A 72,089-nucleotide genomic window follows, 5' to 3' on the forward strand; every position below is an offset into this window, starting at 1 on the left:
CTCATACGGATCACGTGCATTCAGGAAACCGGATTTCCTCCTCTTCTAATCTGCGCACATCGGAAATGAGTCACACTCGTGGAAGAAAGCGTCCTATTTTAAATTTAAATGTCAAGCCACCAGCTGCCTGATAATAAGCGCTTGTAACCGGCCTTGTTGGATTGTTTGCACACATGGACTGTACATTATTAGATAGTGAGGCGTTACATCCCGGATCAGGCCTCCAAATGTCAAAAGCAGATAACAACGAGGAATATATATATAACTATATATATATATAATATATATATAACTATATATATAAATATATATACACACACATATACTGTGGCGTGCCCGAGTAGGAGAATTAGATGTGACAATTGCTTTCAACACAAACTTCATATTCTGTTTTGAATTTGATACTACATCTCAATCCTGCAAATTCAAGCCTTCCGATCCCACATCAGTACTTTACGGGACAATGAGCCGGTAAATAGTTGGGAATAAAACCGCTGTGTGAGGAGCTATCGACCCAACATAAAAGGTCATGTTATTCAGTTTAAAGGCAAAATAATTACATCTTAGTCCCAACAATAGCAAAGTGACGCATCTGGAGTAAATCACGGCTATCTATGACGCACATAGATTTGGAGGCTGATATCATTTTATAAGGTTCGGTTCGTTTCAGTTCTTACGCGTACACACCGAGGTGCATCAGAGTGCGGAGAAATATGGTAATAACATCTTGAGGAAGCCGCTAGCTTCTGAAGTGTGGCCCTGACTGCGACCCAACAGTTCCGCTAAAAGATTTTGCCATTGTGCCATTTTTAAGGGCACATGGAAACATGTCACAGCATAGCTGTGCCTGGCACATTTCCTCCATTTGCACTCTTAGCATTTCCATTTTGGAAGAGAAAGATGTCTACCTGATTTCAATGAGTGGCAGCCAAATGATAGATGAATGGTAACTCCACATGAATACAGATTTTTTACCTTACATTACAGTATTATGGACTGTACATACGGCTCTAGAAAGAAATAAGACACCAGACAACACTGGACCTTTTTGGGTATTTTTAACTATTTCTTTTTTTTTTTTTTTTTTGCATTTTAAGCAAATAAATTCTCAAAATGACAATATTCATACTGTATTTGGAATTTGGGCATTTATAGAATAAAAGAAGAATGTCAATTTTACTCAAACATAGACAGTCTACACACCCATGCTCAAATGTTAGCTCATTTAGGGCGGCACGGTGGCCGACTGGTTAGAGCGTCAGCCTCACAGTTCTGAGGACCCGGGTTCAATCCTCGGCCCCGTCTGTGTGGAGTTTGCGTGTTCTCCCCGTGCCTGCGTGGGGTTTCTCCGGGTATTCCGGTTTCCTCCCAATTAATGCATGCAAAAACATGCATTAATTGGAGACTCTAAATTGCCCGTAGGTGTGAATGTGAGTACGGATGGTTGTTTGTTTCTATGTGCCCTGCGATTGGCTGGCAACCAGTTCAGGGTGTACCCCGCCTCCTGCCCGATGACAGCTGGGACAGGCTCCAGCGCTCCCGCGACCCTTGTGGCGATAAGCGGCTCAGATAATGGATGATGGATGGATAGATCATTTAGATCATTTCATTCTACGAGGTAGCAAAAAAAAAAAAAAAGTCAAGAAAGCCTACTAGAACATCATTTGGTATTAGTGCGAGACACATCTGCTGACACTTACACGTACATGCAAACGCTCATTCAATTTGTCAAACAGTACCAGCAAATGTGATGGACGGTATCATAAATAGCCCTTATAAGTCAAGTATCCCTGATGATAACATTGGACAAATGGACTAAGGCACACTGTAAGCGTGGAATTCATCCATCCATCCATTTTCTGAGCCGCTTATCCTCACAAGGGTCGCGGGAGGGCTGGAGCCTATCCCAGCAATTGCAACTAAATTACGAATCCCCAGTGGAGCAATTAAAAACTCATCGTACGGTTGCAGATCATGCCACGCACATACAGTATTTAGAATTCGTCAATATGTGCAAAATCTATATTAAGACGCTGTTAATTAACAAGAGGTAAGGTCAGGCTGGACCAAAATAGCAATGCATAAAACACTTTCCAAACTGGGTTTAATTTGCAGTGTATAATCACCTACGTTCATGATGTATTATTGATTTGAAAAAAATTTCATCAAGAAATGTAATGCAGTCTTTTGCACAATTAAGCAGAAGCGGCACACTTCTATTCGCCAATGCTGAGGTTTTGCTGGAAACAGCATCAGTGGCACAATAAATTGCTGGAATACGTTCATTATTCTGACGGTATCCTGCGCTGTCTCCAAAGAACATAAGAAGTTAATGGATCGAAGCAATGAGAGAGAAAAAAAAAAAAAAAAAAAAACGATTAAACAAATGATTAGTGTCCTTGATGCAGACACATTGTGCTGTGCAATCGAAATGCAATTTTCAGCTCATTCGTAAACATGAAACACTGCTTACATTTTGCCTAGAACAGCACACTGGACATTTGGTACGCCCGCAAGCCAATGAGTTGCACGAAATAGTCGGCCTTCGCAAACATAATAATTCTCGGCGACTATTGCTTGGGTGATGCTTCTCGAGTGTCCCCAAAGTCATCCGGGATAGGTTCCATGGATGGATGGATAAATTGGCTCTCATTGGGGTAGTCCATGTCAAAAACTGAATCTATCCTTTTGAAACACATTCTCATGCTCGTGAATGGAGAAGTGTCTCCAAAGTTGACTTGTAGGGTATTTTGTAAGAACGCCTTTAACCACTGACTGAGACAAATGCAGTGTAAATTAGCACAAATATTTCACATTTTTTTTATGTAGGAAGGTTCAAGAGCCAACAAAATTAAGTACGGTATCCTAAAATCCAACGGATGTCCAATTTTGACAATCGGCCCCCTGCTTTTAAGTAACCTACTTGCACGCGTGTGATCACACACTCACACACACACACACACACACACACTCACACAAACACACACACGCGCACGTTATATGTGAGTTTGCTTCCCCACTGCGGCATCTTGATTACATAAACACAGCATGGACTTGTTTGGTCTCAATCCAGTCCCGGAACATGAAAAGACATGACTTCTTGTCCTTCATCTTCTTTCATAACTGATAGCTATCGCCCTGAAGAGTCTCTGCTCGGCCTCGGTAACAGCTGTTACAAAAATGAAACTCATTTCTCGGCAAGGCACGTGTCAAATGTTAATGTTGGGAAGCCCCTTTCATATAAGGTGGATCAGGAGTTGCGAGGGCTCCTCATTGATTCGCTTCTTCGCCTAATGAGATTGCACTGGCAATTTCACAGACAACGTGCTTGTGTTTATCTTGCAAATCCCACTGAATGCTGCTTGCAATAAATCGCCCCCTCTTCTTGGGTTGCTTTCCCCACATTTGTACCAAGTGCAGTGTCAGCTCAAATCTTCCCTTTCGTGCGAGTGTAACTCGGTTCAGAATGTTTCCAACTGTGCCACGCGACATTTTCATATTGCGTTATAGCGAAAGCCTTCCAATTACGAGACGACAGTCACTCAGGAGCCGCACGTGCGATGTGCATCGGCGTTTCCGAGGTAGCGACGGAAGGAAGGAAGCTCGGGAACTGACTGTCTTCGTCACTGCTGTGGAAGAGACACAACGTGCTAGGTTGTTTGCACAAAGCCGGTATCTGTACTTTTTTTTGTGTTCGAGGGATTGCTGGTATTTGTAGAACACTGATTAAAATGATACTTTGGACCAACTTCATGCTCTAATTTGTTTCAGCTACATGTATTAGTTTGTCTCAAATGATCGTCATGATTTAGTGCAAAGCTTGATTTTTGATTTGATACCCATCAAAAAGTACTACTTTTGCCTTGGTCGAAAATGTACATCAACACAAAGTATTCCTTCTTTTTCACATCGACACTGAACAAAAAACATAAACGCAACACTTGCTTTTTTCTCCCATTTTTCACCAGCCGAACCGAAAGATCGAAGACTTCTATGTGCGCGAAAGGCCTATTTCTCTCATTCCCTGTTCACAAAATCAGTCTAAATCTGCGTGAGTGAGCGCTTCTCCTTTGCCGAAACAATCCATCCACCCCACAGGTGTGGCATATCAAGATGCTGATTCGATAGCGTGATTATTGCACAGGTGGGTTTAGGCTGCCCACAATAAAAGGCCATTCTAAAGCTGGCATAGATTTCACACAGAGTAAGTACATTTGGGAGTAAATTGAGACGAGCTCATCATTATTTCAGTATCCAGTATAAATATACACATTTTTGGTTTGGTGTCATGACATGAGATCTTCTTTTTTTTTTTTTTTTTTTCTCGGCTCAATAAAGGTTGAGAAACACTGGTTTGCGGCATTGTATTTCAACTATGTCATCTTATCAGCGTTTACTTTCTGATATCATTTCGAACTAAATTCCCACGACAAATCACAGGAAGCACGTATCGTGTTATAAATGTGCAAACAGTGTTCATGCTTCAAATTCCACAGAGGTTTGCGCATGCATGCTCCAAAGAGCAGAACATACACCGTTACGCTGCCAACAGCGGTTTCTATCGCATGGTATTCATTTTTGATGCATGTTTGCCAGACTTTCATTTATTTGTCCGACTGTCTCCGGTTTGTAAGGATCAGGGAGAAGGGGAAAAAAAATAAAAAATCATTCCATGCAGGTTTGAAGAGTGAAGAATATTCTGGGGGGACGGTCAGAACAAGGTGAATGAACCACAGAAGCTCAGAAGGCACGTTAATGAAACAGTGGGAAGCATTTGCCAAATGGTGTCGTTATACTGAAGGGGTTCACATTCACGTTGCTATTTTAGCAATACGACCCACACGTCGGAATTACGGCCTGTCGGGAAATTATTACGTTTTAGACTCGGCGCTGAGAAGTTTAATGCTTCCTGGCGGAAATTGATCAAAGTGGTATTCATTAAAGCGAAGCGGTGTGGTCATGTGCTTTCGCGTTATGAGCCCGCTAAAATGTTTTTGTGTCATGGAATATTTTTTGTTTTAGCACCGGCCGTAATTCTAAAAATGATGCTCATATTCACATATTATAATATTGCAAGTCAGCAGTGGAGTACATGTACATGCACATACCACGGAAAAATCCTGAAATGTGCAGCACGTACACACAATAACAACTACAGTGGTGCCTTGATTTAGGAGTTGAATCTGTTGAATCTGTTCCGTGACCACGCTCCTAACTCAAAACAGTCATATCTCAAATCAGCTTTCCCCACTCTAAAGAACGGAAATGTCATTTATACGTTCCGGCCCTTGTGAGCCTTCTGGTGTGTGTTGTGTGTCCCTTGGTATAACACCGACGCAGAGACACACACGAAGAAGAATTTCACAACTACCTCAGTAAGATGCAAAAATAACAACGTTAAGTCATTTTGCACAAAGGATAAAGATTATATGCCTGTGAGTATGGTTATGTCTGTCTACGTGTCACTGCACCGTTTGTATTGAAATAGGTTTACAGCATTGCGACTGTCGACGCCATTCGTTAAACCCTCTGTTTTGAATTGGCTGTTAGCATTAACACAACACCGTTCTGAAATATCATCCTGACATTAAAAATATGTTATTTTTGCAGTACTGTTCAAGCTACTAATATTAATCGATGCGTTTATGAGTTTGAATTCAACTCGGGGGCTTGAATTATCTGCACACTGAAGACGCATCGTACATAATAGAGAGAGTCTGCTGGCTTCTAGTCATTAAAAGTCACCGCGTTAAGCTGTGAAAAACACCTCGTCCTTGGGAGTGGTATTTCCAGATTGTTCCCAATGGGAACCATCGGCGACACGTCTCTATTCAACAACAGCCAATTTCCCCGTCACTTCTGAAAGCACCGCACTTTTGGAAAAGGCTCCTTCTGTCCTCTCTGCCTCTGAAATATGATTGTACAATCATGGGAAGTGTTTAAAAAAAAAAAAAAAAAAAGTAGGCTTTCAGGTTTCACTTTTTCACGAGCAAATGAAAAGGCCCTTAAGAGGATTTTGGGGAAATTGTGATTTGCTGACTCACTAAGAGGTTATTTGGCATGCTTTAAATCCTTCTGATGTAACACTACTTTTCATTTTATCACCCAAACTGACTTCATTTCCACATTGCACCTAAAATTGACTTCTTATGTACAAAACAACACAGAACCATCTAAAAGTCAACCTTTTATTTAGAAAATGTGCAACACGCACTCATGACAATACACTTGACTATGTTTATGTGGATTCTAATGAAACATCAAAACTAAAATATGTAATATTGTGTGGACAGTACACGTGGAGAAGCAACACAAGCTTCTTGGCACCTTGGGACGACACCACACGTCTAAAAATATCAGACAAAGGGAGAATGTGGGTCACACTTTTCCTCATTGGGAGACAACAATATGGCCTGAATGACCGCTGCCTTTCTTTTCTCAGGCGCTAAGGGTCAGTCCTTCCGAAAGTTACTTTGCTTGGGAACCTCTCGCTCCATGAATCGGGCTATAGATAAGAAACGCTTTTTATTCGAAAGAAAGAGCGACTGGAAATATGCATCGGTCATTCGCCTGCCACTGTTCAACTTCATCGCGAATGCTAAAAAGCTAATGTGGCATATCATATGCGTATCAGTTCCCTTGACAGCATCTCACCATTTGTTTCGGTGACATTTGGAGCTGTAGAGTGGATATAAAAAGTTGACACACCCGAGTTTGAATTGTTTTTTGTGGAATTAAAACAAATAAGATGAATCATTTAAAAAAAAAAAAAAATAAAAAACCTGTGCCAAACCTGCAGAATTTTCTGCAAACGCAACACTGGTCCTCACCAAAAGGTCACAATATAGTTAGCGACGCGTGGTAGTGGCTGCATCACGCTACGGGGACGTTTTTCCTCAGCCGAACATGACGCCTTATTCAAGGTGGAGGGAATTATGAACCGTGACAAATACCAGTCAGCGTTAACGCAGAACCTTCAAGCGTCTGCTCGAAAGCATAAAATGTCAGGAAAAGCCGACAAACACCTGAACTTTATTTGCGGTTAATCAGAGGCACTTTAAATGGCGGCGGGTGTGAGATGACCCCCGTTTAACACGAACGTGATTGTTGACTCTAAACACAGCCACGCCCTGGTTACGAGAGGGTGTGCACACTAATACAACCACATTATTTCAGTGGTTTCTTGATACTTCCCCTCTCAAACATTCCATTATTTTTTTCCCCTCATTTGATTTGCACGGTTTATAGGCCAGGTTAATGGTGGAAAAAGGTTTCAAAGTCATTTATCTTGCTGTCATTCTTTGATATCGCAAAAATCTTGCATTTGAACAGTGGTGTGTAGACTTTTTATAGCCACTGTATCTAGATGCGGGTTACAGTCTGGTGCGATCCGATCGTGTATGTAGTACTAGACAGAGTCAGAGATTTGAAGAGAACATTTTTAACAATAATGCACACAGTTGAAATGGTGATGTTAGCAAGCCATTGCTGAGTTACGCAGAGACAATTGTTTTTTTTAACATGGACGTCCCATAAGATTAAAGTCATGTCCGCGAGGGGATTCCAACGAGCCGTTTGCACACGTGAAAATGTGCACTCTGACATCATTTAGCCTGCCACTTTCTGCATCGATTTGGTGCGAAGACATCTCACGAAACAAACTGTTGTACATATAAACAAGTGCATGATATAACTCCGTCACAATGCATCGCTTCGTTTTATTCTTGCTGGCGAGTGCTACGTTGCTCCAACTTATCGAAAGAGTCATATACGTGTTACAGTAGCGACGGTGGTCAAACGTAGAATTGCTCCTTTCTCCATGTGCAATCACTTGAAGACACAGCAGACACAGTTTGAGCTCTAATCAGACAAGGTGGGGTTGGTTTCTATGGTGGCGTTTGCACAGCACATGACACGTCTTTTAATGAGCAAAACTTGAGTCAGACTTGACAATGAGCTTCACCGCTGCGGCGCCTGATCGACTCGAGCGCGATTGTCGCGCCGCCCTTTGCCATCTCTGCTGTCGCCGGTTCCCGCGTTAGCCGTAACGTTTCCGTATGGAGCCTTCATATAAATATATACAGGCGGGATAATAGTGAAATTCAGATACACTACTCACACAAAAGCATCCTGCCTGCCATTTCACCCGGAAGCTGAAAATCCCCAACTATGTCACGTACTGCGTATTTTCAGCTTGTATGTAAAACTCTATTTTTCGTTATACCACGAGGGTTGTGTCTGTGAGGGTCTGCCCCACTGTCCTGCTTCCGTTTTTAAGAATTCCCTCAGTGCCGACGTGACTCGTGTTGATAACTGGTGACTTTGCACCAGCGGTATCAAAGTCCTCCATTTGGGGCTCCAAGAAGGCGACCCTTTTCCCATTGGACCGCCGCTGTCCCGACTCAACTTCCCTGGGGTCCGAACAGAGGACGATAGCTCGTCCTCCGCACCCTCCCCCGGCGCCGCCCCTGTTTTCCCTGCACCGACACGGCGTCAGGTAGAGGTAGAGGAGCACCAGTACGATGCTGACCACGCAGGAAGCCAGGGTGGTGAAAGCCGTGTTGAAATGCTCGCCGCCGCTGCGGCGGGCCGAGCCGCTGGCGGCGACCGAGCTCGTGTTCCCCACGACCACGTTGACTTCGGGAGACGCGTCGAGGTCATAACGGCGCCCGCGGGCTGCCACGCACACGTACGCTCCGGAATCCTCCGTCAGCGCTCCTCTTATCTCCAGGCTGCCGTTAGGGAGGACTGCCAGGTGAGCGCTTGGATCGTGTGCCGGTGAATTGAGCACTGTTGTGGGCGTGACCCAGAATACCGCCGGATCCTTCGTCGGAGGCGAGGCGAAGCCGGGGCACGCCAACCGCAAACGTTTACCCGGATCAACACGGTAGCTTCCGCCCTCACCGGACACCTCCTCCTTTAGGCTGCAATTCAGCTTCAGGCCTACGTCGTCCTTACACGGGTAGCCATCTCGAAAGTCCAACAGGGGGCCGTACTGCTTCCACGTCCAGTACTCGAGCAGAGCCAGAAAAGCGCAGTCACAAATGAGAGGGTTACCCTGCAAATAAATTCCACCGTGTTGGCTCAGAGAGAGCAGCGTGCGAACGTGCACACTGGAGAGCCCGTTGGAGGACACGTCAAGAAAGGTCAGGTTGAGCGCTCCTTCTCCATTCAAAAGACTTACGGGGAGCGATGTTAGCCTGTTCCCGGACAGGTAGAGCTTCACCAGGCCGCGGAGACCGCTAAAGGCGCTAGGATTGATCTGGACAATCTGGTTATCAAACAGTAAAAGCTCTTGCAGCTCCGTGAGGCCGGCGAAGACAGATGAATTGAGCACTGATAGTTTGTTAGAGGACAGGTCCAAGTGCAGGAGATGAGGTGTCACCGCGAAGGCCCGCGCCCCAATTCGGCCGATGCGATTGCGGCCGAGAAGCAGCGCGGCGAGTCGTTCGAACGGCCGCGCTATCCAATCGGCGGGCAGCGCAGTCAGGGAATTGTGGCTCAGGTCTAAGCGCGCGGCGTAGCCGGGGAGGTCAGAGGGCAGCGCGGACAGATTGCGGCCGCTGCAAGAAATGATATCGCTCGCGCAAATGCAGCCTGGCGGGCACGTGAGCGCCCGGGGAGGGAAGCCCAGACAAAGGGAGAGGAGCAAGGCCGCAGCGGCGGGGTTGGCGCTGCTCTGGCTCGAGAGACGGGACGCAACGGGAAACATCCTGCTTTTCCCTCGCCAAGGAGTCTCAGCTTGCCGTCTCGCGTGGCTTACACATGTCAGCTTTAAGGGCACGCGGTATCGGAAGGAGAGCTGAGGAGGAATCACACAAAAACGCCATCCAAAATTAGAAATGTGTTTTATTACTCCGCTTGTACTCTTTCATCCCACTAACGGGCATTTCTGAATAATATAGCTTACACCGAGGGAGTCCATGCATCTCTCTGGGAGTTTTGTTATATTTTGTATGTTTCTACATTATCTCTCACCCTTTTGTTGCGTAACGAAAGCCGGCTTGCTGTTTTGTGCGGCCGCCATTCACGTTACCACGAGCGACCGCCTCTTCGGTACACTTTGTGAATGAAAGTCGATGTGTTGATTTCTTTACTCGGGAAATTCACATGTGTTCTTGAAGGTATTAGTGACTGCACACGACACAATCACAGGTGAAAGCGTCCATTTGGTTTCGGTCATCTCGCTTTGGAATCTGGGTTTTCTCCTGTTGGCGTCGTCAGGTTGTAACTTGCCACTCTAAAAAGTGGAATATTGGAGTGAAGCGTATGCCTCGTGTTTTTCAACAATATTTGATTCAAATAAAACATTTTGAGCACAACGATAAGATGTAACGGCATTTTCAAGTATCGCCACTCAGTATCGCACTTGTCCACGTTCTGAAAGGTACACCCGAAAGTCAAATTAACATTGTCATCTTTTTAAAGGCATATTTTTCATAGATTTTGACAACTCGCACATTGACTGATTTGAGCCTTTTCATTTTATTGAGCAGGTGCGACACTTCTCAATAAGATGCAGTGCAATAAACAGTGAATGCCTGTTACAATGTCCAATGTTTGTTATTGCGCCGGCTCGGATGTGCTCAAACTCTTGCATCAGACTAACTGCGCACTATTGAAGAGTAAAGTTCATGTCTTTCCCCTCCATTTGAATTCTTTGAAAAGTGCTTTGCAAAACCCGGTCAAATGAAGAGAGTGAGCGTTGGGATGAATTCTCCAACTCTACACTCAATTGCATATCGGCTTATAATAGAAATAAAGAGCAATGAATAAACAGGCTGCGTGCTCACCTTGACGCCTACGCAGCTGCCGCCTGTTCAAACAGTCATCCTCATGTCCACGTTAGCGTCTGCATCCGCGCTCGCCCTTGCGCGACCCTCCCTTCGTGGATCTCAAAGCGCAATTCGGCTCGGATTCCAAGCGCGGCGCACCATTTCGTACTAACGTGCGACACTCCAAAAAAAAAAAAAAAAAGAAGAAGAAGAAGAAGAAGAAAAAGAAGACAACCGGCGATGGCAAGAGGGATGCTGGATAAGAACGGTTCACCTGCAGGTCGAGTTGCGTGACGCCTGTGGGAGGGGACACCCGGACAGGCAGGGGGAGACGGAAGCCAGCGCAACACGACACTGCACGCACGCACGCACGCACGCACGCGACGCGACGCGACTGAAATGGAGGATGAAACTGCAAGCTGCACAACGCTGCCGCAAAATGCACCGGAGCAGACAGTTTTTCCCTACCGGACATCGTACAATTGTTTATGACAGCAGTTGTCAAACTTTTTACATCAAGTATCATCTAAAAAAAAAAAAAAAAAAAAAAAAAAGAAAATACATTACAATACAGTAACATAGTAGGCCTTAGAGTTCATCAAAAAATTAGAGCTTTTTTTTTTTGTACATTTATTATCATTGTAAGCCACTGTAATGGTATTATGCCCATATTGAAAATTAACAGTAGGAAAAAAAAAAACGACTTAAATAATGATTCGGCTAAAATGCATTGCATGTAAAAGTCAAATAAAAATAACCTAATAACCTAAAAGTTAAGTATTACTGAATTGGACCTAGGCAGTGATTCTTTCAAGTACCACAAGAGGGAGCGCTATCATATTGCTATTGTAGAAACCATCAAATACTATACAAACGCAGCATTTCAGCATGCAGCTTTGCCACGTGCATTATCTGGAGCAGTTCAGAAACAATTTTTTTTTTGTCTAACAACGTGACGGAAACGAAACAATTTAATAAAATACATCATACTCACCAGAAATGCTGATTATTAAATGTATTAGCGTGTGAAGATTGTAACAGACGTATTTTGCTGCTCAAACTCGGCCGGATCATGTTTTGCTCTGACCGACCAATCGCAACGTGGAAAAGTGCTGGCCGTTTAAGACAAGTTTGAAATCTGATTGGTTAAAGATTGCTCTCGCTGCTAATATAATTTAAATTACATCGACCAGCATTACTGATTCTCAAGGCTCTGGGCAGATTAGATTAACATGGCAGCGCATAGAGGCTGAAATCTAATTGGACCAAAAAAAAAAACATTTCTAACATCCACATGCACGTAATTGAAGCAGCGCAGCCAAGAGAAACACCACAAAATGAAGAGAATACACCATTGGGGAATCAAATAATACCATTTCATGGAACAAATATCAGAATTTGAAATCAAACATCAACTGCTTCAATCTTTTTCTTAAGGAAAGCACAACATATAAAGGAAATAAAAGTGCAACAGTTTGAGCGGTTTGAATTATGATGAGAAAAGTCAGCCTGGAAAGAATCAAGCTCACCCATTGAAACGAACAAAAACAACTGAGTGGACGGATTTACGTTCAAATTGGTAGATAAGACCGGACAAGCTCTACGAGTACAGTTTCATGGCTTGTAGTGAGAGATAACAAAGGCAATTGTCGTTCCAGCGTTGCGGTGATGTATTACATTGGACTGAAGCATTTAACGTCATTGGAAGATCAAACACATTCAAAATGTGCATGAGAAGGCATTCAAGAAAGAAGAAGGCAATGACGGCATTCTATTGAAAAAGCGGCAACGTTCTCGGAGAAATCCAAATTATGACGAATGACTTCAAAGTAAGTGCACGGATCGAAAGCCTCGACCCCCCCCCCGTGACAGTGACTGACGCCATTGTTACAACGAGTCAAAGCGACGACGCAACCCCGCGGAGACGACCCAGCGATAAGCGGCCCTGCCCGCGCGACTCCCGAGACTTGCAGTCGGAAAGCGCAAGATACTCTTCATGGTGTCTTTTCAGGGAGGATTTGCCCCATTAAAGATAGCATCATCGCAATTAAACGTGTGCCCTTGAAGAATGCCTTTTTCCATTTCCCCCTGTAGTGCCGCCACAGCCTCATTATTTACACTGTAGGCTACACAATGTGGTCGAAGAGTCTATAAGGCCTTTGGCAAAAAAGGCTGCCGAGTATGACGTCATGGGTTGTTCGGAGAATTGCCGAGAGACAGAACATTTCAAAAGTCAGTTGTCGCGACAGTATAGCGGACATAGAATTGGCTGAAATATTGTTTGTATTACGATGCTGAGATTTGTGAATTCATCTCATGTCGATTCGGGAGCTGCGGAGCCTTTGTTTGTGTCAAATAGCAGATGGGAGCGTTCATAAACCGCATTTGCATTTGTACAATTAATCACAGTTTGAAGCATTGTTAACGGTCTGCTTTTCTCCTCTTTAGTCCATCCCCCCGATTGCCTCTATTGAGTCCTCGACACACAAACAAAAACAGGAAAGAGGAGGGGAAGAAAATCTATTATAATTGCCCTTGCAGAAAGATGAATCCATTTCATTAGCTGAAAGCGAAGTGAGAATGAGGCCCGATGCCTTATTGCTAACTTGAGTCTAATCACAATGCACTGGTAATTATGAGCTTTCCACCCAGGACACCGTGACAGACAAATCGGTGTATGTTTCCATGGCGCCGGCCTTCAAAGGGGAAGGCCACTGGGGATAATGCCAGAGTGTCCATCTTTCCTACCAGAAGCCCACACCCAGCTAACCGATTCTTAGGGAGTGGATGGACAGCTCCTGCTTTGCTCTTGATTTACACGACAGTGGCAGCAATAATAATGAACCGCTTGAAATGCTGGCGGCAGCTTTGGGCTTTATAGATTCTACGAATACACGTCAAAATCCGATGTCTGCCGCTTTCATCGTGTACCCTGTCTTTCCTGACCTGGTGGATAATTGCATAATTTTGGCATGTCAGGTATAACGTAGTCACTGATCATATCACTGATCATATATAAGCCAAACGCCTGCAGTGATCTGAGAACTGACGATGACACGTACTGCAGGATATGGGTGGCTGTCGACCTGTTCAGTGGGAGAACTGTTACAAAGCATGGGCTATTGATTGGTTTTCTGCTGCTTCCTTCACAGCAACATTGCAAGTCTTTTGAGATGACGACAAGAATGGAAATGAGTTCCAGTCCCATTAGCGTGCCCTTACCTCACTATTTATTCACTAGTGCAGATAGAAAAATAAAATAAAATACCGCCAATACAACTATTTATCGTTGAACTGCGATCAAATCGAGTGACAAACTGCAATATCAAAACTGTGCCACCATTAGGGATAAGCAGCTGAGTTTCGATGATGTTACCGATGATCCCGTCGATGAGTTGGATTAAAATTCATTTTGCATTTCACAACAAATGTGCACGTGAGGTGCAGGTATTGCTGTTGTCCATTCCACACTATCATATCTGTAACTTTTTATGAAGTCATTCCATTTGGATTGCAGTCACAAGAGTGGCTGCAATGGGACGGAAATGCATCCCGCGTTATGCAAGTTTCCTAACATGGCCTATTTGTCATGAACTATTTTAAATGTGGCTTCTGAAAAACATCCTTTCAACTCCTTCACAATCAATGGACACGTAGACACATTCAGGATATTTTAGTCCGAATCTCCTTGCAAATCACACTCACATAATCCCATGGAGAAAGACAGTTGTGCAGAGTAACATGCAAGATTTTAGAACAGCTCCACGTCTTTCTGGATGCCCTTTAACCTATAAAAATCACGCTTTCTTCATATTCTCCCTTTGAAAGTGACAGTTGACCAAGGGCGAGACGTATTTGCAAATTGCTTGCGACGACTGAAGTTCTCCTCGAAGCAGCTCTCTGCAGGATCTCACTCTGTGACTCGACGCCAGTTCCCCCCCCCCCCCCCCCCCCCAAAAAAAGCCTCTTGATGCCTCACTGAACCGCTATTTATAGTTTGTCTAAAGGATAAACAAATTTATCATGACGAGATTTTCTTCCCTGCATAAATTGGCTTTGCTTGTTGCAGTAATAGACATAGGACAGTTATTATAACAGCAATGCATTGAGTTCAAAAGGAAAGCTGTACAGCTCCTTCTTGTGGAAGGCAGGGAGGGGCGAAGCTCATCGTGAAAAAGCCATACAGTATACTAATGTACATACAGGGTGGGTCTACACTTTATTTTTAGTGTGTTTTACAGGTACCGCGAATAATGACAAAGAAGAGGAAAGGAAGGAAGGAGGGAAAAAAGCAGGTATGAGATGAAAGGAAGCGGATGAAGGCGGAAAGCGGGTTTAAGCAAGGGAAGGATGTCACGAAGCATGAATAAAAAACAGGTGTGAAGGGAGGAAGGGAGGTGCAAGGCAGGTTTAAGCAACAAATGTAAGGATGTAAGGATGCTTGAATAAAAGCAGATGTGAAAGAAGGTATGAAAGAGGGACGCAATGAAGGAAGGAACGAAGGAATGAGGGAAGGGAGGAAGAAATGAGGTCAGGAAGGAAAGGATGCCAGGGAAAAAAAGCATGCCTAAGTTGAAGGAAGGCAGGAAAGAGGTCAGAAAGGAAGGATGGAAAGATAGGGACAAATGAAAGAAGGCAGAATGAAAATAAAGAATAAAAAGCCACGCTGAGGGAAGGAAGTAAGGAGGCCAGGAAGGAAAAGATTGCAGGAGCATGTCTGAGGGAAGCAAGGCAGGGAAGCGGTCAGAAAGGAAGGAGGAAAGGTTACAACAACAAAGACAAAAAGAAAGGAGCTTCCTTTGTTGGCAAGAAGGTTTCAGCGAAGGAAGGATGGAAGGAATTATGCTGAATAAAAAACAACTCCAAGGGAAGGAAGGAAGGAGGTCAGGAAGGAAAAGATGCCAATGAAAAAAAAAATCCTGTAACTCTAATAAAATGGTGTACTTTTGGCCCACTCCGTATAGGACACAAGGCGTGTATAAAGAACTACCCGTGAATTACACGTGCTTCGAATAGTTCGCTTTGGTGCGCAGAGCTGCTGCGGCGACAAGGCATCTTCGTGGTGTTCTAAAGCGTGTGTGCGTGTCTGCGTGCGTGCGCACGCGTCAAACACAACTGCTTTCCACTCCAATCGCCGACGTTGTGACCTCACCGCAAGCCTTGCCCATTCAAAAGCCTTCAGCCGCCTACTCTGTATTCGTGTCACGTGGAAGATATTGTGTGAGGATAAATAATGCACAGTGCTCTTTGTTTGTGCATGGCCTTTTTGTCCATTGTGATATTAAGGACCGCTGCTTTGGAGACAATTTGAAAACAAATATTGCTTCTTATATTATTGTTCATACTGCATGCTTCTCTTTCCTCGTGATCACTGACCCCATTTTTGCTAAAAGGGAATGCTTCACCTTCAGAGTTGAACCCACCCAGACCCCTGTTGAGGTGAGGTCACTTTTGTAAATTCTTTCATTTGATCATTATTTGGCATTACTTGCTTGGTACTGTTGAAAAAAAACCACCAATGCAATTGCAAAAAAAAAGAAAAAGTAGTCAATCCAATAGAATTGTTCACTCCTTTTCGTGACAGCTGCTGTACACAGTATGTTAGAATTGACCAATTTAGGTCGATGCGAAGGCAGCTGGAGGCGAAAATGATTTGCTTGGGACCAGTTACATTGTTAAAAAAGAAAAAAAAAAAGAAAAAAGAAAAGTATACATCCAATATGTCATTGTTAAACAGTGACCGAATCAATATTAGACATAGACTGCTTCTGTTGTCTATCCAATAAGCAACGATATATATTCGGTGATATAACACCCTCAAGTGGAGATTGAAGGCATTGCTATTACACTTACATTTTGGTCACTTTTAAATTAGACGAGCGCATCTATGGAGAGCTTGTATTGATCTACTTCCAAATAGTGTCTTGCTGTATGCGTTCTTTTTTTCTTTTGGCACCACATACGGCCTTTAACCCTTCCATTGGCTTTTCCTCGGTAGCCATGGAGCGACAAGTGTCGCAGGTGAAAAGGCCCGTGTGGGTCATTTGTCATGAGATCGTAAAAAAAAAAAAACACCACCAGCGTGTACGCACGTCACTTCCCAGTGGCTGAGGTGAGGGAGTTCAAATTCGAGGTGAAAAATATGAAACTTCAGATGTCTTTGCAGTGATACTTTTTACTAACTTGATGCAGTGGCTTTTATGAACGCGTACATGTTGTCGTAAAACGATGTTTTCTTTGAATCTCAATTTCTACTACGCCTTACGTTGGATTCTCTTTAAGTACAGTGTGTGAGCGTGTGGAGCACCTCTGCGTGTGGTCATTTACAGGGTGAAAGGGTCAAAGCCAAAAATACGGCATTGACAGGAAAGCGGAGGAGGAGGCCGAGTTGCACAAGAAGGGAGTTGAGAGCCTCATTGGTTAGATCCTGGCTCATCTTGTTAAGAAGCGTGTCATCTGAAAGCACAGGAAACAATTGCATTCTTGCTCGGGGGACTTCTCGGTGCACCCGACCCCCCTCTTGACTGTGCAGACAAAAGCTGAAGGAGGAAGGGGAGGGGGAAACAAAAACAAGTCTCGATAAGACACGGACGCTAAAAACTTTCCAGAGGTTCAATTGTTCGGCGGTGTGGTGGAAAAGTACATGATCTTGGCTTGAGACCAAACCACCCGCTCGCATGGAAGCGTCGCGCACTCCGGAGCGGCAACGCAATTTGTGCAAATAACTGGCGCGTGACGCCCCATCAGACAAATCGCCGTTTGTGCGCTCGACAAGGGACACTTTCACGTTAAGGAGCGGCGGCTTGGTGGGAACCGATGGCTGACCTGCAAACTAATCACAGTAACTTTCAGCAAAAAAACAAACCAAAAAAAACACACATTTCCTCGGGAATTCAGTGAAAAGAGCCACAGGGACACCGAGAATGTGTGCAAGCCAGTCGAGTTCACCCATGCAGTCATCTTTGCCAAATAGTGACAGGCAGAACAAAGGAGATGCTCTTCCACGAGAAGGCAAAAAGTGCACTTAACCTGTGTTTCCACCTTTTGCCATTCATACAACTGAATAATAGCTTTGTGTTTCATTAAAGAGGACCGGCGTTCACACTGGGTAAGTAACTTATCCAGTTCCACTTCATTGGTCTTAAAATGACTATTTTGCTCTCTGGAACCAAACAGGTCAACGAGTTGTCAATTTAACTAACGTAAGGGGACTGAGGCCTTCTGAGGTGAGCTGCACAGACTGGCTACGGACCCCGCAGAGGGTCCCCCTCACCGAGTGATCTTGTATTGACCGTGCCGTGCCGTACTACGTGCGTGTACTGCACGCTCCACCAACGGAGCATTTGACACGTTCAACTCATCCCCTTCAGCAAAGAGATGAATAATCACAGATTCCACTGATATATTTGAGGCTTAAGGTAGTCGTGGAAAAAAATTCTTAGTCCGAGTATGATCCTGCATCACTAATATCGCTTTCCAGCAAACCGCTGAAAGAGAAGTAGACCTGACAACAAATACTAATAGCTCACATGACAAGTCAGTCACATGCGGACAAACATAGCTGACGGCTATTTTGGCGTTTGAAATTGGTCGACTTATTGGGCTAATATTTCATGGCTGGGGCTCCGTGACTTTATATGTCTCGAACAATAAAAGTCATGTAAAAAGATGTCTTTCTTTTCATGCATCAATAATTGCCACGACACTCAAAAGTGGAGCGCTGACACCTAAAAGAAAGGGACACAAATCGATGAAAAATGACAATATTCTGCTTCCATTAAAGATCATTATAAGAGACCCATTGAAACACTTGGAAACGGAACAATTAATGGAGGACATTGTGTCATACTTACATGATATTGTGTCATGCGTTTTCCCCAGCATTAATAATTGTTTATTTTGGTATGGAAGAAATGCAGTGCTGGCTTCAATGATGTGTGCAGAGTCCATTTTCAACAACTAAAGTACACGAAAATACTATCTAATATTTATCATATACTAATATGGTCCCTTGCTTGACATTGTTCGGTTCAAATTTCGGGGCGCACGAAGGCCCTGCACGAGAAGTTTGGTGTCTTCAAAAGTGGTGGTAGTAGCAGGCCTTCCGCTGTGTGGTTTGTCAAGAACAGATTCTTTTTTCGAGAAAATTGCCACGGACAGCGTGAATTGTACGACACGTCGGAGCGCCGTGACAGCCGTAAAGCTTCTCAAACTGGCGCCGAATCGCAGTCGAGGAGAGAAAAACCAGATGCGACGCTACTCCGATGTCAATTGGCGAACCGTGGGCAAGGAATGATATCTTTCGAAAAACTGCAAAGCCTAAGCTGGCGAATGCTGGTGGCCTCACATAACGGAGGCCTTGGACCATTCCTGAAATGAAATAGAAACAAACAAACAAAAAAACAAGTGTCGAGTGACTTTTGGGACACCCTGTATGCACTACTGTTCAAAAGTTTGGGGGTCACTTAGAAATGCCCTTGTTTTGGAAGGAATTTTTTAAACCGACATTAATAAGGGGTAGACTGTAATTATGATTAATTTAACGTTACATTCATTGAATAAATAAGGACATTTTTTAGTGACCCAGTTTTGAGTGTATTTGTTACCTATTTCTGCTCAATTCACTAGTCCCCCCCCCCCCCTTCACTTCTATGAATTTACTGCAGCAAACATAAATATTTCATTTGCGGTTAATGCGACATGGATTTGAATTGTACTTTTGCAATCATTTTAAGATGAAAAGACAGTCCGGGTTCAGAACAGATGGCACGTGAATCCTGCTTTCTCTGCTGTGTTTCCCAAAGAATAAAGCAAACAATAACAATGTTGACAACAATGAGGGTCGGGCGGACTCAAGCTGCGTAGTAACTGACTAACAGCTTTCGTCCCGCGCCATCTGCACATGTCCTGCGTTGGGCAAACTTTGAGGGACACGTGCGCACCGTGCCGGTGGTCCTAAACCGGATGACCGTCGGGTGCCTGTTCGGGTTCGAGCCGGGGCGGGCGGCGGCCGACGAGCTGCCCGAAGACCCATTTGCGTGGAGGAAAACGGTCTGAAAAACACATTGCGTAATGGCTTACGTAAGGGGTTTCAGAAATTAATAGCTGAAGCAGAGATGCGGAAGAATTGGCAAATTATGTCGACGCCGAGCAGTATTGTGGCGAGAGGGGCACCCTGGATGGCTTGGGGGGTTTAATCACTGTTTGACGTGCCCTGAAAGGATTGCTAATGAACCTTAAAAATGTTATGAAGGAGCGGAAGACGAAAGACTTGTAAACACTAATTAGCTATTTAAACCGTCACTGTTCCAATACAAATAAGACGAACAGCATCGAGCGACATCAACCTACAACAATGAAAACTGTGAAGTTAGCACTGTCAAGGTAGCACTAAATACAGTGCTACCTTGATTTACGCTGAGTTTTCCTTCAATGAATTGCATTGCCATTGTTTTTTTTCCAGCCCAAAAAAAACCAAACAAAAAAAACCCCACTTACGTTTACTTGTTAATCTGTTCTCAACAATTTCAAATTGAGTGCATAAGAGCATGTACGTTTATGATCTTAGCCTCCATTTATATTTCCCAGCTTCTTTCCGCAACTGCAATGTCTTGGCTGATGTTAAATGGAAACTGGAGCTCTCCCTTATCCACCAGTGACATGATACGACGAGTCCGCAGACTCATCCATCTCGTCTTCACTGTCAGTGTGTTCATCATCCTGTGCCTCAAAGCGTTGAGACCTCTTTTTGCGTGTGCCTCGTTTAATAGGGTATGCCATCGTGAGCCATCAATCAGACTTGTTTACTGCTGGCAAACAATGCAGGGCAGGAATGGGAGATCCAGTCACACTCAGAAGTCAAAGTCAGCCTGACAGGAGGTGAAATGGACTTCTTCATTTATTGAGTTCATCTTCAAAAGGGGTAAACACCATTGTTTAATTCCTGAAAATAGTCCAGTGTCAAATCATGCAAATACATTGGAATTATTGATAGTGCCTTTCCTGTTCAGGGTTGCAACATTTTTGTCATATCACTGGCGTCACACCTAAAGCTCCTATATCCAAATTTGGTCAATGTCATATTTTTCCGCAAATGGATACCGTTGGTTAGTCCTCATGTGGATCTCTCTTTTTTTTTTTTTGGGGGGGGGGGGGGGGGGGGGGGGAATTACTGACCAATCTTCAGTGTTGAGAATGGCTTGCTCTCTTTGGCGATACAATGATACCGGCTCAACAAATATGCCAATTTTTTGGTTTCCTGAAAAGGGATGGTTTTGGAGATTCAACGATTCCGTCCAACGCCAGCGATATCAAAGTGCTCTACGGAGGAGTTAGTTAGAGTAAACGCCGTATTTGGGTTTGTGGCAGACAAATACTGTAGTTATGAAAAGACAGTCAGGACAATCATTTTAGTCAGGGAACATAACAGTCCAGATACAACGGTGCCTTGATTTACGAGTTCAATTCATGAAGAGACCGTGCTCGTAACTCAAAAACACTGGTATCTAAACCATCTTTTCCCATTAAAATGTACGGAAATGTGATTAATCGGTTCCAGCCCTCCATGAAACACCAACAAAAAATCTAGTTTTTTGGGGGTTTTTTTTAAAGAAAAATAGCACAAAATTTATCAAAGCATTCCGTAATCACAATCAAATAGAACAAAGAATCAAAGAGTTTGTGCATCATGATTTCATGGATTCATTGTGCGTCTCCGCCTGGTTTGTGTCTTGGCCACCAGGGGGGGCACTATAATACATGCAAACATGTATATACACACAAAGAAGGGAGTCACAACTGCTCAGGATGCTGCGACGTCGCTGTTGCGAAGTTTGCTGCCGCCATGGAGCGCTCATGAATCTAATTTTTTTGCTCGCAATTTAAGACAAAAAATTAAAAATAAAGAATACAGCCGAGCGACAGCTCATATTTCGAACAAACTCGTAAGTCGAGGCACCGCTGTAATCTTTTTCACTATTACTTGTTCACTTATTTTATTACTCCTGATTGTTTTTGATTTGTTTTTATTTCGATTTGAGTTTTTCTTGTACTAAGTGTAAGATGTCATTTTGTATTTTATTTATGTATGACTATTCTATAAGTATGTGACGCACTTTGTGAGTGAGCCCTTTGTGAAAAGGGCTATATAAATACAATTCACCGATTTACTTGCTTACTTATCATTGGTGTCTTACTTGACAATAGTATACCTTGATTCCACTGCTCTCAGGTCCAGCGGCTCTTCAGACACATGACCCCTCTGCTCACACATGCGACGTCGAGCCCACACACCATTTGAATGACACCGCATGACTTCAGGCTCGGACAAGACGTGAAGAACGTGGACGATGTATGCTTGAAATCAATCATTGAAGGACAGCTACAAGGAAGTAGAACGTGTCGAATAAGGTGACTGTTTCACCTCCGTGGACCAGATGCAAAGAGGTGGTCCGTAGGAGAGGAATCAAGACACTCTCCATGAGCAAAGTTATGGGATGTGCTCATACAAACTGATCCAAGACACTCGCTAACATAACCTGAGCTCCGTTATGGCATCGTGAAAGTAACTTATGTTCACTGTCCACCCAGACAATCTGAAGTCCAACGTATACAAAAAATGTCAATCACACATTTTGGAGATAAGATTGTTTAGCAAACACAAAATTCTTCCCATTTCCGAGATAAGGGGGAATGACCCCAATTGGGCTTGTTTTAGTGTTGAAGGCCAACAACATTCCTGTACACGGAATATTCCGGATAACTTTTCCACCTGCTGTATAACCTGCTTGCTCCATTACACACTCAGGAAGAATATATAAATTTGTAATATAAAAGTGACTTTGTGCATTGGACTTAAAGGTAACGTATGGGAGACCTTAGTTCAATGTACTGAACGTGTGAAAGGAACAATTGATTTAAATACAAGATCTCCATGCAGGTAAAATGAAAATGTATGACAGCATTTTAAAAATACACAAACACGCCAATTGTCAGTATGATTTTAAAGGCACTCTTATCATAAAGTTCTTTGATTGATGGCTGGGGGGAAACAACTGGAATCATGTTATCTTTCAATGTAACTTTTGAGGTAAAATATTTCTCTTGCAGGATTTAGGAGGATATTTTTAGAAGGTGTAGGACCTTGTGAGCAAAAAAACATCCATCTGGACAAACATCATTTGCCAGAGGTGATGAGTCTTTCTTGCGGTCTGTGATCTTTTCCTCAAACAGATGCAAAGTTCTTTCCATTTTAAGTGAGTCAAACAGATGTTGGGGAGAAGAAAAACACCAATCGCTTGTGCGGGTGGGCCCTCCTGTGTTGTCAAGTCAATGCAAAAACAGCAGCAAAACACAGATGTGGTTACTTGGCAGAAAAGCAACCAGGAGATAACAGCACAATAAGCTTTTTTATAAAATATATGTCTGAAGGCTTGAAATTGTTTAATGCGAGAAATCCATCCATCCGTCAATCACAATCAAGAGATTGTGTTCAGGACGATGAGTGATTTCTGTCCAAGTTACATCATGCAAACCTTTTTTGTTTGTTTGCCTGCTTTACTCAAGGGGCGTTATCCTATCGTGTACGCTCACAGGTATGTTCTGCTCTGAGGTTGATGCAAACAGTGACTGTCAGTATTACGTATGATGAGCTCAAGCGTCAAGTTCATCTGTGTTTGCACAGACTGGACCGTATCGCCGCTGCTGCTGTTTGTCAACTGACGTGTCGCTCTGCCATTTTTTACATGTATTTATTTATTTGTTTTTTTTTCAACTCAATAGAGGACGCTTAAATTGAGGTTTAGAGTTATTTTAAGTTGGATTTGATTTTGGAAGTTGCAATGCTTTCAGGCCAAACGCACAGCTATAACTTCTTTTGTTTTCAAGTGATCAGGAAGATTATGTGCCCTCTCGTGACTGCGTGTACGTTTATTGCAAAACATGAATGAAAAACCTAAGCTCACTGCTTTCATGATCTTAATTATAGCTGGTTAAAGTGTCCCAAAGGAACGTCGTCATCGGACATGACATGAATTATGAAATCAGTCTGTCATTTCATAGTCAATCAAAAATGAAATAAAATTACTGTTTCTGGTAATAAATGAGGCTCCAGTAGATCTGGATGAAGTGTTCTACGTTTCTTTTGCTATGCTAGATTTACATAAAAAAAATAATTTCTGTATTGGCTTTTTTGGGGGTGGGGCCATAATTATGTAACATGACATCTTCCATCCATCCATTTTCTTTACCGCTTCTCCTCACCAGGGTCGCGGGCTGCTGGCCAGCTATCTTCGGGCGGGAGGCGGGGTACACCCTGAACCGGTCGCCGGCCAATCGCAGGGCACAGAGAAACAAACAACCATTCGCAGTCACATTCACACCTACGGGCAATTTAGAGTCTTCGATCAACCTATAACGCATGTTTCTGGGATGTGGGAGGAAAACGGAGTGCATGGAGAAAACCCACCCAGGCACGGGGAGAACATGCCAACTCCACACAGGCGGGGCCGGGGATTGAACCCCGGTCCTCAGAACTGTGAGGCAGACGTGCGAACCAGTCGTCCGCCGTTCCACCTCTTAAATAAATGACAAATCCAATAGTGCAAAAATATATATTTTTTTCATTTTATAATGTAGTTTGTTCTTCTGTCACATGCACTTACTCAGATGAGAGCCCACCACGAGCCGTGAAATTTAAATTAGCTACCGTTGAGCCCTTCATTAGGCAGAGCAGCATATTTGCTAACTGAAATAATATCATCCACTACTTGGATACCATTTCATCATAATGACTTTTTTTCCACGTTACAAAAGTAAAAAAGTGTTGTTGTTTTTTTAAATGTAAGTATCTACTTCAATGTGTGCCTTCGCGCTGGGCGTTTGTGAGATGAGGGCATTGACGGTAAAGTGGATCGAAAAAGTTTTGATCAAATACTGTTCAAATACTAGGTTATTGTTAAAAAAAACAAACAAATGACATAAATGGAAATCATTTCAAACCTTTTTCCACCATTAATGTGAAGTATAATATTTTCTTTTCTTTTTTTTCTGGAGGGGAAGTAAAAATAAACAAAAGGTTTGATTTCAGTTGTTTCCACCCAGTTGAGGGTGGCCCAACCAGTTATTACGACCGAGTAGCGTTGAGTTTTGTAAGTTTATTTTTCTTCTTTTTCATTTAGAAACTGCCTTTTATGTTTACTTGTGTTATATTTGTCTTATATTTACATTTCTTTGATGATCTTTAACATTAAAATGGGGAAACTGCAAAAAAAAAAAAAAAAAATGGGGATACATTTCATGGCACTGTATACTGGTCCTCTTTTGTATAGCGTAGAGGGATGCACATGAATACAATAGACAATTAATTTTCTTTCTGGTGACCTTGAATGCTCTGGAGACCTTATCTGTAGCGCTGCAATATTTAATCGCTGTCAGCTGAAGGAGCCGCGCTCTCATGTGAGATGTTTTTTTTCCGCGGAGCGATTTTAAACATGAGACACCATTTATTTCACATTTTGGCACCCAAAGTTGACTGCAGTGATTGCCGTGGGTCACAAGCATTGTTTATCCTTTCCTTTTAGAGTAGTTTTACCAGGAAATATCTTAATATCTATGTTAGAAGTTCACAGTGTGCAAGCATAGATTCGTCTAGTTGTGTTGACTTTAGGGAAGTTTGCAGCTGAGAAATTGTTTTTGTGGTATTGTTGTACAATAAACTTACATCAATGCAGCTTCTCTTTTGACAGTAGGCTAGCATTAGCACTCCTTTAAATCCATATTAGAGATGCAACAATTGTTTTTAAAGTGGTGCCCTCGGCTTATGAGGTTATTTAGTTCCACGACCCCGCTTGTAATTCAAAACACTCAAATCATCTTTCCCCATTGAAAGGAATGGAGATGCCATTCGTCCATGCCAGTCCCATCAAAAACAACAACAAAAATGTTGTAATGTGTTTTTAAGAAGAAAGATAGCACTGTACAGTCATCTGCTTTATATTTAAAAAATACAGTAATGCCATAATTAAATAGAGTGTTAAAAAAATTAAAGTTGTAGATTTGAGGATGAAACAGAACAAAGTCGCAAGCAGCAGTAATATTCGTCGTTTTTTGCAGAGGATAAAGACTATATGACTGTGACTCTTGTTATATTGTCTGTCGCGGTGGGTCGCTACTGTTTGTGTTCAAATAAAAGTTGTTTAAAGGTTTATTACTACCGCAATATCGATACTACTTTTGTTAGCCCATGTTTGTTGTTTCCCATTGTGTGTTATCATTAAGCTAGCAGACTTATGTTTGGCCAAATTATGCGATTTGGGGAAATACGAGTGCAACTCTCTTTTTTTCCCCATGTTTAGTCTTCCAGTTAAACTTTTCCAATGAACAAGCAAGCACGTGACCTCGTTTTTTTGGGGGGGGAAGAATGGTTAACTGTGCCAAATTGCTGCTCGCTGTGACGTTCCTTGCCGCCATCCAGCATTTGTACCTCAAATTTTTCCTTGGCTTATATTTCTAAAAACCCGTAAGTCAGGTGATTCATAAATTGAGGTACCATCGTACCCCATGACAATGGGCCTACAAAATGGGAGGTAAGCAGGTAACTCAATGCTCCTTCACAGGGTGAATTGTAAATATATGTATCATATTTGTATATATAATATATCATATTTTTTTTACTGGTTGAAAATAAATATCTGAGCATATCATGATGATTGAAGTTTGCTTAGACATGTATGTTCTTGTCTATTCTGCGGTCAGTATATCCAAGGAAAACTTGCAAAGTAGGAAACACTTTCCCCCCCCATTTTTATTGCGCATTTGGCATAAACCCTTTCAGTTTTAAACAACAACGGTTACCATGCTGTCATTGTTCCTTTTGAAGCCACAAGATTGCTTCATTGCGTACTTCGGGGGACTCTTTCAGTCATCCTTGGCTAATGTTCCTCTTTCCTCTAACGTGGCCAGGCGGAATGTAAACAAAGGCAAACTCGACTCTGACTCTACTTTTAATTCTATTTTTTTTTTTAATTCATTCAGCTATTTGGATTGGATAAATCCAAAGCAATAATTAGGATCACTGAAATACAATTGAGACAATGAGGGTGCTTTGTTGACTTTTTTTTTTTTTAAGGGGGGGGGGGGGTTGTCTGTTGGGGTGTCAGGACAGGGACCCCTCCATCCACCCACCCGCCACCCAGCAGTGTAATATGAGGCTTCACGAGCTGCCGTCATCACACGGCACATGGAAATTTCCACTCAGTCTCCTTGCTTGTTAAATGGGAAGGGTCTCCATCTCTTGTTTCCACACGAGTCCTCCTCCTCCTCTTGCTGCGACTTGCAACTGCCTTCCACTTTTACTGGGTAAGCCCTTTAATACTCTCATACTAATCCTTTTTATTGACTTTTATCCCGCATCCAATCGCTGCATGTTTAATTGATCGTTCGCGTTGGGGTGTTCACGTTCTTATTGTTTAATTGGCTGGAATAAGCGGATTTAGGTCGCTTTAACGCTCAGAACATCAAACATCAGTTTAGATTTGCACCTTTTTAAATTCTCTTTTTTTTTTGTTGGCGTTTCATGCTCGCACGGTATTCTTGCTTTTGAAGCATGCAGCAGTAGCGTTTCCTGCAGGGTGTCGCCGCGCGTAAAAGCGCCGAAAAGGCGTCTCTGTTGACCCCACGCAATTTAGGTTCTGAATCACTCAGTTTCGTCATCAAATCACCAGTTGCGCTTTTTGTTGTTGTTGTTGCTTTACGCGTAAATGTGCGCGTAATACTTTCCGTTTTACTGCACGTCTACTACCTTCCTGGCTTTCTCTCTGTCTTTTTTTCCCTTTTTTCTTTTTTCTTTTTTTTCCACGCGCCGTGGAACAAAACAAAAAGGGTCTGCCTCCGTGGGGGTCACATGGCGTGGGGCCGAACATGGCTTGTGTCGAGCAGATTGAGCAACTGGCGATGGCAGGTTTTGATGTAACAGGAGAAGTTCGGGTCAGCTCACCGTGAGCTAATGATTGATGTGGGGGGGGGGGGGGGGAGGGGGATATAAATCGATAGGCATACTAACCAATAGCATCTTTGATATGATTTCCAACATATGCGATAGGTTTGCAATGTTTACATGAACGTGACGCAATAATTCCACGTGTCCGCAAAAACATACTATGAAATCAATACTCTCCTGAGAGTGTCAGTCCAAAGTGAGGACTATAATCTTGAAATCAGATTACAATAGCCAGCCGGCAGTGACCTCAAAGAGAGTTTCTCCTCAATGCAACATGTGGAGCAAGCACATCGGTGGCATTTGTTCATTTCAATTGGAGGAAGCAACCAAAAAGTGGAGGACTGAAATGACTCGCAGACAACTTGTGAATAGCAATAGACTTTTATCTCGCTGGGGCAAATACTTCTCGATTAGATGTGATTCTGCTCGACGAAATTATGTAATAAAATGCCTCATAACCCGTGGGTTCATATTGTTTTCGGTTACGCAATTGAATTCGTAGCCTTAAACCCGAAGCGCTGACAGGCCAGTGTCAACTTAAGAAAAACGACCACCGTAGTCATGGATTTAAAACCTGAAAGCGTGACTCATCTGTAACAATAACCTGTTGCAGTTACTTCACTTTGCTGGTAGGAAGCTGTCACGACATATCAATTGGTAATATTAGGAGGGTCGGTCGGGCGAGTGGCACCCAAATCGGAAAGGGTCCGTTGAGAGGTCATAAAAAGCACTTTTGGCCCACAAAATGTCTTGTAGTCATAAAGGTTGGTCTGCGTTCGTGCAATGTTTCTGTAGAAAGTCAACTATTGCTCTTGCATGCATACTACATCCTCCTTTAAAGATTGGTAACAGGCTCTCAGCGATTTGTCAGGCATATGGCACAATATATACCCTTAAAGACAAAAAATGTATGCCATTTATTTTTTTGTCCACTTTAAATTCATGCATCCAAAACAGCCACCCTTCTCTCAAACCTACTTGTCTGACTTCCTTTATTCCTTCCTTCCTTCCTTCACTTACAACTGTTTTAATTCCTGCATCCGTACAGCCTTCCTGTCATCGCTTACACCTGCTTTTATTACATTTTTTATTTTCCATCCTTCTGTTCTTTGCTTAAAACAAATTTTTGTATGCCTTCCATCCTTTGGTACCTGTCCGATACTGCTTTAGAATTCAATGTCTTTGTTCCAGACTCAAATTATTGTGTATACCTGTACTTTTCTTTTCATGCACCGTGTGGAAGCGTCAATAACTGCAAAAGCAATACTTGCTCGGGCAAACGTCGCCGTCGTTTTGAGTGTTGTGGTCACACTCCTGCAATGAATTTCGCAACGTGGCGCCAGGGCGATTCGTCTGGGGACAAATGCGCAACTTGTCAAGACCCGCGTCGAGCTCATACGTCTCCGTTTCCACTCGCTGAAGAGTTGACCCAAGGTGGACTGCCCTATCCAAGGGACTGTCTCTTCTCATTTTAGTGAGAAGGAGCGTTGGTGCTTGCGGGGGGGAGATTTGTTTTCCTCTTATCACCCGCCACATGGTGGTCAGGGGTCCCAGGTCAACCACAGGGGCTCAGTGTCTCGTTTGACATCTTGTAAGCACAGTGGGATGTTTGCGCACACAGCTGCTTGGAACCTAGGCTTGTGCTACAAATAAGCAATATAACACGGGAGGGAGTGATGTTGTCCCGTGCAGTATATCATCACAGCTGGGATTCAGTCCTTCCCAGTTAAAATGGATAGTTGACTTCTAAAGCCGTCAATGGCAGTGAATGTGTCCACAGTAATAAGAGACCCAAAAAAATTGTAATTTTCCTCTTGACTTAATCAGTTATTCGGCTTTGCCAACACAAATAGCGGCCAACAGTGGCCGCAGAGTTGGCCATGAGTTCGACATGCTAACTAATCCAAGCGTCAGCGTTGACAAAAGAAAATGAAACCAATGAAGCTTGTTTTACTGTTTCACTTTCATGGAACAAGTTGGACAATTAGTCCACTTCACATACTTTGATCAAATGTTATCTCTGGAAAGGTTTCTAACAACCCAGAGTAATGTGAGATAACCACTGACTCTTCACGTAGGCCAAATTAACGGTTTAGAAAACCTGTGAGGCGGAGTGTTGTTGTACTTTATATCATCACTCATGGAATGACACTTGTCCAATCAAATCCCTTGGCCCGAACTACCTGATGCACAAACCCCGATTCTAATGAAGTTGGGATGTTGTGCAAAACGTAAATATAAACAGAACACAATGATTTGCAAATCCTTTCAAACCTATATCCAATTGAGTACAACATTTCATGTTCAAACTGATGAAAAAGGATTTGCAAATCATTGTGTTCTGTTTTTATTTGTTTTACACAACATCCAAACTTCATTGGAATTGTGTTCTGTATAAATGTGTTTAGAGCGTGTAAGAGAGGTAAAACTATTTTGAAAATAAAATGTTTTTCATGCTCTCTCTATATTGTGGCTTTTCACCGATAGTGGGTGGGTCTCCAATGTGTCACCCATGATGAACGAGGTTCACTGTATTCCTTTAAGAATGCATCGCTTAACGTCTCCTGGTGAACTTTATGTAAAGGGAATGTCTGAAATAGAAGCTGTGTTTGCTTTTACAGCACCATGCTTATGCATTTATACAAGGCGCCACAGCAAAATGAATAGAAAAAGCATTTCAAGTCATTCTTCAACCCTCTTGACAGGCCAAGAAAAACAGGGCTGGGCTGCTGCGTGAGCCTCAGCGCAGCAAAATGAAGCAGTCTGCCACCATAAATAATACACAATGTGACTTATGCACAAGCGTGAACATACGTTACATAATAGTTGACAAAGGAGACATGACAATCGCCAAATCACACTAAGCCTGGAAAGAATGAGCAGTTATACGCGAGATAGAAGAATATAGGCTAAACGTATTAATATAATCACATTTAAAAGCATATAAGCAAAAAAAAAACCAAAAAAACAACAACAACAAAATAAAACAAAACAAAAAAAAAGAGCATATGACACTAAATTCTAAGATTGTACTGTCACTGAGCATTCATCTACCTTTGCGCTGTAATGTTAAACAAATGATCCAGGGACCATCAGGATCTCCTGGACTGAACCCTCTAGCCCTCCGATTCCTCACTCGAAGCCTGCAGGCAAGGAATTACAAATAGAAGAAAACCGTCACTGTCAGCACGCAAAAGTTAGCGGATCGATGCAAAGAGATAAGAAAGAGGAACAGTTCACAAACAAGGTTAGGACACAGCAGGTCCTCATACAAAAGGCCAAGTTCATGTGGCTACTGCCACTGTCATGTGACACCAGTGGGGCTTTGTCGAGATGTTTTGGCATACACTTCGGTGTGGATGCATTCATCAAAACGTACGCTGTAGTGACGTAAGAAGTCAGTTGAGAGATTCCTCCCAGGTGGGAACACCGACAGACGAGGTGGACGCGTGCAGATCGTGAGCTCTGCCTCGGCTTTGTGTTTGCGGAGCTCCTTTTTGGAGACGTGGCACTCGGAAATTCGGACAGACAGACACAAATAAATGGGGGCTGCATGACTCAGCCAGATGTGTTGAAACAAAAAGTGCTCACTGTATAGCGAGTCCAGCTTGACTTTGATTCAAAGTAGCATGAGCAACAATTCACTTTTTCTTTTTCTTTTTTCTTTTTTGCTCCTGGACTCCCCCTGCGGAATTTACTAGCTACTTGGTAAATACTGTACAAGCAACAGTAAACATGGCTCAACATTAGCAAAAGTAGCATAAACTAGGGGTCGCACAACTAAAGATGTTTTGTAGTCGATGCTAATGCGATGAAAGTCGAGTTGAAGTCGCTTCATCAATTAGGTCATTGTTATTTGTCAGCAAAGTATAGCAGTTTCCAACGTGCTTTGTGTTTTTATTGTATTTGAGGACTGACTTGTATATTTTGTAAGTGACCGTTTTACTCGTCTCATTTTTTGGTCAAATGTGACGCCGGTATGGTAACGCGAGTTATAAGCGACACAAGTGTATGATGTTGCTCCGTGTTGTATCGTACAACTTCAACGATGGATAAATCTCTCGTCAGCACACAGATGTTGTCTGCGCAGTACTGGAGATAGCATTTTGGCAACAAAGACGGAGCTTCAATTCACGACGCTGCCCTCATTCCTTGTCGCCGAGACTACATTAGCTGAAGCTTGTGACCGAAATGTGATCATCGTATTTCCTTGATCGACTGTGGGGAGGAAAAGAAAAAAACATCATCTCATATGCAAATGGTCCCTCAGTATACAGTATAAGGACCAGAAAAATTCCAAAAAGGAGCTTTTATCAATCCCGATCTCTTCGCTCGCTTATGTCATAGTCGGATCATGCTGTTATGTCATACGGAAATAGCAGCGGGTTACTTGCGAAGCACATTCAAGGAACATGGGAGCTTGACATATACGTTGTCTCAGACCTGTGAAATTCTTAGAGGCCCCGCGGGCACTGTCAAGTCTTCGATAGCGCTCTCAAGGATTTTAACAGCCTACTGAAGAATTATTCCCAAACTCAAGTTCCCTTCTTTTTTAAAATCCTGTATACCATTTCTATTATATTTATTGCATCTGGGTGGATTTTCCGTCATGATCGCAAGACATGTCATGTGAGTCACCAGTGGACAGCCTGTACAACCCGTTGAGACGTGTTTAGGCTTAATTTAGCCCTTTCAAATTCCAGCTTTTAATGATCACTGTGGACACATGGTTGCGGGAGGGCCTGTCTCATTCACCTGAGTCCAGGAATGACTCGAGTGCGTCATGCTGGAGATGTATTGATGAAAAAGGGAAGGTAAATAGCCCTTTGCTATCGACGATGGCACAAACATGTCCCACTTGGCCTCTCGATGACGGATGGGGGGGGGGGGGGGGGAAGCCACATCGCGTAAAATGGGTCAAGCAATTCCCTAGAAAAGTTTGTTTAGAATGAGGTGAATTGAATTCAGACATTCAGCTACTCTTGTAAAAATGAGCAAATGAAAGTAAAGTAACACTATAGGTGGCAAGTACTGTAGACTATTGGTCGGAGACAGCTGGTTAGCTTCTGCAAAAATAAAGAAATAAATAAAATTAAAAAAGGAGACGCGGCGGAGTCGCATTCAAAGAGTCTGCTTGTCCTGTTTACACAGAACTTATCAAGGGTGGTAAATTCCATGGTGGTGTGTGAATATATATAGCAATATGGCGTTTCATAACAGGGGTGTGTCAACACAGGTGACGGTGCGGCGACGCCAGCAGCTGTCCTAATTGCTAGGAAACGGATCTTCGCCTGTATGAGTGTCGTCGTCGTCGTCGTTGTTGTTTTTAACATGGTTACATCACAGCTTCATTTTCAATTTCCGTTGTCAAAGCTGGAGAAGAGTACCTAAATAATGAATGTGTAGCATTCCCAGGCGCTCGTATTGTCAGTCAGTATTTTGCACTTTATGGCACCTTGTCCATCCCCCAAACCCCCCTCCAGCTTTCTGGTCACAGGTGATTGGCTGAGCATTTGTTGAAGTTATCTAAGGAATCTTGGTGGACTGACTTTGGGTGTGAATTGCTGCCGTGCGTCACTCGAACGACTACTTTGGTAATATACTCCCGCACCAGGATATGTGTTAGGAGGTTAATCATGCGGTTTTTGCTCACTTAGCGCAATGAGAGCCTCAATTGATGTTTTTCCGAGCAATATTTCTAGGCTGCCAAACTGAAACAAGGCAAGGCAAAAGGTAGTCACTAAATGGATCAAATACAAAAGTTTTTTGTTGAGACTTTCCATATTGCGGAATTTTACTTTTTGCGCGTAGGCCTGGAACGTATCCCTGCGATGAAATGGGGGTTCGACGTTAGGCTTAAAACCCACAAGTCCAATTGAGGATTCTCAAAGTTGACTGAAGTGGAGTCTGTCTGTTTGAACATTACGAAGCCACGAGATAATGCCTCATCCCTGACATGTACACAACCTCGGGCACAGTGACATCCCCCAACGCTGCGCTCTGATTGGCAGAGCGGCGGCACAGCCTACCGTGGCTAGGACCAAGCAGTGCAGCTACCCATGCGTGTGTAGGGACCATCACTTGTGTGTGTGTGTGTGTGTGTGTGTGCATGTGTGATCACTTAGCTAGTTTGCAAAGGAAGGTCATGTGACTTGTCATGTGATCACTTTATGACGTGATATTGAATTTTACCAGTAGCAGACATGACAGAGCTCATGAGTGTGTGATGCTGCCCGATGCATAGGATAATACAAAAATGATATTGTGTAGAAGTATGGTGTGTGAGTGTGTGTGTGTGTGTGTGTGTGTTTGGAGCAGGGGTGGGATGGTGGGGGGTATGAGTGCGCTCAAAAGGAGAGCCCTGTCCTGATTGGGTGACTGAGGTACTCCCTCCCCCCTTTTTAAAGCCTCCTTTCTCACCTGAGTTACAAAACAGTCGCAGCTCCTTGATCCTTCACTTCGCAGTTACCGTCCGAGAAAAGAGGAGCGCACAAGATTTATTTTTCGTAGGAATCTTCTGCCTAAGTGAGTATGTTTGTTTTGTTTCAAGTTATGTTATAAAAGTGTTGTTGTTGTTTTGTTTTTTTCCAACTATAGGTCTCATTCAAAAGTATGCAAATGCCGTTTCTGGCTGCATGCTCTGGCTGCAGAGAGCATTTGAGAAACAGCTGCTGACCACTTTCTGCACTTCTCTGCAGTCTTGGTGAAATCATTTTTGGTTGGTTGGCTGATGCAAGACTTTGCTGAAGCGGAGGAGGAGAAATACGGTCAGAATTAGTTCTTCTAGGAATGGAAGAAGGAAGAATCACTGCGTATCATTGCATTTCTTGGCGTTAACGCGCCACAATGCCATGATACCTTTATTTTACCATCAGATTTTTGAATTGGTCATGCTATGTATATAGATCAATTTGGCTCATTCATTTTTCGTTTTGTTGCGATGCAGCTCTGCGTTGCCCAGTGACTATATATTAATGCTTGCGGGTTATATAAAACCTCTTGTTAGTTTAAACACATTAGGCTCCCAAAATCATATCCCAAACTGAAACTTGTGTGTCAAATCACGTCAGCAGTGAGAGTCAGGTGTTTCTTTCTTTCTTCTTTTGTTTTTGTCGTCAATTCATGGCAGCCTATTGACTGTAAACATTGCTGGTGTTTATTGTGATGCAAAGATGCTTCTGATCAGCAGCTTCTTTGAGCGCACAGTCACTAAACGAGTATTCGATGGCCTGATTTTTTTTTTTCCTCTCCCCCAATTGACGACCTTTGACATTATGGAGCAGGCGACACCCCCTCTTGTTGCGCAAGGTCATGGCACGGAAAGTTTACATGAGGAGTCGTGAACTCCCAAAGACGTTTCTTGAGAAACCAAGCAACCGCTGAGCGGACACTTTTGGCCTTCAGGTGGCGCTTCCACCATTTTTGCAACGGAATGTTATATTAATGAGGGTGATTTCACCCAAACTGCTGTCGTTAGCGGGCCCAGGCCTCTCTTGAACGAATCCTAAAGACTTATCGTTTTTCTCTCTGGTTTACTTCTATTCATTTGTATCGGGTAGGGGGAAATTACACTTGAGACGTCTCGCTAAATAAGCCAATTATTTCCTCATTCGGGAGGTTTCAAGATTTTTTTTGAAATTGCTTTTTATCTGTATGAAGGATTACGCAACTAACTGCCGAACAGTACTCCTCACAATGCTGGGGAAGTGGCAAAAAAGAAGCCCCCAGATAAAGTTGTACATCGCTTTAATCAGTGTTTGGCAGTTATTAATACATGAGAAGCTATAGTTATCAACCATGGTGTAGAATTTGGTGCCGATCCAGTTTAGAATGACTTTACAGAGGCCCGTTCTAGCTCCTGTCTAAGAGCTTTTTGTGAGAATGTGACACAACAATTTCAGGTACACTGAATGCCGACATTACATGACATAATTATGATGTTAAACTGGAAAATGTGAAGCGTGCCTCCTCCCCCGTGGGTTGGTGAGGCCTCCGACGTGAACAAGGGGGCCTTATGATCGCTGAGGAACTCTTTGCATCCTTGACCGAATTTCTGCATTTGTTGACTTTACTGAGGCAAGCAATTGTGGTGTACAGTATGTCACCTTTGACATGTTTCATATAGCCATATCCCCAAAGACGAAACAAGATCTCCTCTTTGCACTTTTGCACTTATGGTATCTAATTGGGAATTGCAATGAGGAGCAGTGTACGAGAGGCGCCCGTGTTGTGCCAAGCAAACTGTTTCCGCTCTGAGGTAACAGAACAAACTGTTCCGGGAAATGGTACAGACTTATTTGCCGTTGGAAACGTGTTCAAGTCAAAAAAGACATTTATAAAATGCGTTATTTAAGCAGCTCTAGCATCTATTTTGTTTCCTTTCTAGGATCACATAGTATTGGGGAAAATCACCCCAGGAGAAGTTCAAGGACCACATTGCTGTTAAAGTGAGCATTCGAAAACTCATTCCGTTGTGAACAACTATGGTGGATCGGATGGAGCTTAGGAAAGTCGCCGCGGAGGCTGACGACGACAGCACGGACAGTTTGGACGACCGTTTCACTGAGACCATCGATTCCGAAAAGGCCACCATCAACAGGTATGCGCTGCGATGCGGATGGAGTCCAAAACCTCGACAGAACACTTCGTGTGGACATTTTTAGAATCTCTCCGTGTTCATTTTGTGCCTTCGCAGTCAGTACCTGGATGACATCGACGATGGAGAGAGCCAGAAGTTCCTGACCAACGGGATGATGAAGAAGAAGAAATATGAAGAGTACCATGAAGAATATGTAAGAACACTAATAAATATATTGGCATTGTTCTATGGGCTGCAGCGATACATTGTTCGGCATTGCCAAAGTTAGGCCCACGTGACGCAAAACTTTCATATCATATCTCTGCAGAGAATAGCATCATCAAAAATCATAATACTCATTGGGTACACTAGCACATTATAATGAGATCCGATCCAGGAGTCCTTCAAAAAGTAACAATGCTGAGTTTCCATTGACACTGTCAGAGAGGTATTCATCCATTTAATGTCATTCCTGCCTCCTCTCCCTTTCTTTCTCTCTCTCTCTCTCTTTAAAAAACCCCATCTGAGCAGCATCCGGGCCATACATCCTTTGGAATGTCAGTATTTAACTTAAGCAATGCCATAATGGGCAGCGGGATCCTGGGCCTGTCCTACGCCATGGCCAACACAGGGATTATACTGTTTACGTGAGTATCAACGCAGCCTGTCTGTACGCAGTGACATTAGAATCGAAGAAAGTCAACGATCAGTAGTTGTCAATCAAATGGACCACCTACTCACTCTGTGACCCCTATAAGTCAACTCCGACAATCAGCGTTCGTGCATGATCTCCAGACACCTGGCAGTCACGCGACAGCCCTTCCGGCCGCTACTCAGCCACTCTCAAAGAGGCCAGCGCGTGAACTGACCATGATGGCCTTGTCATAACATTAGAATAGAAATATTGCATATTGCATCATTAGAATGAGGATTCTTGCTCCTTCAGCGCAAATCTGAATGCTGGACCTTTCCTCATCTTCCTTGCTTATAGACTCCTCCTCATTGCCGTTGCCATCCTCTCCTTGTATTCTGTGCATCTGCTCCTGATGACAGCTAAAGAAGGAGGTTGGTGTTCAGTTTTACCTTCACAACAAGCGATTCCTTCCATTCATCTGTTCGTATGCTTGCCCTGTTTTCATTTGCTGTTGTTTATGAAGCTTTTAGTGGCTAAATGTCTCCGAATGATTTCGCAGGATCCCTCATCTATGAGAAACTGGGAGAAAGGGCATTTGGTTGGCCTGGCAAAATAGCAGCGTTTGGATCCATTATAATGCAAAACATAGGAGGTAAGGTGTCGGTTCGGAATACATGATTAGAATTGAAAAAATGCCTTCATACGTTTGGCTAAATTTCTAATCTTGTATCATTTTGCAGCCATGTCGAGCTACCTCTTTATTGTGAAATATGAACTGCCGGAAGTGATTCGGGCATTCTTGGGTTTAGAAGAAAGTACCGGGTGAGTACGTGTTATTAATTTGCCAAGTATGGATGGAATATCGTCAGATTCTAACACTTGTTTTTTTGCACCGCAGTGAATGGTACCTGAATGGAAACTACCTGGTGATATTTGTGTCCATTGGGATTATTTTCCCCTTGTCGCTGCTTAAAAACCTGGGTAAGTATGCACACTGCAGAACATAAAGCAAATGTCATGAGAATGCGCGAGTGTTCCTAATGTTCTGGCCAGTGACAGTAAATCATTGCCTGGTTTACAAGCGCTTACGTTATTGCCGTCGACTTTTAAGGAATCCATTTCACATCCTCACAGCTGTCTGTAGTCAGCCAAAAGTAATTTAACTCTCGGTCAACTTTGGCAGATATGACTTCAAGCAAAGTATCATGAAGCTCATTAGTCAGCTCTATTACTCACATGGAGTTTTATGATCGAGGTTTAGTGTTCAAAATGGCTCAGCTCCCGCAAAACCGGCTATGAAATTAATGGAGCTCTAGATATCTATCCGTTGGCATTACAGAAAGACTTTGAAGTGAACACACTTGCAAACTGACTCTCACGTCTTTTATACATTTATTTTGGGATATTCGACCTACATCTGTGACCTATATCCTGGAATAGACATTCATACGAATTTCCAGCTGTTTGGAGAAAGAGAAAAGCAAAAAATAGCATCGGTATCTATGTGGCCTTTCTGATCCAAGTCTGTTTGTGGACGAATAAATCATGTTATTTTCATTGCAGGTTATCTGGGCTACACGAGTGGTTTTTCTCTTTCCTGCATGGTGTTCTTCCTGGGAGTCGTAAGTTTATTTTTGTGAGAGAAAAAAAAAACATTAGCGAGGATTTAGCATATTTAGATGTTTAACTCTACAATTCCTCAGTTATAAAAACAGCGTAAAGGTTATGCCACCGAGTGGGTTTGCATCCATCGTGCCGTTCTGATATCTGTTGTGAACACTTTTTCTGACAATGGAAAAATTTCACGACAAAAAAAATGTCATTATACAATCACAATCTTGTTTCAAAGAGGAAAAAAAGCACTTCTACTATGGCCATAAACATTATGAACACACCCTATTCAAATGTCAGGCTTTTTTCCGAACATATTTTCCCACATGTTTTTGGGGAGATTTTGTTATTGTCCAATGAGGCCCAGTTTGACCTTTGTGATTCTAATTCCAAAAGGTATGTTTAGGCATACAACACTGCTCATCACTAAAAGAACACCATGGTGGTGGCAGAATCGTCAAGGTGGAAGGAATTTTGAACATTTCCAAATACTCGTCAATGTCGGCACTAAACCTTCAGGCCACTGATTTTCAAAAGAAATGTCAGGAAAAGCTGACTCGGATCGCTCAAATGTATTTGTGGGTTAATGGGAGGCTTTTCAAATGGCAGCAGGTGTGTGCTGACTACCATTTAACATCATCCGCTATGTATAACATATCATATAATCGTTATGTGACCAAAAGCGGAAAACAGGTTCACGGAGTTCCTGTGTATGCGACGCTAACGAGCATGACTACAGTTTGATAAAATGATTGTTTACAGCCAAACTTGCTCGAATTTGGTTTTCTTTATGGCTGGTGTCTTCTGACAACAGTTAAAAGATGTCTGCGGTGACATCTTGTGTTAAAAATAAACATCTGTTATCAGCAGGGGTGCACACTTGCGCGACCACATTAGAAGTGCTTTATTTCGACCTCTCCTCTTGATTTTTTTTTTTCTTTTTAAATTTCGTTGCCCACGTTAATGGTGGAAAAAGGTTTGAAATGATTTATCTTGGTCACATTTTTTTATATATCATCTAAACCTAGCATTTGAACACAGGCGTGTATAACTTTCAACATTCAACAGCTCTGCATTTAAAAAGCAGCTTTATGAAACACATGCACCTGATCAACTTGCTCACATTGAGAAATATGACCATGGAAACTGGTCAGTCCGGCAGATGCGAATTCAAAAATAGAAAACTTAGAAATGGTTCTTCTTCAATTTCTATGAAGGCTTCTTGAGGCCGTGAACAAGTTGGGCCGAAATTGCTCCCTCCAGTGGTCGCCGCTATGTAGTAAAATCTGTTGGCCTGACCTCGCTTTGAGATATCGTAAGAACACAGTCAAAAGACGTCCAACACATAAAAGATGTCGACCGTGGTTGTCTGTGACCATACTATACCTAACTAGGCTATGTCAATTTTACTGTCCTCCACAAGGTGATCTACAAGAAAACCCAGCTACCATGCCCTCTTCCGTTTCTGGACCACCCGTCGGCCAACCTAAGCACGAACGCCTCACACATGCCGGGCGTGTACGCGTTACACAACCGTTCGGAGCAGATGGACTTCTCCCGAGCGGACGTGTCTCCGGCTGTAACGGACACCAACGCCGCTCACGCCTCCGCCGGCGTCCACGTCGAGCCGCACCGCGACGACGAGGACACGTGCACGCCCAAATACTTCATCTTCAACTCACAGGTGCGGCTGAAACCGACCGGTGGTTGCTCAAATCTGTGGGTGGGTCGCTCTGATTGATGTGATTTTAACAAGACTTTTTCCAAAGGGGAAACGAGGCAAAAGGCCTCAACGAGGTTGCGACAAGGACGGGTCCATCTTAATCCTCACTCAGCGAACTCGAATGTTTGGTGAAGGTGGTTTGAAGGGTGTGTCATGCCTTTTGTACGCATGTGGGATTTGTGTTCTTTGTGTGCCACTGAGAATGTACACCAGGATACAAATTAAACACAGCCTTTCAGAGTGACTCACATGATCCGTAATGCCAATTTCATGAAATCTGGAAGTATTGTTCAAATGAAAAATCTTAACTGAGCCACTAAGATACCGATACAGTCGTACCTTGACTCACAAGTGACCCAAATGATTCTTTTTTTTTTTGCTCTGTCTTACAAGCAAAAAAATTGAGAAATGAGCGTTGGATGGTGGCAGCAAACTCAACTCACTTCACAACGAGCAGCAGTTTGGCAGATAGTGAATAATTCCTCTCAAAAGATGATTCAAGATATTTATTGCCGCTCCTCGCTGGAAGGTTACTGTCAAACCAAACCGAAAAACAAAGACAACGACACTTTGTGTGTTTAAAAACAAACACATTACGTTGCATTTGGAAAGTCCTCTAGCTTAATGCTAACACACAATGCAAAACACCATAGACGGGGTAACCAATAGCATATATGTCGCGGTGTTGTGACTTGCTAAGCAACAAATGTTTGAACACCAATGATGCCGAAACACATGTAGAGATACAATATAACAATAGTCGCAGGCATATTGTTCATTCTATGCAAATAAACAACTAATATTCCTACATTTTAACAAGTCACTTTGTTGTCAAACTCTTCTTTGTGCGTCTATGTATGTTTTCATTATAATGCCCCCCAGTGGCCAAGGTATGCATACCGGAATGCACAATGTGGGGCGGGAACAGTTTCATTGCGTTTCCATTCATTTCAAACGGGAAAGATGATTTTCGATACAAGTGTTATGGATTACGAGCGTTAATTAAACTATTAAACTCGTAAATCAAAGGACCACTGTATGTCAAGGAGGGGCTAAGTTTAGTCTGGGTTGTTAGTGGAAGCTCCGGAGAGTCTTCACCACATGCAGATATAGTTTATCTCATAAAGCTATGAATTTTTAGGGATAATGTTGGAAGATACGTTTGAAATGATGTGACACTGCTTCAGTTTGTGGTATGTTTACGGTTGAAACTGTGAACATGCAGTAGTTATACCCCTTTTTAGTGGCCGCGTCAAATTCTCACGGTTTTCGTGGCAGTGCTCGGCCCTCCGGTCATCCTCCACAAATACTGCACATTAGATCACGGGAAATGACAGACTCTTCACTTTTTGAAGAAGTAAGGGGAAACGTAGTGTCGTCAGCTCCACTTGGGAAGAGTCATGATGAAACTCTATGACAGACAGTATTTTACTCAAGTTGCTGCGCCTCCTTCCACTTTGAGAACAGCTGACTACTCGCAGCACTAAACAAGACAAATAGCCTTCCGTAACTGTACAATATCCTCTCCAGACGGCGTACACCGTGCCCATCCTGGCCTTTGCCTTTGTGTGCCACCCTGAGGTGCTGCCCATCTACAGTGAGCTGAAAGAGTACGTGTCCCGTTTGCTTTCTAAATACGACAAGCTATATGCCTTTGAATATATGCCTTAGCCATGGATTACACGCTCTGTTATTCCTGCAGTCGCAGCAGGAAGAAGATGCAGAATGTCTCCAACCTGTCCATCTTGGCTATGCTCATCATGTACATGATGTCAGCACTATTCGGCTACCTCACCTTTTATGGTAACACAACCCAACAACTGATTTTCGATGCAAAAGAAGACTAATCCATACTGTAACTTTCTATTGTTCAGACATGACACAGATAGCTTTCTCACCACTCATATGCGCTGCACTTAATGTGTCTTGAGTGGGAGGGAGGCAGTTCGCAATGACCGTGATTGTTTTTCACTGGCAGGAAGCAGCGCTGTAATTCAGTCCTCCACATTTAAAGTACATCCAAACATTACATCTTGCGTTAGCATTGTCCAAGTCAAACAAGCAAAGCCCGAGATAAAGATACCAGAGGCACCAGCGACGCGTCCTGAATGTCAAACATTGTCTAATAATACAAACATGACACAGTTGGCCTGCAAACGAGTGTTTATTTTCAGTCGGTCGGGTGTGAATTGCACCGATAACGGAATGCGGCCTCGTGTGGACCCGCGCGTGCACCTGCGTGTGAATGGAATCATGTCATGTCTGAACAAGACCACTTTTGTGACCGTGCAGAATCTTTTCGTCTGTGTTCTGCTAATGTGTTTCACGAGTGGCTGTTTCTGTTTCAAAACACAGAAAATGTGGAGGCGGAGCTGCTTCACACGTTCACCAAGGTTTACAAGTTTGACACCCTGCTACAACTGGTGCGTTTGGCTGTCCTCACTGCAGTCACGCTGACTGTCCCCATTGTGCTCTTCCCTGTAAGTATCTCATGTACTAAATAGAATAAAACAGACAAGCATGATTGATTTGTTTTCTCCTCATGAGTCGTTTTCAAATGCAGTCGCTTGACATAAGAGCTGTCACTCATTGAAATGAAAAGAAAATACTTTCTTACCCTTTCCTCTATATATTTCACAATAGTCGCGTCAAATAAACACCCTTTTTCGTCTTCCTCAAAAATGAGGCAGCTGTTTCATTCCTAAAAATTATACTTGTATTATTATCAGGCACTGTAACACTATGCACAGTTTGAACATTGACACTGCGCTTGAATATCGGGAAGAAAAACTGAACTGAATGATCCCGTTAAAATGTGTTAAAATGTAAAATGTTCTACATTTTATTTGTATTTCAATCAGCGAGCCTTTCGTTTACCACTAGAGTGAGCCTGCATAGCACTGGTGGTACTTGTACGGCACTTTGAGAATAACTGGATGAGATACATAGATAGAACTACATCTTTTTTATCAATACAGTAATATTTAAAATACATTAATATAATACAAGCTATAATTCCAGTGCGGTCTGAAGGTCCGTTGTTGCCACTAGGTGTCTGTAATGACCTTTTCTATGACATCTGACAGCATAAAGTGTCACACTCGACATGTGTTATATTTATTTTACATTTAAACCAAGTACCATCATTTATTTACAAAAACATTGAAAAAAAAAATGTGACAGAAACGGCTATCTTTAATAACGTACAGTTATACAATACTGCTAATATCTGCCCGGTAATCTCTGCAGTTGAGTAAATAAACTGTATGCGAATAATGTTATAACCATTTCCAGTTGTTGGCCCCTATTTGATCTTTATTGGCTGCTCGGGGTGTGATTTTTGCGTCATAATCAGGAAGTCGTTGATGTCCTGTTGCATGCAGAACACATTGTTCAGTTCACACGCGCTTATGATAGTCGCTGAAATGCGTCAACATCCAGGCTGGGGGCGGAATTGTCTTCATGCATCCAATAATATCAGCATTCAATCCCAGCTTCAGTGTCTGATTGCATGCTGAGTCACTAGTAGGCCTGTGATTGGGATACCCCCGCCCCCACACCCACCCCCACCACCACACCCGGTTACATTCTTTCACGTAGCTCCTTCCCAAATATGGTCAGGGGCTAACTTTAGCTTGGTCTTAATCTGACACAAGGTGGGCAAATTTGGTTGCTGACCAAGAGGAAGTGTCATGCCCTCTTTTAGCCTTGGTCACGTGGCAACTTGTGGCTTGCAACATCTTCTCGTAAAAGTGTCGGGATGGACCGGTCGAAGCTGCATGCGGCCGCCAGGTGGCAGCAGCAGCAGCAGCCTTGTCGTCATTGACCCGCAAAACAGAGGACGATGCAGCAGCCTTTGTTTTGGCAACACATTTACACTGTTTTACACACGTACTAAATGAGTCATAGATTAAATTTGTGTTTACATTGTTCTCCTTGTGACCGATCACCGCCACCTACACGTTAACACAGAAGCACATTCACACAGAGACATTCTCCTTGCATGACACTGTGGATTGAATTGAAGACAATCTGACCGAGAGAGGGGAGTGGGAGTGGGGGAGGGCGAGGATTCCCACCCCAACACCGCCCCTCCCTCTCCCGCAATGGAAGTTTACTGGATTGGAGCGGGCAGTGGAAAAACCCTCTCCTTGACCACGAATTTCAGGGCGAGTTGGGGGGCGTTACGGAACAATGCATCATACCAACAGCTGTCTGTAATATTTGGGTCACCTTATATTACCAAAATATTGGAAACCCCAATCAGCATATCCGATGCAGTTCTCCGCGCATGCAACAGTAGAATGTTAAATACTGTAAAATGAAAAGACAAACAAAGTTAGTTATTGACACAGCTCTTGTATAGTAGCATTTCTCAACCTTTTTGGAGCTGTGGTACACGATTAACAGTTCTTTCTCCAATGATTTTACATTAGGAAAAATCTCACAGCCAAACAAAATTGTACCTTCCGCCATCTAGTGGAGGAGCACTACATTGTTTCGCCTGTCACTATATGTCACTGGCATAGACAGATGAACAAAGAGACATTATTTGTAGTAACTACATAATACTTTTCGCCCCAAGAAAGTGAAATCGGATGATGATCTCTTACGGCAGTGCTTGGGAATCGCTGCTCTGGGGCACGCGCGAATTTACGGCACTGCACTAAATACACAAGAATGTAACCTCACAATATTAAAAAAAAAAAAAAAAAAAGGGGCAAAGTCAGAACTACATGTCCGAATTGCTCCGCACCGGTGGTAAAAACATATTTGGCCTGTTTATACCCGCAGAGGTGCTCGAAGGGAGTCAAAACCTGGTTCGCATGAGTCAGCTATTGTGATTAACTGCTGAGAGGGGAGTATTGACCAAATAGCTCACAAAGCAGAAGGTGTTGTGGTTATAGGCGAGGCCAGTTTACTGGCAGCTCATTGCGTCTTACAGTATAAATACAGAAGGCTTCCGTAGATTAGCCTACCCTCAATCAATTAATCATAATGCGCATTTGTTGCTCATTTGTTGCCCTGTAGTATATTATGCTGCGTTGACAGTGACAACCTTGGCTTCAGGTGAGACGTCAGATGGAAAGCGGTGCTGTCGCTCTGCCAAGTTTCCACCTGACATTTGAGGATCTCGCCTTGAATCCTCGCCGACCTTCATTTTGCGTGTCGACCTTGAGCGAGAGATTAACATTAGCTTTGTCTGCGGCCGTCTGTCCTCGGCCCCCGCGGAGAAGTCGTATATATGCGAGAGCGCAAAGAATGTGCGTTAGACGCTACAATGAACGCGTGTACATTTGTGTGCAGTCACGTGAGGGAAGATACAAAACGGAGGCTGGATCACACAGGGCTTTGCCAGGATTCGGTGCATTATGAAGGGGCTTTCCATGGAGGCAGACATGTCCCAGTTCTCAGGCTTATATTTAAGATATGATTAACAGTCGCCTTAATGTCCTAAACATCAATTGACAGTAAATACATGTTTGCGCTAATTTGCAGTCTTAGCTTCAAGGCCTCCTGTTATGGCTACAAATAGAAATCCCCTTTTATAGTTTCTCTAGCATTAAGATGGAACGGACAACTTGCCTACTGTCAGACACTTTAAAGTTTGCATCAGCTTTTCGAAGTCGTCCACGCCCCAACTTAGTCAGGAGTGTCTAATTACAGTGGCTCATGGAGCTCAAAGAAGTTTTACTCATGATCATGTGAACACGCGCCAAGAACGTGATGTTAACTGCGATCTTTAACTTTCTCGTTCTCTTGCTGAGGTGAAATAAAACATTTAGTCTCACATTGTTGATCATTATAAACAATTCAAGCCCCTGTAAAGCGGAAATAAATTTGCTGAAAGCCTCCATCGGCTGGAGTATATCCCACCAGGTCGTCATGGCGCTTTTCCACGCTATTCGCTCTTCCGTCTTTCTCTGCATGACGTGCGCGAACTCACGGCCGAACAACGAGACGTTATAAAGCGGCCACGCCAGCGGACTATTCGAAAGCCATCTCGCTTTCGAATAGTCCGCTTGTCGGGGTATAGGCATCGCCAAAGTGCGTCACGCGACGCCATTTTTGCCAGAGCCAAGAAATAGCTGCAAAACTAGAATGGTGATAAACAGCGATACAGATAACTTTAGAACCACTGACTCCACAACTGAGTCCTCAGTCCTTGCGTGTTTTTGGCAATTACTTTCCAACATATGTCATTCATTTGGAAACCAATTTGTGAATTTACTTTACAGGGCCTTTGAGACTCATGTTTGGGTTGTGAAGTCATTTTCCACAATTTCGGTGAACCACCTTCATGGCCAAGAATATGTGCAACATGCATCAAAAACAGATTTAACTTGAATTTATTTGCAGAAGTTGGTCGAAAAATTGACTTGCCGTTGGTTGCAGGATGTAAAACGGCCACTAGAGCCCCCCGAGAGCATTACATTTGGGCTAGACTGCTGTTGGACGTTTTTGTTTTGGCTGCAAATGAAGAAGTGAAAAGGCGCCAGTTGGGCTGTCATGCTTCGCTTCTTGTGTTTCATATATTCTTTAGTTTTACAGGAAATGGGGACTTTCTGGACATCTGTGCAATGTTTTGTTTGATTTCAGCTGAAATGAAGATGGGCTGTATACATATATATTTACGTGGCAACCAGTACAGTTTCTGCTTTTTGTCTCTGGATCGTTATGCAGTTGCGCATGTTTACAAATGTGTAAGTCACCGCGAGGTTTTTCAAATACTTACGGAATAATCCACTGCAAACTCTGCACACCTGCTGAGTCAAGTTGTGACCGGTTCATTCTGGCTTTCTTACCAGTTCATCCACATTCTCACTGTGTGGATGTGTGTGCGCCTTCGGGAGGGGGCAGAGGGCGGGGGTGTCTGACAGGTAAATAGCAGGAGTCAAACGTGTACAAATATCACACGGTGTACTCCAAAGGCTTCGCACCAGGTAACAGTTGGGTGCCGAATAGTTCGGAGCCTCGGAGAGAAATGCCCCGTCCCGGTTCGAGTTTTCCGAGCCGAATTACGCAACAGCTGGTGGGAGCGAGGGAAAGGCGGGATGAGGCTGGAGAGTTTTGAAGGGGGATGCAGTTAAATTATTGTCAGTAGCTCAGATAACTCTTCACGGTGACTCCTTTTTGGCAGCGAATTTGGCGGTTATCCCAGAAAAACCTCATCACAATGAAGGTCACCTGTTTGGGACTGTCAAAAATATTTGATTCTTTTTTTTGCCGTACTTGAGCATGTTGATTCAAAATAAATCTGCCGTCATAGACTATATACACTGTCTTGCGCCTTTTTATGCCTGAAAGGTAGAACATAAAAGATTCAGGAAGTAAGGCCTGTTGTAAAAATAAACAATCAACTGTCAACTGCAAGTGACACACCTCCCCCTTTCCTGTATGAACGCCCACCTTCCTCTCACCACTTGGCTGATGCAACCTCATGGTTGCCTTGCACAGTCCGAGATCATCCCTTTGCCGTTCTGAATGGGCACCTTCGAGCGCCATCTTTTTTAACCTCTCCCTGTGTAGCCATCTTGCCGGGGGGCGCCTCGGGCTACACCGGATACTGGCGACCTTTCACCCACCGGATGCTTGAACGGACTGCCTGTGGCTCAAGCAGTACCGGGCGTCTTAGCGGGGATCTGCGGGCTCGCTGTTTCTCTTAACACGCACGCACGCTTTTTTTTGTACACACGGCATCTGACAGACTTCAGTCAATGCCAAGTGTGGGAATGAGGCTTGGGACTGTTGTGGTTACTGACAGATAGTGTGGGCTCAAGAATACTGAGGCCTGCTTCAGTTTCTATTTCTTATCCTGTCAAGGCAAATCCTGATAAATAGGAAGTCTAAAGAACAGGTGCTTTATTTGTCACAAACCATAGCCACCAGTTTTCACAGCCATTTGGAATAGAATCCTTTAATGTCATTGCAATTCAATTGACTGTACACTGCAATGAAATGACGTCAGCTGCTCAATTCCTTAAAATAAACGTAGTCAGTGTTTGTGTCCATGGCAACAGTGTTTTCAAGCTTGAAAACATTCGAAACGGACTTTTTAAAGGAGGTCTTAAAGCGCAATTTTGGTAAACGCCTTGAGAAAGAATTGAGGGCATCCATGCGAATGTAAACTCGTGTACGTCACGACGACAACAAAGGTGGTGGAACGCCGCAAAACGTTTTGACAACTCGCGTACGACAAATTATACACCCACATACTTAAATGATGCCTTTGGATAAGACTGCTGAATAACTCGTTTGTGCGCATGTCTGCGGTGCTTCTCCATAATTTTATGTGTTTTCTGAGGAACTGATAGTAGATTCATCGTGTCTTGGAGGGCACGTTTGCTGCAACCACAGAGCCGCTGTTGATCGAGTCTCAACGAGTTTGCTGTCTACAGAAATATAGTACAACATGGCAGTCTGGGGAAGAAACAGAGATTTGTAGTTTCCACTCCTCTGTCAAAATAGGCTCGTTACTTTTTTCAACCTCCAGGGATGACGACGCAACGTAAAAAAAAAAAATGATAATAATAAATGAAAATAGGTATGGTCGACCGTGGTTAAGATTTGATTGATTGAGGTCTTGGGGTCCTGGGGGTATAAAAAAACAGGGACAGCAGCGACATCGAGGAACGAGAACCAGGGTGCATTAACGATGGCTGCCACAGATTCAAAGAAGCGAGATATTTTCCATCCATGGCTTATTATTAAAGAGATTTGTTACAATTGATGCATTGTCTTGTGCCGGTTTAAAAACCACGAGCTTCTGGCGTTCATTTTCCTTCAGTCAATTTGATGTGAAAATCCCGTTTTGTTTTTGTCCAGATCCGTTCCTCCATCACTACCTTGCTGTTCAGTGGCCGAAGTTTCAGCTGGCCTCGCCACATGCTCATCGCCGCCTGCATCTTGTTCTTCAACAACATGTTAGTCATCTTTGTCCCGACCATCAGAGACATTTTTGGCTTCATTGGTAAGTGGATCAGTTAAAAAAAAAGAAAAAAAGAAAAGAAAAGCACATGCGAGAATCCGACATCCGACCATGTGAAGATTGGCCGCAGCGGTCCGATTAGCGGCTTTGGGTCAGAGGTTGTTTTCGTTTCATAATTTTTTTTTTTTTAAAAAGTGTACAAGCTTAAAGTGTCAGGTCGTGTCAGCTGTGCAGTCGCGTGAGAAAATCGTGACCACTCTGTTTAAAGATTCTTGACACTTTAACACCACAACATTAAATATTAGCCATGTCCTCCTCTTAATCTGCAGGCATTCTGCATGAAAATATATTGGAAAGTTGAATAGGGAGGAAGAGGAATTACATTTGCAGAGAACAAATGCAAAGGCACACATTGTGAATTGAATAAAATGAGGTGTTTTTTTAGGTTAAAGCTAATATCTAAGTCACATCGCATCACTTCATTACAATTGTGCCTTAACGTTTACTTGAAGGCAAAATTGTACGAAAATACATTCTTGAAAACAAACAGTTCTAAAAGATTAAATGCAATGTATTGTACTTAAAAGTCAAATACAACTGAAGTGTACTTAAATGGACTGATCTGGTTTAAAAAAAAAAAAAAAAAAAAAAAAAAAAAAGGTTAAGTCACCGGAATATTATGTATGCACAGTTTGAACATTTCATTCAGTGATTCTTTTACATTCCCCTAGAGGGAGCCCGCATACCACTCGCGGTACTCATAGCACACTTTGCGAATCACTGAGTTCGTCTATTGTTGGTGCTTCCATGTTATTTGTACATCATTGTAAAAGAAAAGGCTGTTGGCACTATAATGGCGTTTTAGATAAATTAGCTTTTGCATTGAGACGAGGGAAAACGTAATGTTTTGCTTAGTTCAATGTTTAATTACATAATAGTTTCTTGAACTTCATATTTAGGTTCTATCACCAAACGTTTATTGACTTCAATTATTGTCATTGGATTTCCTGGGAATGACTTTCTTCTGCATTCTGATTGGCGACCAAACGTACAGATAAGAGTTATTGCACCACTCGTTGGGCATGCACTTGACATGATGTGAAATGCTTTTTTTCCCCCCCAGATGCCATTGGTGGTCGTAAAGACACTTTTCTAAACTTGCTTTCTTTTCGATCAGGTTCGTCGGCAGCCACCATGCTCATCTTTATCCTCCCTGCCGCCTTTTACCTCCGCCTGGTGAAGACGGTACCGCTTCGCTCCCCTCAAAAGATCGGGGTGAGTCCACACATATGCTGTCAGCACTTTCTCAACATATCAGCTTTCCTAGTGTACACCCGCAGGCGGGGCCCGTTTTCAAAATGTGACTCGACAGAAATTTCACCAGAACCCTGCGGTGCGTCCTCACTCATCCGAACGCATTTAATATTATTTTGTTCTCGTCTCCCTCCGCAGGCGGCCGTCTTTCTGGTCGTGGGAATCGTCTTCATGATTGGCAGCCTGTCACTCATCGTTCTCGACTGGATCCACAATCCACCAGGTTCCAGCGGGGGGCACTAAGCACACCCCGTCTCCGACCTCCCTGGAGCAACATCTGGGAAGACGCTTCAGTCCCTCCTTAAGCATAGATTTACCACAATAGCTGGACATATCAAGATGTTCTTCAGACTTTTCATGGGTTTTGCTGTATTTTTGTAGGTTTTTCTTTTTAAAAAAGCTCTGGAAGTGCGAGAGGCAAGCAGACGCTCGAAAGCATCATCGTCACTGCTATTTCCGAGCCGCGAAGAGTTTGAACGAACACACATTTGTCACCTCCCGAACGGCCTTGCGCAGGGCGGCGAAGGCAAGCCCCTTTTTGCGCACTAAAATGTGACATTTGGGGTCGGAGTCTGCGGCCCTCCCGGACAACACGGAGCACTTCTTTTGCATCACTTTGTGGCGTATGACTAACACGTGTACACTCGCAGCCAGTCAGTGTCATTTGCTGCTCTCTTCAATGTGAACAATCGAGGAACGAGGCTTGTCTGCATGCACGTCCAGTAACAATAACGCTAAATCGACTGGTTTTAGCTTCACGCAATCAACCAGCCCGAAGCTGTATCTCTAACGACATGAAGCATTGGAGATTTTTCCAGTATTACAATCACAAGGAGGTATATGTATATAATTGTCTACTGAATAAGTGAATGTTGTACATAATACGGAGAATCTGCTTCAGGCACTTGATGTATGGCTGGTCAACTAGAAAAAGCATGTTATTTTTTTTGTCAACAATTGACAACTGAAATGTTGTTGTTTTTTTAAGATGCAGTACACAACACAGGCTCAATCATGACAGTGAGTATTACAGTAGTAAAATATTTGCAACTCGTGCCATATGCTCATGAAGGTGAAGTCATACCGCAAAGAATACTGTCGAACACATTTTGATACCATGCCAAGTATATGACCCGTTTGTAAAAGGTCAAACAAGTTCAATGTGCTTTTAACATTAATCTGTTACATTCACATCAAGGTTTAGTCAATCGATTATTTTCTGTATAAAAGTAAAAATAATTGGGCACGTCCACAAATGTACTGGTGCCTTCACTGAAATAATCAGCATTTTTAACCTCACTACTGTGGTTCATCTTTTTAACTTGTGCCTTTCCAGACATGAATTGGCTTTTATTTTCTGGTGCCTTTAATAAGAACATGAATGATGACATTAAATTCTCCTCTCTGTGTCGGATGCCGCCAAAGTGGACAACATTTACGGATTCTTTGTGGATCTAAATACATGAAGCATATAGATATTTCAGATGAAATAGTGTTTATGGGCATGCTTCTTTTTGGGGGATGACACAAAGTCTTTTTGGACAATTGTATATGCTCTGTAAATAGTCTTTATTTTATTGTACACCGGTTTTCATTGTCTGCAGGTGCATTGTTGAGAGTACTTTCTGCAATCCAATGTTTGTTTTAGTATATATATATATATATATATATATATATATATATATATATATATATATATATAAATAAATATAAATATGTATAACATGCATTTCTTTCTTGCTGTATGACAGTAGTTTTTTTCCCTCTTTTATTGTACATTTGTAAGAATATTTTTCATGCCCATTTTCACGTTGTTAGACGAGTCACACCAGAATGATTGTAAGAGGTTTTCACAAAACATCACGCAGTCTGTAGCTTATTATCTCTTGCTGGCCAACACTGGGTTCAAGATCAGGCTACCTGTGAGCAATACTGAGGCGGAACAACAACAAGAAAACATCCACGTTCTATCTGGCTGCGACAGGACAATCAATGCTCTGACCTCACTGTGAATCAACCGCTGCCACAGACACACTTGGGGGAGGTCTTACTTGAACCTTGGAAAGCTTTTCAAAGGCCTTTTAAAATCAAAGAGCATCGTGACCGAATGTTCCGATTTGTAGGTACAATCTCCTCATTCACATTATGAATGTTTGCCACCCGTGTCCACCGTTTGCATTTCTTCTTTTCACCCCACATTGGGTTTTTACCTTGCAGCCACACATCTGCTCCGCCAACGTATCTCAGGTCTTGTATAAGTCTCCATCCGTCTTTGTCTTGAAATCAACTCGTTTGCATGATTTGAGCCAAGCTGCTGCCCGTGATTGAGTGGTCCTAGTGCTTTGTTTGAAAAAATAAAATAAAAAATGTACAGAACCGCTCCCTGGTGAGCGATGGAGGAGCACCGACCCAGTACTGACCACAGTGCATCACGCACCCTGTGGAATTAGGACTGAAACTAACACATTTGTAATTGTACCCATTCAAAGGGCATGTTTTTGTATCCGTGGTGCTCTTTCATGATGTTGAAGAATAAAAATGTGAAAAACATTTTCTGGCAAATCATTTCATCCATTAACCCATGAGATTTTACAGTACATGGGCAACATGATGACATAAAAAGCTTACATAAACTGTTTACGTTGCCATCATTGCCATAGTTCTGGCATAACCAGTAGATGTTATCAGGCCTTGGGAAATTAGTGCTCTTGCATCCAGCTATGAATTATAGCACCAACTGGTAAAGTTTCCAAACAGGACGTGCCAAAGAGAGAGTTAGATCATCTTGAAATGGATTAACTCAGCTCGCGGAATTGCGTTGTGTGTGTGACTGGCACAAACCTTGTACACGCATAGACACGCATTCTTGGAACGAGTCTGACTCATATTTAAATAGAGGACAAAAGTCCTCGAGGAGTCCCTTGTGAAATGTGACTTGAACAAGACGTCAACCATTGCCAGAGAACATACTGTACCTTCTGACTCTCCCATTACCTGGGTGCAAGATGACACCCAGGCTGAGCTGGCAAGGGCAGGGGCACAGGCCAGATATAGTTGATGGAAGGTCATGTATGAAGTCGACAAAGCACATTGATGATAACCGTCAGTCAGATCTATGGGTATGTTTAAATGATATTAACCTCGTGGAGAAAAAGGAAAAGTTTTCCTCCATGCAGCGCAGCCAAAAGAAATTGGAATCGGAGGGGAAAAAAATGTAAAAACACAGTTCGCGACTCCCCGCCACACACAATGACATTGACCCTCACACGTATGACCAACTCGCTGCAACGGAAACGTTTGGATTTTGAGGGGGTTCTCGGAAAACCTTCTCCCCTGTAAGGGTTCCGTGTCCCCAAAAAGTTGGAAGACCCCTGTTCTCGTTTTGTCCAAACATAGCTCCAATATGAATGGCTCTTCCTGAATGGTGAGGAAGGCATCCACAATCTTGATACTTTGCAAACATCTAAATGACCTAACTAGCAGTGGTTGTAAAAGGAAATGTGTGAATCACTTTCTCCACACTGGAAAGCAGCGCAAAAAAAAAGTTGGCTTGTCATCATCTCAACAGGAGGCCCTCAGGCAATGGTTTGTCAAAGCTTTGGGTTGTTCATGAGTTACGAACCAACTCCTGCTTGGCGAGCTGCTTTGAACTCCTCTATCAGCCACACCCCCCACAGACCCAAGGGAAGAACTTTACTTCCCCCAAAAATCTCAGATTTTGCCAACACAGACAGCATGTGTCTCAAGCGTGGCTGCACCTGTTGCCACAGTGGGGGGCACTGGCAACACTTCCCAGATAACCGCACCCCACATATTAAATTAACATGCCCTATATTCTCAAACTCTTGGCTGCTTCACGTGCTACAGCTGCCCAGTGATGGAAGTGCCTTGGAAGGGGCATCTTCGGTTAGTTACATGCCCGACTGCCAAAAGTAACGGGACCCTTGGCCTTCATCAAGATCGGAAATAAAAATGGAAAAATATAGTCGGTCCTTACAGACTTCATGGAACTTGGGGCACTAATGGGTCTTGTCTATTGCTCATGAGAATATGCATAAACATGGCAGTAAACCATGCCACCAACCAACAATATTGTGTCACCGTTGGCATCAACCATGTGATATATGTCCGTGTGGGACTGACTGAAGGGTCTTTTGTAATTGACGCGTTCGGAGGGAGTCAGAGCGCATTCCACCACACGGTTTTGCCATAGATTTAGTTACATAACATCGAGACAGCGTCGACCTCCAAATATGAATATGCTGCTTTGTACGCAGCAGCGACGTGTGTGCCATTTCCGCGTCTTCAGCGCATCTCTCGAGATCCTTCACTTCCTCTTCCTAAACACATCATCAATGCACCGAAACTGCAGTTTGTTTATTCATCTCACAAACACACTTTGTACAAAACATTTCAACTGCATAGGAGGCTGGCTCGCTCCTTTGCAGATGGTATGAAAACACCAAAAATGTCGGAAAAAGATAGCAATTAAGACGTAACTAGAGATAACTAGTCAGTTCATCTTCTATAGTAGACAACACCTTCTGTCGCGCTTCTCCTCATTAGAGTCACGACAACAAAACCATTCACATTTACATGCACCTATGGAAAGTTTTGAGTCTTGAATAAACATCACATGCATGCTTTTGGAATGCGCCGCAGACGTGTTAACCACTATCCCACAATCCTGCCCTCGTTGCTGAAAAAAACATAAATACAAATGCTGAATATAAGCACACTGTCAACAAACACTCTCATATCAGTCATTTCAAGTCAACAGTCTACCGGTATTGAGAAACTCCTAGGTGTAATTAGAGATGTAAATGATTTGAAATAAAATCATTAGATTATGTTGTTTTTCAATACAAAGGCACCCCACGACAAACTTCAGCATTCTTTTTTTATTATCTTTCAACAGAAGGCTAGCAAAGTCAAGTCAACATTGATTCTTAGTCATTTGTTTATTTATTTAATTTTGCCTTTTAATACAACTCAACCTGATAAGTCATTAAATAAACACTTATTCATTTGTATTCTTCATTCAAATATCTGCACCTTAAACTAGAACACAAGCAAACAATGTATCTATTGCTACACTTGGGGCATGCTGGCATGTCAAAGGGCAAGCAAACATTTGCTAGCTTCTTGCCTCAATCTGGGGAGCAAGAATTAAAAACCTTGCGCAAGGAGATTTTCCAACCAAGCAATGGACATTCACATTAGCGTGTGATGTTTTCCTCACTCTCAGAATGGTCGTCGATGCTCCCATGAGGACTTGTAATGTAGCAGTATCAATCTTGTTCTGCCTGGCATCTTTGCCTGCAAAAATAAATAACGTGTTACTGCACTGAGAAAAAAATATAAAAGCAACACTTTAGTTTTTATGAATACAGCAAACATTTTCGAGTAGCTTTTTATCGTGGGCAGCCTAAGGCACACCTGTGCAATAATCATGCTGTCTGATCAGCATCTTGGTATGCTGCACCTGTGAGGTGGGGGAAGTGCTCACTAACACAGACTTGGACACATTTGAGAACAATATTGAAGAGAACGAGTCCTTTTGTGTATATATATATATATAAAAAAAAGTCTTACGTCTGGCTATCACAGGGCATAAACAGTACATTCGGTTTCATTATGTAGTTTGTACTACTGCTAGAATTTGTGACTATGAGCATGATTTTACCTGAAGACCGGTAGTATCTCCTGTCCTGTGTGGAAATGTTCAGCTGGTCCATCTGTGTCCATCTTCAAAACGACCCCGTCAAAGTAAACCAACTCCACTTGATACCGTCTGATATTTTAAACCAGGACCAATGAGAAAAACATACTGAATAGTTACATTCATAAAAGCTGCTTCGGCGAACTTGGGTGCTTTTGACTGGGGTCAACCTTTGTATTTTTAAGCTGTAATGCCAGCAGACATAACAAAAACGTATGCATCTGGGGTCTACATGGTTGGTAGGATGAGATTTTAAATATACTGGACCAAACAAAAAGCAAGTGGCTCAATGAGAGTTACATTCAGATGTCCGAGCTCTTCGGAAGGATGAGGCTATTTCTAATAGCTCCTATCAGTAACATGTTCATTTCTGAGGGAATACTGTACAATGACCTAGAAGGTTATGAAACGAATCATATATAGACAGTGCCAATTATAGCTAATCACCCCAAAAAAACAGCAAGCCAATGCAAATAGCCAGGAAGGACGTGTAATATGTGCCATTACAATAATAGTGACTTATGACAAAATATAATTGTGTTTGCTCTGCCGGGTGTCGAGTGGACACCCATACATGTCAATGCCGTTGAACAGCACATGACGTCGCAAGAATCGGCTTTCGTATTAAGAGACACTAAGTGTGTGCGTGTGTGTGTGTGTGCGTGCACGCAAGCGAGATACACTATTACATAAGGCGCTGACTTCTGGTTGGCTCACATTAACTCTGTGACTCCTACCCAGGAACATACATGTGCCAAGGCATGCCGAAAAAGGAGCCAGACCTGTACGCAGGACGTTGAAAAATATATTGCTCGTCTTTGGCGGAACAAGTTATGCGTTTCATGTTGCAGCGTGTGACTCTAAGAGACTCTCTGACACAAGACATACGACGTCTTTATGCTATTTGCGTTATATACGCTTATACTCTATAACCTTAACGAAAAAAAAAAAAAACATTGTCGCCATGAGAAGAACTTGTTGCATAATGTGATGCCCCGCAGTGATGACAGTGTGTGTTTTTCTCCAAATGACGTCGCTGGACCGTACCTGCAGTAACCTTCAGCATGCGATTCGGTTTCTGGCGTGCCTCACGTCCTCTCAGGTACGTGGCAGCTGCTCCGGCTCAGCGGGTGTCAGAGATCAGAGCCTCGGGTTGGACGTGGCGCGCCGTGCTGTGAGGGGCCGCCAAGCCACACACCGAAGGGGAACATGTCGACACTGTGAGAGAAACAGCGTTTTACTGTGAGGTGGTAACCCTGCCGACCCGAGGGTACACACACAGAGGATGGTCTTGACCGACAGAAGAGTGGAAGAGCAGTACAAAATGGAAATAACACATCACACACAAAGTTTGTCACTTATTTACAACACATATGTCTGTTAACTAGTTACACTAACTTTACTGTGTATGTACAGCACAATACACACTTGCTGTGCAAACTCCCAATGTAACTGTATGACACATGAAATGTCTTTCACAAATTCATGTGTTCTTTGCATTTATAGCGGGAAATCATTTGAAAAACTAAACAGGTTATAATCCGTGTTTTTCTTTTACTTGCACTTCGCAAACAATGGACGCTATTTTACTTCGGACATACTGCTCTACAGTATATTTCCCTACAATGAAATATATTATAAGGCTGCTAAAATTGAGGCACATCATAACTAAAGTAAATATATTTTTGAATGAAATGTCAAGAAACAAATATTACTAAAATAAAACAATCTTGCCACGGTTTATGTAACTGAGAGAAAATTATCATAGTAAATTATAATACTTGCTGGGAGCATACTGTACCTAGAAAAGTAGATGAAAAGATACCAGTGATTTAGTCTCGGTATTGTAAGTGAGGTTTTTTTAAGAATGTAATTGACATGAAGTTTAAAATAAAAACCATCATGGAGACTATTTCCAATTTCTTAACCTGAACACTAAGAATCATGATGGGGGCCCCGGGTAATTTCTTAGCGCGAGAGAAAAGCATCACTGCATTTATACTCAACTTTAGCGGTGAAATCTGGTTCTGGAAAGTGTCAAAAACACATTTAAAGTTCGGGGAGAGCTTCATAGATGGAGGGACCAACACAAGAAACTTGGAAATCAAAAATGTGGAATTATTTTTCAAAAAACACCATGCCTAAATGATTAGTATCGAAAGAATAGTAGTGCACCTAAGGTGGAACCCTGAGAAACTCCATTATAAACACTGAGCCATTTAGATGTGAGCCCATAAAACTAAAAACACTGAGGTCTTAATTTCCTTTTATTTTACATCTATCTTCTAAACAGCAAAATTTATTTGACTTACTTCATTTAGTAAATTATTTGTTTTTATTCTACTACTGCATATACTATTCTACTTTTACCTTCCATTCAAGTTCCAATGAGCATCGCGAGAATGAGTAATTTCATCCTGCCTGCATAACTGTTGTATGTCTGGTAGAATAATCAGAAATGTTTATTTGATTTGATATCAGCAAAGGGATAATATAACTTTCCCTTATTCTATTTCTTTAAAACGATACACATATTATTGTTTTCTTTTGTTGTATTTAATTATAAATTGCGTTGTTATTTTCAATGGTGATTGGCCAGGGAAAATGATTCTGCTGCGAGACGTGGCTCTTGACCTATAAAGGTTACCTTTTGCTGCTTTTCTAGAACTGACTACTGTTCGCTATTGCTTTTCATGTTATTCGATGTTTCGAAGACAAAACCGAAAGAGGTGAACAATATGTGTGAGTGTGACTCGTGTACTTTCTTTTAAATGACAATTGTTATCCTGGTATTCGTCGCTCTTGGAACGCACTGTTCTGAGCGAAGTGAACTCTTGACGGACATGATCATTTTGCAAGGAAATGCTCCAGGATGATAAATCCCCAGTAGAAAATGAGCGACCATTTCCTAAGACTGGCAAAGTAGGACTCATTGAGACAGTGCACAGAGCTAGACTAATTGCCAATACTTTGTTTCTATGACACAGACAAGTCAAATAAGATCTGCTGTTTTGTAGCATTGATAACACTTTTACTTCTACTGTGAGGTCCAAACTGTATGTGTAATAAAGTGTGTAACGTGCCAGAATTTCACGAGAGGCCGATGCAAGCAAATCAACGGTTGCATGAGTGGCCCGACAAAAGACCGTACTCCAGTCAAAAAGAACATATTTGGAAATTCCTAAATGTAGAATTGGGATTTAAACTGTCATCTAAAAAGGATTACCAGAGTTATTTTCATAAAACAAACAATCACAGCCAGGAAGAAGTATGCGTGTCCATTATTGTACAAGTGGGGTCAGACAAAAAAAGGTCAGTGTGGAATTCATAACAAAATCTTCATATAAATGTGTTCCTGTCTGGCTTCAGAGTCAACAGCAATAATACAGTATCCTGAATTCATGTTTACACAGCTGTTGGCCCCTATGTGTTTTGGATGGTGTTGCTAAAGCGACGTATCCCCAAGGTGACTCCATCAAGTCGATCGGACAGGCATCGGTGTGGACGATAGTGCATTTCCCTCTTTTGCTTCCAATGCCAAGTTCTGCATCACAATTCTGCTCATTTTTGACAAATCGTAATGTATCCGTTTACAAATGCATGTGGTTGTAGTTGCACCTAAAGTTGTGGCCAGTGACTGCATACGAGACTCAACTCTTTGGAAATAATATACATTTAGATTACAATCTGAAATCCATCTTTATTACACTTGTCGATCAGTGCGGCGAAACACAAACACCCAATATTTGTTGATCCCAAAAAAAAAAAAAAAAAAAAAAAAAAAACCCTCACTAACACGAGATTTATGTAATTATATAACATATTTCTTTCATATTTTGTCAGACATGTCATGACATGTTTATGCGTTTCTTTTGTCATACAGTTCGTGTTTTGGATAATCATCAAGCCATTGTTCATTTATTTTTTTGCTTTTAGCATTTATATGAGCTTCAGCTCATTGCGTATGAGCTGAAGCTCATTAATGCCTTAATAAAGGCATTAATGAGCTTTTTTTTCTGATCTGACAAAAGGCTTGTTTATATGCTGAGTTGATGAGTAGTTTGTGTTCTGCCCCCCCCCCCCAAGTTGCCGTGTGGCTAGCTGGTTAAGCGCTTTATGATAATGTTTCTACACAAGGTGATGGTGATTCGGGAAACCAAAGACACGAAGCAGAACATGCTGAGTGCTGCAGAGTTGCATAACAGCAAGGTCGCTGGTCGTCACAGTGAGACAGCGCAGATAAACATATTAAAAGAAACGTTTGAAAACAAACTGCCACCTCCACAAATATTGTTCAGCTATCGCTCAACAAAGGCCACGTCAACGTCAATTTTAAGGCTGACATTAGTTACGCAATTTAATGACAGCCGACAAGAGAAAGAAGGACATGAAGCTATTTATTTAATTAAAAAAAAATGGAATTGTTGTAATAGTGATATCACTGCACATTTAATCTTTGAAATGATCTGCTTGAAAAACACCATATGGATGGATTGGAAATTCCATGTTAAAAAAAAAAACAGACTCATATCAGCCCGCATGGTGTTGAAATGAATGTCTGGGAGTCGGCGGAGATCTGTCAGAGTTGTTGGGGTCTACAAGACTGTGTAACGCATTCTTGAGCTTCTGGAAAGCAGAACAATCCACTTCTGTAATGCTTGAGTTTATGTGGGTCAGGCCGCTTTCAAAAGGATGTCAGATGCGGTTCCTAGAAAGTGAGCCACAATTCTCAGTGCATTCGCGCCATGCTGCAATAAAGTCAGAATAGGGAAGAAAAACAAAGACTTTTTTTATGAAATAAAAAAACTTATGCATATTGTATTTAACTCTGCTGGTGGTGTCCTTGAATGCGCATTCCCAACTGTAATACAACTTTTACACATTTAGTCTTCATATTTATGTAAATATTACATTAGTTTATATTACAAGGGGTTATATAAAAACTTGGCTGTTTACTTCCTTCTGTTTTATTATCATCATTAATTTCATTTTCTGAGGTACGTTGGGTCCATTTCGAGTTACCAAATGTGGTTCCTTTGTGCATTGCAGCTATCCTGGATGAAAAACATAAACCGTAATTATTGAATATTTTAAAAGATGAGCCTGAATTTCGTATAAGTTTTTTCAAAAAAGCATCTTATTTGTTTTTTTTCCAAATGATGCATGTATGCTTTCATTGGCCGTTATCTTGCTACTTGAGCAACTCGCGTAGTTGCCACTGAGGTGGGACTGTTCATATAGTTTTGATGTCAGTATGGGAATAAAATTGTTATATAATAAAATCAGTGTCCAATGGAATTTGAGTGGGATTGTGACGGTGTACATCCATCCTTGGATGAAAAACTGTCTTGGTATCTGTATGGGAATTGCATAACTCCAGCATCAGTGTCCAGCGGAACCTCAGTGTCTCCGGTGCGTGTATGTAAGAGGCGCCGATTAGCGTGCACACTTGAAGCCAATCAGTCAAAATGTGCTGTCTCACTTGTGGGCCGAATGCCTGCAACACTGGCATATAAAACAAACGATGATGTGTCTGCACGGTCAGAGAGTAATTTTCCAGAACTGCAGGTTCAGGCATTATAAGTTTAGCCATGTCCGGATGTGACGGATCAATCTAACTGTGTTTACTCCCTCTAGGCAGCTGGGGAGGGTGCGCGACATAATGTCATAGAAAAAAATGCAATGAGTGGCTCTGCATCAAATAATTACAACTATCAAATATGCAACGCAGCGCTGATGTTCGGCAATCGATTTCCCAGACGGGCGGACGCGCCGCAGTGACTGAATCACGAACCAAGCAAGGGCCGCTGAGGGTGATCATCAAATCATCAAAGGTTCAGTCAAACCACAGGCTCAGGATAATCCAGTGAGCGATAAGAATGAAGACGGCACAAACATTTAAACGATAATAATGTTTAATTTTGAGAGTAACAATGTGTATTATTGGGGTCGTGGGATTGAGCGGCGCCTCATGAGAGCGTGCAGGTGTAATTGCAGTAACGTTCTATGCTTACAAGGGTCAGTTTGCTTTTAGTTTACATACATGTATTGATCTGAAAAGACATGTTCCTGTAAGGAAGTCGATGCCCTTGGTTACAGTTCACTATCACTATAAAATGATGACTGAACGCCGAAGCAGACGGCATTTTTGCTTCGCTGCAGGTAGGTGATTTAAGTTTGGCTTTAACTTCATGAATACGAGAAGGACTCAAATAGACAACTATTTGATTTGAAAGTCCTGCTTCAACCAAATGTCTACTTTCAGAGTTTTTTGTTACATGCAGAAATAAAATGTGTTCTGTAGTAGTTCATTGATTTCATAAATACAATACACTACGGGGCTTTTTAATATAAACAGGTAAAGAAAAAAAATTATATTTGCAGTTTTATTCTCACTTTAGGGCTTCGTGGCTCCGGGTGTTTTTTTTTTGTTTTGTTTGTTTTTTTCCAACTGGCGCTTTGAGTATTTAATGTTACCGACCCCCTGGCCTAAATCATTAAAATATGGGGAGTACATTATTCCCAAAAAAAGAGACCATTCGAAATTATTTGGATGCTATTTGGCACATATAGTATATAGTAATATTTATATTGTGTCAATAATAGTAGTCCACAAGACACTACTTGCTGTACCTTATACTATAATTTTATGGGTGTACGTATAGAATCTAATGTACAGTCTGTTTGATGTAATGTTGCGCAAAACACTGTGATAATATCGGAAACATTGTCAACGATAAAGATAACAATGCTGACTACGCTGATAATGTCAGAACACTATGCCCGCTGAAAACACAAATATTATGAATGAGAATTGAGTAACTGTCCATTCGTCTCATTTTGTTCATCAGGTGTTGCACCAAAAAGGTTCAAAGTTTCCTTTTTCCTCCTTGAAGTGTAACATTAAGTTACAAACACTTGTTGTGAAACATTTTTTTCCCCACCGCAACCTCGTTGGCCATTTGTTCATCTCGACATGCCAGCATTCAAATCTAATCTTGTCCTTTTGTCAGTTATGTGGAAAGAAAATAGGTTTGCACATGACATTTATCTCTCTGTGAGATGCGTGTGAGTGGTAGACTTGTTTCATAATGTATAGACAACTGCCTGACGACTTCTGTGACGAATATAGCTTCCATGCAGAGAAACTTCAGACTGCTAGCTTGAGCGCATTTACTCACGTGATGGTGTATCTTTGTTCATTCACGAGCTGCTGTAAAAAACTACAGTATTGCGGAAACATGAAGGCTACATGTGTCTCCCAGTTACAAAATTGGGTACAGAGCATCTATCCAGATCCGAAACAAAGTTGTGTCATCACTTGATAAATAGTTGGAATAATGGGCTGGAAAGTTAAATCTTGGTTTCTTTTGAACAGAACAAAATCTCCCAAAGAAATGTGGTAAAATGGGTTCTGGTCCTTTTTATACCACAAAACTCTGCCATTTGAACAGGGGTTTAGACTTTTTATTATATCCACTGTATGCTACTGGTAATTAGATGTACTGTCGGCTATTATCTATACTGTATATGGTCAGTTAAAGAGTCATACTCCAAAACTCACACAGGAAGAACGTCATTTTTAAATGGACAACAAGGCAAATTCTAAATGTATTTTGGGTGCTTCTTGTATTCACCTTACTGGTCGTGACGCCTGGCTTTTCACGAAGGCGCCGCCTCTTTCCACCAGCAGGAACCTGTCAGAACCAAAGAATTCCTGTGTTGGGGTATTACTACATACTGAGAAAAGGAGAGACAAGATGAGGGGGGACAGGAACTCAGACAATATCGCGGGTCGATGAGACTCCGCCTGGTATTGGGACGCATATCTGTTCAAAGAACAAATATGTGACTATATCTGATGGTCATCGCGAGTATTCCTCATGTTGTCACCATGACAAAAAATGCATTCTTTTTTGTGGTCAAACTAATGCATCACACTAGAACAGCACTTTTTTTTTTTTTACATGATCAGGTAAACTACACTGATCATCACAATGACTGCATATACAATCTCATGAGGTGTACTAATGCCTTTACAAAGGTGTTAAGTTTACTTTGGATTTATGCTGTTAGAACAAAAAAGCAGACTTTATATACAGCTCTTGTATCATATCTCATTAGATTGTGAAAGTGGTCAAAATGTAGCGACCAACGTGCAAGCCTAAAAGTGATGCATTGTCACTGGTACGTAAGTGAAACGATGCTCTGTCAATATTACCCTGCATGTTTGTATGAGAGACGTGCATGACATGGCAAAAAATAATAAGTACAGGGAAGGGATGAGAAGCTCCTACATCAGATACAACAAGGGCTGGAGGCTAAATGAAGGCTGATAAGTCACGAGTAGCGTTGTCTTTAAGTAGTGTGTGTTGAGTGAGCGAGAGTGAATGTGTGTGTGTGTCTGAATCCTCTTGGCCACTCCAGCACTGCAATTCCAGTGCCACAGCCGTCTCCTTACGTTACCCTGCCCTGGAAACCGAATTACCCCAACGCAATGTCTGAATTCGAAATGCTCCCAGCACCGGCCGTATTTGTGCTGAGCAGCTGGAGCCATGAAACTGAGATGAGCTGACCTCTCATCTCTTTATGGAGCCAATTCGTCCAAAGATCTGCATATACAGTGGATATAAAAGGTCTCCACACCCCTGTTGAAATGTCAGGTTTCAGAACCTTTCCCACCGTTAATGTGACCTATAATATGTGCAACTCAATTGAAAAAAAATATATATTTTATCGAACATCTTATGACTGAGTCACCGACGGTGTAGTGGTTGGTACATTCGCCTGACTTTGGTGCAGGCAAGCGTGGCTTCGGTTCCCAGTCAGTGACCGTGTGAATGTGCGTGCGAATGGTTGTCCGTGTCTATACGTGCCCTGCGACTGACCGGCGACCAGTTCAGGGTGTAGTCTGCCTTTCGCCCGAAGTCAGCTGGGATAGGCTCCAGAACCCCGCGACCCCAACCAGGATACGCGGTGTGGAGAATGGATGGATTTTATGACTTGGTATGTGGCTGTGTTCAGAATTAACCAAACATTCAAACTCAGTCAGCACGCACCTGCCACCATTTAAAGTGCCTCTCATGAACTGCGAACGAAGTTCAGCTGTTCTAGTAGGAAGTTCCTGACGTTCCTTTTTTTTTTTGTTTTTTTTTGCCTGCGAGCTGAGGCCTGAAGGTTTCGTACTAACACTGACTGCTATAGTTAATGCTTATTGATTGACACTGTCAGAGAAGTATGCATTTCACTTCATGTTTATTACTTTAGGTTTAGTTTGCAGTGGTATTTTTATTTTAACAGAAACACCTCTCGGTAATATCCTGGATCCACTCCAAAATGTAATGGGTTCTTCTTTCAGTTAAGTGTTTTTTGAATGTAATCCTGCTCACTAAAAAATAAACACCACACATAACCTTCTTGGTGGAGGCAGATGTACAGGTAGTTATTCAATTTAATGACATTGTAATCAATGCTGAGCACTTTATATTGGTAAAGGCATTTTTGATACAGGATACAGCGAGTGTACCTAAAATTGCGGTCGATGTGTGCATTACGTGCATGAAAATGGAACAAAACTGTAACTTACCTTAAAAGAAAGGTGTAATTTAGAAACGCAAAACACTGTGCACAAATAATGCAATGAAAGCGATAAATAATCTTCGTTACAATGTGAACTCTGACACAGTTCTCCCTCCTTTTTGTCTGGGCTTCACTGTATCAAAAAGCTCCATGATAGAGGAGAGCGGGGAGTCAGCAGGTTCGCAGGGCGGCTCCGGGGCCATCCCGGGTGAAAAGTTTTTGGAAAGCGAGACGGGCAGCCTCCTTTACCCCGCTGGGGCCCCTAAAGCTAACGCTATTCCTCCCCCCCCCCCTCCAATTTGTGCTCCTGTCATAAAGAATGCGCCCGCTAAACCACTTTCCCACCACTAAGAGGATTACTAAGGTAATGCCCACACATCAAGAGATGCTGTGGCACATTTGGACACAGGGCAAGCTTAATTTAATAACATGTAGAAAGGGCGCCACAGTGAGACATCATTTGGTCGGAGGGCGCTGGTTTAAATGTTGAAGCTCTCTTTCCATGTACAAGGAGGAGACATTTATTTTTAACTGGTTTCACAGACGTGCAATTTAGTTTTAAAATGTAAAACGTAGCATGATGCATATACCATGTAAACACGTCAACCCACACAAGACGCTGTGCTTTACTTTCAGTACACAGTATAAGCTTTGTATTGTATAGTAATTATTTTCTCACGTACAATAGGGAGCAAAATAAGGTTGGGAACCACTGCTTTAGACATACAGATAGTCACGATATCCGTGGACAAGTCCATTTACTCAAAGATGGGTCAAAACACGGCAGATAATCCTCTGATGCTTGTTTAACTCCATGGGCTTTCTCACCTAAGTTACACGGGCTTGTTGCGTTAACAAAAGTTTACGTAGCGACCGTGGGATTCACATCCGATCAGGATCATCCCAGCACCCGTGTGAGTGTGTGCGTACGTGCATGAGGGGAGGGATGTGGGACGTGACAAGGTTTCCAAAAGATAACCTACTTCCACTATGGTGACTTGTTTGCTTTACAGTCTGATGCCCACCAGTCTCCTTTGTGTCCCTCGTGGAAAAAACGGCAGGCGTGTTCCTGTGGCCAGATGTAGAGCATAAAAACCGACGCACACAGACACAATATGGTGAAACATATGGGCAAAAAACAGAATGTAGTGATAAAGGAGTACAATTATTCAAGCAGCATTTACATTTATAGATCTGAATGGGCCAGGCTCAAAATGTGGATTTTCATGATTTCATCTCACTCATATGCCATTGTGTTTCTCCTATCTCAAGCTGTACTTAATGTACCTTTCCACACATTTTAGCCCACACCTTGTGCCGATACAAACCCAGCAACCTCTATTTTTCGAATAAAGCCAGGAGATCATGAGACCTCCGCTGTCTATATTGTAACGAAAATCCTCAATGGAGGTGCAGTGTTCCAAGAAAGCGCACAGTTGGGGCAGGGTGACGAAGGTTGAAGAGCAAGAAAATCCCTCGTCTTGTGCTCGAAGGAGAATGTATTGCAGTCTGGGTCGGTTTGCTGGAGGTGGTTGGAGGGGTGGGTGTGTTAAAGTGATCTGTGCAATTGCAGCATGGGGGGGCGGGGGGGGGGGCTTAGTGGGAGACAGATATGATGTTCTACAAAGTACCTGGTCAGTGCAGCTGTGCAAGATAATTTTGTAGCTAAGGAAGTGATTCAATTGGATTGGATTCAACATATTAAAGTGAACATACCCTCTGTAGCCACATTGTTAGGCACCTTTTGAAGCGCGCCAATCGGAGAAAGCGATCAAAATGTCTGCCTTCACCAAGACAGCAGCCTGAGAATTTTTGTTTTTAAGTTCTGTGCAGAAATAATTACAGAAAAGGCATACGGTATCTTTCAGATGAATACTCAAGAAATCCAGTTTTAGTTCCAATTTCGACATTTAGGAGGCAGTTCATTATTGCACTCATCACTTACATTCCTCTCACAAAAACATCACAGAAAGTCTAGTTCAGAGACTGATAACAGACTCATAGAGTAATAGTGCTTTATCTTGGCTGCCAATGCATCGTCACGTTAGTATATGGGAATGTTAGTTATTATCGTTCAGCAAATGTTGATAGCTTGGACGTATGTTTAGACTTAAACCGCGACTGCACGAAACTATTTTTTCTTGTCCCAGTTTGTTTCCTTTCTGAAGCTGAGTGACTATGCAAAGCCACGGGCACACCCATACAAGTCAGTTGAGCCACATTGTTGTGCACTGGCAGTCGAAGGCATTCCTTCAACCCGCCGTGGTTTCTGCGCAGTCATTCGCATCCACGCGACATTTCGCTAAAAGTCTTGCTATTTAATAAACTTCCCAGGGAGAGTACGTCAACGTTATTAGCTGGAGCGTGCAGACGCAGCACTTCTGGTGACCCGTATTGCTCGCAAGGGATCAGTCAAAAACGGAACAGCGGAGTTGTCAAAAAAGGCAGTTGTCAAATCTTAACAGGCGGGAGACTCAATTTTTCTGCTTTGAATCCACGCTTGTTATTTCCCCTCCCCAGCACAGTGGATCAATAAATATATCCCAATTCATGCAGGTTCCGATTCTAATAGTGCGGATTGATCCTGTATGTGGGTGAGAGGTTACCGGTACCAAGTGGCCTGAGCCCTGCTCCACTTTTCTTGATCCGACTTAGGTCTACTGGGTAGAGGAGATAAAGTCCCTAACAAAGGCCCGTACACAGCCAAAACATACAAATTTGTGGGTTATAAAATAGAACCAAGAATAGTTGGGAGGGAGAGAATTGTGGTTGTGGATACTCTTGTGTTTGCTTGTGTGTGTGTGCTTTGTCAACTGGCTTTTCATTACCATATTATGTGCAACTTAAAAAAGGGGCACAAAAAAACGTGTAAATAATTAATACAGGTTTACTATCCTTTACCATTACTACTCGACGAGAGGAAGAAAACTTTCCTCTTTGGTTGCGGTTTCTGTAACAACATTCAGTACGTAATGCTGTCATTACTGCTGTCATAGGACATTGCATTATCGTTTCAAAATCCTTCTTTGGGATCATAGCACAGTTGTTCTGTTCTCTACTGTGAACAGTTTGGTTACACATACAGTATGTAGAACAGTTCTGCATGTACAGAAAAAAATTGTGCAGTGTGTCTGCGGAAAAAGACCTAATACGTTTAGAAAACAATAAATACATTGGTAAAAGTAGAGACAAAAGTTTTCACATTTGCATGGATTATTATCGGAGAATATATAGCACGGCCTCGAGTGATACTGCTTAAAAAATTAACCTGATGCGATGGTGGTAGCGGTGCCAGTGAAAAGGCGGTTTGGTAAAAGGATGGCACTGGCAGGTGGAGTAATAAAAGAGACATGTAGTACAAAGCGATGGCGTGACAGTGCAGGTAGCAGGGGTTACAGTTGCAGAATAGTAAATTGCAGAGACGTAAGTAGGATTTTGTACAAAAAAGTCAGCGTAATTAGGAGAAAAATCCTTTATTTTTCAAGTTTCAAGTGGTCCAAACTCAAAAAGCCCCCCAAAAACATTTCTGAATTCTATTTGTTTCCATTTCCCCCCTAACACACGGTACATTAGCAGCGAGACACAGCCGGCGCTAATGTTTGTAGCCTTCAGCTGCAGCCATGGGAAACTTATCTGTTTCTTGTGAGACTTTACAACACCAAAATAACTCCGCACACGGGCCCTTATTGTCAAAAACGTCGTCGTGTAACCCCCCCCCCCCCCCCCCCCCCCAGACACACAGTTGCCCCAATCTGAAAAGAACAAATCAACTGTACAGCAAAAGACATCCAACCAGTAAGCACAGTTCAAAATGAGGGATTCAGGTGGATGATTAAATTAATGGACCCTCGTTACCAGTTCCCTGAGCGTAAATTGGAACTGGAAAACTTTTGCATGGTCAGATTACACGTTTATGAATATCTATACGTTTGACTTGTCTTACACTGTTGTACAATGTTCCATGTTATGTTCAACTTTTAACAGAAAATAAATCAAAAGGTTAACAGTAACAGACAACATTTTACATAAGAAATAAGTGATTTCTTTTATATTGTGATATATATTGATATTGACTGATATGAAAATAAACTTGATGATAGGATAGGCTATTTCATGAAGTTAGTAGTATACAGTCATAACCATAAATGCAATTGTACTAATAATTAGCATTATCATTTATTTCGGTGTTTTGGTTTCTGGTCTTGGTTTCCTCATCAGTTTTGGCCAAGAATGTTGATTCACGGTGCATCACTCGTAATTACACAGCGACTATTCGTTAGGCTGTCTGTGGCGTTTTGCACCGTGAGTTAGCATTAAGCTAGCACAAGGGAATGTTGTGTGGCTGTTTTAAATACACACCATGTAATTATTTGTTTTATGTTTCGTTTGACAGTAAACTTCGACTGGGAGAGACAATATCTGTGCAAATTGCTCGACCGACAACTCCTATCTCAAAAAACCTAGAAGTCGGGTCACTTATATCTCAAGGCACCACGGTCTCACATTTTTATGACCATTATTGTCCATGGAGTAGTATTTTTAGTATGAGTCACCTTTGTCGGAGGAAATGCCAGTTAATAATTTAACCAACGTTACAGTCTTTTCTCGCATTAATAATAAACTAGAAACCAGAGCTGTGGAAGCTTTCCAAGCACCTGAGCCTCAAGAAGTGAAGAAGAGAGTGTGTGAATGAGGATCAGGATGACCGTCGTCACATGACAGCGTCTGCGCGTAATCCCCTTCTGACTGGGAGGTTTGCTTTGAAGCTCCACTCTCACGGCCCTAACGTGGACCGACAGGCACCCCGGCCTCTGGGGTCACGCTCTACCTTTAATACTGGGCTGATCTATGTGCAGGGAGAATGTAACCTAATTCTTTTTTTTTTTTTTTTTTTTTTTTTTTCCAGTTCCACCGAGAGATATTTTCTTGGCAATAATTTCAGCATCTAAATGCAGAGATAATCATCCAATTTGTAAGAGAATGCTTAAGATACTGACAAATATGGGCCGTCACTACTTCACCTTTGATAGCGTTTCAAATGAAACTCCCCCAAAATTTTGCGCACCCCCGTTCTAATTCACCAGCATGATGATTTTCTTTTTCCCATGATTTAGACACGTGAATACCATGGTGCAATAGTGCCCTACAGCATTCCTGCCTGTTACCAAAAGGGGAGTGTCTCCAGGTCACAGTGTGTTGTGTTTGTATACAGACCCTACGTCACTGGCTGTGTGTAAAATGCCTTCTCCCATCCACTCACCGCCCCTCCCCCTTCCAAGTGCAAACTCACTCCTCCTCTCTCACTCTTCACAACCCCCACCTCCTCCCCCATGCCAAGGCTGATGCAATGCTTTATAAAGGGTGAGTACACATCCCTCACTGTAGCAGAATACTCGTCCATTTCTGTGCAAATTGTATTTTGGGGTAATTTGGTCTCAGTTTGACCTGAGAAAAACCTCCGTTTTTCAAACTTTGCTCTTTGATTTGTTTAATTTGTGTCTGGCAATAAACAAACATCCTCTTTTTTAATTAACATTGTATTTACAAGGATCAGTCAGTTCTTGGAGTCTTTTTTTTGTGTGTGATCATACGAATCAAATCCACCTGATTTTTTGAAGGGATTTTACAGGTATCCAGCCACATCTTCTCAAAAGGTAAGAATGCCAGCATGTCATGCTCTTAACAGGAAGAAAACCCAGATGTATGAAGACAAGGGTTTAAAATATACATATACATTTTTTTTTATAATTAACTCATTAATTGATGTTGTTGCTCTATCATTATTATTGATGGATTTTGGGGTGTCTTCTTATGCGATTTAGAATTAAACCAGTGAGGAAAAATGGGACTATTTCCATTTGAATCCCTCTTATGTCTTCTTGGGTCAGTCTCAGAAGAAATGAATAAATAAAGACGTCTTGTCATTGATGTTGCGGTGTTAAAATGATGACAAATGCTGCAGATGTGACTTAATACACATGATATGATACATGACGTGTGGCATGTTGAGGAAAAGAGGTCTAATCGGAGTGCGATGTTGCATCAGGGTTTAAGTGGGTGGAAAAAAAGACATGAGCGCCATGCCCATAAACGGACAACACGTGCCATTGTTTCCACTGGAGCCGGTCATGACACATAATGTGATTAAAAAGATCTGGGCACACAATTTATGGCCTACTTGGGTGGGATCCGCATATGTGTACTTTATGAACTAAATATACAAGATGT

The 72,089-nt window shown here is 42.5% G+C and overlaps 3 protein-coding genes across 9 annotated transcripts in view; 2 read left to right on the forward strand and 1 right to left on the reverse strand.

Annotated features, from left to right (window-relative positions):
- Positions 1-6,047: 6,047 nt before the first annotated feature.
- LOC133397213 (amphoterin-induced protein 2-like) lies at positions 6,048-10,953 on the reverse strand. 2 transcript variants are annotated; one of them, XM_061667830.1, is made up of 3 exons: positions 10,794-10,953; positions 9,979-10,240; positions 6,048-9,802 (listed from the first exon to the last, which is right to left on the reverse strand). In XM_061667830.1, exon 3 carries the CDS (start codon positions 9,710-9,712, stop codon positions 8,219-8,221), a length of 1,494 nt encoding a protein of 497 aa, XP_061523814.1. In that variant the 5' UTR covers positions 9,713-9,802; positions 9,979-10,240; positions 10,794-10,953; the 3' UTR covers positions 6,048-8,218. The 2 variants fall into 2 exon arrangements, with proteins under 2 accessions (XP_061523814.1, XP_061523813.1); XM_061667829.1 differs by lacking the exon at positions 9,979-10,240 and having other exon boundaries at positions 6,049-9,802.
- Positions 10,954-26,987: 16,034 nt separating this feature from the next.
- slc38a4 (solute carrier family 38 member 4) lies at positions 26,988-53,103 on the forward strand. Of its 5 annotated transcripts, none has more exons than XM_061668291.1 (17): positions 26,988-27,131; positions 34,369-34,538; positions 36,158-36,370; positions 36,467-36,563; positions 36,881-36,996; positions 37,341-37,414; positions 37,543-37,635; positions 37,724-37,805; positions 37,882-37,964; positions 38,547-38,605; positions 40,018-40,278; positions 41,848-41,927; positions 42,020-42,120; positions 42,673-42,797; positions 49,144-49,288; positions 50,424-50,521; positions 50,699-53,103. In XM_061668291.1, the coding sequence occupies exons 3-17, from the start codon at positions 36,255-36,257 to the stop codon at positions 50,801-50,803; spliced, it is 1,635 nt and encodes a 544-aa protein (XP_061524275.1). In that variant the 5' UTR covers positions 26,988-27,131; positions 34,369-34,538; positions 36,158-36,254; the 3' UTR covers positions 50,804-53,103. The 5 variants fall into 5 exon arrangements, with proteins under 5 accessions (XP_061524275.1, XP_061524276.1, XP_061524274.1 ...); XM_061668292.1 differs by having other exon boundaries at positions 34,470-34,538; XM_061668293.1 differs by lacking the exon at positions 26,988-27,131 and adding an exon at positions 27,804-34,296 and having other exon boundaries at positions 34,470-34,538.
- Positions 53,104-71,138: 18,035 nt separating this feature from the next.
- The window catches only part of slc38a2 (solute carrier family 38 member 2), an 11,583-nt gene continuing 10,632 nt past the window's right edge, over positions 71,139-72,089 (forward strand). Inside the window, exon 1 of one of the 2 annotated variants that reach the window (XM_061668361.1) lies at positions 71,139-71,222. In XM_061668361.1, coding sequence (XP_061524345.1) covers positions 71,209-71,222 — 14 coding nt within the window. In that variant the 5' untranslated portion in view covers positions 71,139-71,208. The other variant, XM_061668362.1, reaches the window with a different exon arrangement.

Source organism: Phycodurus eques, chromosome 22 (assembly GCF_024500275.1).
Source record: "Phycodurus eques isolate BA_2022a chromosome 22, UOR_Pequ_1.1, whole genome shotgun sequence".
Classification (NCBI taxonomy): Eukaryota; Metazoa; Chordata; class Actinopteri; order Syngnathiformes; family Syngnathidae; genus Phycodurus; species Phycodurus eques.

Excerpts from the sequence above, each read along its gene's own strand:
- LOC133397213 (XM_061667830.1), bottom strand. The coding sequence starts at position 9,712 with ATGTTTCCCGTTGCGTCCCGTCTCTCGAGCCAGAGCAGCGCCAACCCC.
- slc38a4 (XM_061668291.1), top strand. The coding sequence starts at position 36,255 with ATGGTGGATCGGATGGAGCTTAGGAAAGTCGCCGCGGAGGCTGACGAC. Across the intron at positions 37,965-38,546 it reads GTCGCTGCTTAAAAACCTGG|GTTATCTGGGCTACACGAGT; the intron begins GTAAGTATGCAC and ends TTTTCATTGCAG. Across the intron at positions 49,289-50,423 it reads AGACATTTTTGGCTTCATTG|GTTCGTCGGCAGCCACCATG; the intron begins GTAAGTGGATCA and ends CTTTTCGATCAG.